The sequence below is a fragment of the Lampetra fluviatilis genome, chromosome 7 (genome assembly GCF_964198595.1).
Source record: "Lampetra fluviatilis chromosome 7, kcLamFluv1.1, whole genome shotgun sequence".
In the NCBI taxonomy this organism is placed as follows: Eukaryota; Metazoa; Chordata; class Hyperoartia; order Petromyzontiformes; family Petromyzontidae; genus Lampetra; species Lampetra fluviatilis.
In genome coordinates, this window is record NC_136281.1 from 2,886,943 (window position 1) to 2,958,697 (window position 71,755).

The 71,755-nt window shown below is 45.5% G+C and overlaps 5 protein-coding genes across 5 annotated transcripts in view; 1 reads left to right on the forward strand and 4 right to left on the reverse strand.

Annotated features, from left to right (window-relative positions):
* Positions 1–2,647, reverse strand: part of LOC144933426 (HHIP-like protein 2) — a 10,245-nt gene extending 7,598 nt beyond the window's left edge. Inside the window, exon 1 of the mRNA XM_078858154.1 lies at positions 2,036–2,647. Within this exon, the coding sequence (XP_078714280.1) occupies positions 2,036–2,326 (291 nt within the window). The 5' untranslated portion in view covers positions 2,327–2,647. The remainder of the gene's footprint in view (positions 1–2,035) is intronic.
* Positions 2,648–4,046: 1,399 nt separating this feature from the next.
* TAF1A (TATA-box binding protein associated factor, RNA polymerase I subunit A) lies at positions 4,047–12,451 on the reverse strand. Its single transcript, XM_078858160.1, has 11 exons — positions 12,247–12,451; positions 11,641–11,775; positions 10,604–10,761; positions 10,139–10,252; positions 8,570–8,771; positions 8,181–8,314; positions 7,907–8,065; positions 6,931–6,997; positions 6,703–6,823; positions 5,732–5,886; positions 4,047–4,895 (listed from the first exon to the last, which is right to left on the reverse strand). Exons 2-11 carry the CDS (start codon positions 11,765–11,767, stop codon positions 4,825–4,827), a joined length of 1,308 nt encoding a protein of 435 aa, XP_078714286.1. The 5' UTR covers positions 11,768–11,775; positions 12,247–12,451; the 3' UTR covers positions 4,047–4,824.
* A 6,447-nt stretch (positions 12,452–18,898) lies between these two features.
* LOC144933330 (phospholipase B1, membrane-associated-like) lies at positions 18,899–45,607 on the forward strand. The gene is given in 45 exon segments (XM_078858013.1): positions 18,899–18,971; positions 19,070–19,113; positions 21,737–21,797; positions 23,208–23,266; positions 24,625–24,698; positions 24,810–24,853; positions 25,005–25,104; positions 25,625–25,676; positions 25,798–25,878; positions 26,277–26,342; positions 26,460–26,557; positions 27,249–27,327; positions 27,932–28,036; positions 28,555–28,650; positions 28,811–28,882; positions 29,085–29,153; positions 29,155–29,184; positions 29,294–29,357; positions 29,547–29,605; positions 30,109–30,176; positions 30,355–30,398; positions 30,570–30,678; positions 32,075–32,126; positions 32,314–32,394; positions 32,506–32,571; positions 33,251–33,351; positions 33,637–33,718; positions 35,104–35,208; positions 36,035–36,130; positions 36,611–36,682; positions 36,800–36,853; positions 37,071–37,131; positions 37,260–37,318; positions 37,929–37,996; positions 38,115–38,158; positions 39,158–39,266; positions 40,210–40,261; positions 40,676–40,756; positions 41,423–41,488; positions 42,941–43,035; positions 43,540–43,621; positions 43,874–43,978; positions 44,110–44,205; positions 44,415–44,489; positions 45,421–45,607. Coding segments are annotated over 45 exon segments (3,369 nt in total). The 3' UTR covers positions 45,541–45,607.
* An 873-nt stretch (positions 45,608–46,480) lies between these two features.
* LOC144933429 (peroxisomal coenzyme A diphosphatase NUDT7-like) lies at positions 46,481–49,946 on the reverse strand. The gene is made up of 4 exons (XM_078858161.1): positions 49,893–49,946; positions 48,691–48,849; positions 48,390–48,548; positions 46,481–47,912 (listed from the first exon to the last, which is right to left on the reverse strand). The coding sequence occupies exons 2-4, from the start codon at positions 48,847–48,849 to the stop codon at positions 47,535–47,537; spliced, it is 696 nt and encodes a 231-aa protein (XP_078714287.1). The 5' UTR covers positions 49,893–49,946; the 3' UTR covers positions 46,481–47,534.
* Positions 49,947–58,261: 8,315 nt separating this feature from the next.
* On the reverse strand, positions 58,262–64,461 carry LOC144933430 (proton-coupled zinc antiporter SLC30A1-like). The gene is made up of 2 exons (XM_078858162.1): positions 63,071–64,461; positions 58,262–61,486 (listed from the first exon to the last, which is right to left on the reverse strand). Exons 1-2 carry the CDS (start codon positions 63,648–63,650, stop codon positions 60,627–60,629), a joined length of 1,440 nt encoding a protein of 479 aa, XP_078714288.1. The 5' UTR covers positions 63,651–64,461; the 3' UTR covers positions 58,262–60,626.
* Positions 64,462–71,755: the final 7,294 nt, after the last annotated feature.

Here is a 71,755-nt window from a genome sequence, read left to right on the forward strand (position 1 = left end):
GCCATCCACGATTGCATTGGACTCGAATGGCCAGCAGGTGTCGTATTCAGTTCAACGCGTCGGCTTTCGCGACCAATATCGTACATATTCTTTGGGTCTTTCGGTAAAGAGCACGTAGAGTACGTATTAATAAAAAAAATGAATATAAAATCAACACAAAAACTACGACGTTTCGATCAAGTGCGATGACGTCATCGCTTGTGATCGAAATGTGAACCTATCTACGTGACTTTACCGAAAGACCCAAAGAATATGAATTCCTGCTGTCACGAAAGCTTTAAGTCAAAATCATCCATAAAATACAGGTTTTTATTTGGGGAGGTGGGGGGGGGTTCAGATCGCGAAATACGTAAATACGCGCTATAACATCACAAAAAACCTGTATTATTGAGGTCGCATATTACTCACGACAGACCTTGCCGGCTTATTTTCATTCCTTGTTTGTAAACTGTACTCGGCATCTGATGTTCGCACGGAGAAGTCACACAGCACCCACTGCTCCAGTGTAAACACTTTGCTCACGTCCGCTACCTAAAGGGGGTTTGCCCTGAACTACGCTTTTGGCACACCATGCACTGGTTGTAGGCGAAGTCACTTTCGCTTTAAACATGTTCTGCACATGTTCATATCGAGGAGGGTTTCGCACACGCCAGACCTCGCGAGTCACCCGCCACGCTACGTCTTATTCCGCGTTTACTCCCCCACTCAAATACGAGTCCGTTCACGCTGCACGCCCCTGATGATTGTTAAACACGTCTCGCGCGAAGCAAATAACGCTGTCTGCGTTCATTGTGTCTATTCAAATAAAAATTGAGATATTTGTGTGCGTGCGTACCCGTTCCACGTGTCTGTGCGCCATAATTGCTTGTAGCGTCACGTGTTTAACAATCATCGGGCGCGTGAAGCGTGGACCGACTTGTACTTGAATGGGGAGTAAACGCGGAACAAGACGTAGCGTGGCGAGTCGCGAGAACTGGCGTTTGGGGAAACGCCCCTGCTCGAAAGTCTGGACATCTGATGAACGAGAAGATCCAAGGAGTGGTCTCCCATGCACTTTGACAAGTTGTCAGCACATCTTATTAATGCAAAGTGCCCCTTGTCTCTCCGAATGTGGAGACGAAACCCGATGCTCAATGAATGGGCAGTCACGACCTCAAGTCGCTGGTATTGCCCACACACCCTTGAGACCAGGGGGTGGGGAACCTTTTTTCTGCCAATGGCCATTTGGATATGTATAACATCATTCGCGGGCCATACAAAATCATCAACTTAAAAATTAGCCCGTTATCTTTGGTCTAGTTAAGACGAAGACATTAAGCACGGCTGAGCCAGGTTCGTACTTGCGTCAAGAAGATTTGTATGTGCGGGAGGTTCACATCCCTCCTTACGAGGACCGAGCCACCAAATCGTCATCGTCCCAGGCACGCGCCCCGACTTTTGGCCCTCGCTCCCCCTTTGATCATCTCGCTCTCCTCGCCCTCAATTAGACAATGCTCTCCACCCCGGATGTCTAAAGCTATCCATCCACCTGCTCTTAATTATTAGCCACCTGTTCTATTTATCATCCAGCCACCTGTGTTCTTAATTATTACAACACGTTGTATGTTAACGTTTCTCTATTCAGTCCCCATACACGCGGATGGTTTGTAATTACTGCCTGTGAACGATTACTGTACCAGCTGTTGTAGACTTTGGCTGCGGGGTGGCCAGGAGATGACGGTGACAGCAACGGAGACTTAAATCCATCCGTGAGGAACTTTTGAGTGTGCTTATCCCTCGTGTGCATGGTGGATTATTCCTCTGTCTCTCCCAAAAGCAGCTGCCAAACTCATGAATGAACGTGGCCAAACATCTCAATGCACCAAGACCCGAAAGGCGAATCTTGGGACGTAATTGTTATCATCACTACTCCTGTACCACCAATGCATCCAATCCCATTTGTAATGAGCTCAGCTTGTGGTCCCTCCTCCACGTGGCCCACGCACAAAGAACAACACAAACACACGGAGGAGCCAGAGGCATCACCTCGTCTCACCTGGCAGAGGAGGTTCTTGATGAAGGAGGCGCACAGGCGGTATCCGCCTCCATCCATGTGCCCCATGACCTCCCAGAATCTGCGGTAGATCTGCAAATCCCTCTCCGCATCGCAGCAGCCGAAGCTGCTGTACTCTGTGCACAGATGCAGCGGGGATGACGGCTGGAAGGGCGGGCGGTAGTCGAGACACTGAGGGTGTCCGGTGACCCCCGGGCCGAGGCGAACCAGGGCGACGGCAACGAGGAGGAGAGGCCAACGGAGCAGACGACGAGAATTCGGAGCAAGGCTCATGATAATTGTCTACTCGGAGCTAACACCACCACCACCGCCGCAGCCTTACCTAGCGAGGTCCTTACACTCCCCACGCAGATGTCTGCTCGTGCAGGATGGAGCTGGCAGGCAAGGCGGCGTGGTGTGAGAGAGAGAGAGAAAGGAGAGATGTGTGGTGTGGTGTGTGTGAGAAAGAGAGACGTGGATTTGAGGAGGTTGCGTGAGTCTCCGTGGATAGCGGCTGGGCGGGCTACCGCCTCCCACGTCACGTCCCCGGGGAAACACGGCTCCTCCACCACCTCCTCCACCAACACCACCACCACCACCACCACAGCGCGCTCCTCCTGCCCGTGTGAAATTCCACCCTCCACCCTCCTCCACCACCACCACCGCGACACACTCGTCTGCTATTGGACCATCACTGTCATCGATACAATTATCCCCAATTATCACCACCGTCATCCTCATCATCGTCACCGCAATCATAACAGCAATAAATAAAAATGCCTTCGCCATCATTGTCACGAATTGTTATCATCATGATTCGCAGCGGCTCGGTGCGTGGCCGCATTCCTGCGTCGTCTCGTGGCAGCCGGGTGAACGGATCCGACCGGACGTCCCCTCCCAGCACCCACACAGCGTTGCCAGCCGTCTGTGCCCGATTACACGCGAACAGCACGGACCTTCTGGATAACCACGGAGCGAGGAGGCATTCAGGCTCGAGTGGTCTTCAACACATGCCACAGCAATCGTGTTCTTTGCGTACGGCACAGCAATAACTGTATGGTCAGGAGCTCAATGACAATGTCGGCAACTGCTAGCCACGACGAGAGGGCTTCACGAGTGAGTGCTTATTCCTCCTCCATTGCAGGGGTTTACTCAATGGCCCATCGTTTGGGTTGTATGGCCACAGTCGCACTGTGGCCGGTCTTTAATTTCAGACTCATTAAGGAAATGTGCGCGTCGGCCTCTTGATGCCCTGATGCGGTTGATGATGAACCCTTTGTGAAATGTCCAAGCCAGAAAGTGCGTTGTTTAAATCTCGAATGAGGCGTTTATCCAAGGCAATCACGTCATTTCAGTCCATTTGCCAGCGTTCGTCTGGATCTGGGCGAGATTTCAAGATGGTGATAGCATAAACCCAGAAGGGGGATCAGGACTTGAGTCGGCAGCGAGGTACATGGATGAGGCTTTGTAAAAATATCCCAGTAGATATTTCTACCTACGTGACTTTACCGAAATAACCAGAGTATAGATATTTTTGTTAATCCAATGTTGGATTAACGCCTTTCTACGCTTTGTACAGGGATGGGTGTTTTTGTCCAAGAAAGCATTACCAAGTCTAGATACTGTTTCAGTAAAGGTCCTTCATAGGGATTTTTTGAAAAGTCCATCAAATGAAGAAGTGTTTGGCACGTGGGAGTAACCGGAGTCCCCGGAGAAACCCCACCACACACACGAAACTCCTTCAAAGGTCTGCACAGATATGTTCACAAACCCACTGTCTGTACTGCCATCTCCTAGCTACCTCTCAGCGCAGCTTGTCTGGAAGTTTAACAAATGTGTGTGATCCACCAACCATTGCATCCCCTCCAAAGCACTGAATCATAGGTGACACCACGCCGGTTAGAGGACATTCAAGGTACCTGGAGAAATGCAGTATGACCTAAACTCCAGAACTTAGGCAAGATCCTATTATCAACATTCATGCGGCACACTACAATTGTACACGAACACGTGGTAGCGAGGCAAAGATTTATTGTACTTTGCCTTGATGTACATAAATTACTCATTTGAACAAAATGCTTGCAAATCTATTGAAAAGTATTCAGCGCCTAAAATGGGAATTACTGGGGGAACTCAAATGATTCCCACCACCCCCACTAGATCTGAGGTGGAGCTTCACACCCCGCGTGGGTCTCTATGCATGTCTGTGGGTGTTTGTGGATCTCCCTGTTAGTCTAGGAGTCTATATGCGAGTCAAATTATTTTTAAAAAATATGAATCCTTAATTCCTTCCAGAACAGTCGTGGTAAAACTTAACTCCCACCATGGCGTTCCGGAGCATTCTGGCACATTTCCACGGCTGACAATATTACAAATTAAGTTGAAGGTACAATTAATCGCAAACCACTAACGACAACTTAACATTGATCTTTTTTTACATTTTATATTTACACAACACTAAAAACTGGCGACAATGAAATGTGAGATGTACTTGTCAATAGATGTCAAACAAAACTTGGAAATTACATATCCCATAAAGGGTTCTACAATGCTACTCATGAACACCAAGGTCTGTTTATTCTCAAATTCTGTTAAAAGTTACTTGTACGGAAATAACAGATAACCCAGATACTGGGATATTGAGATGTCCATAGAAATCTCTGTATAAACATGAGTTCTTAGAATACTGTGTCATCACCATTCACTTGGCAAATATTGATTTACAACAGTGGAAATGTCGAACAAGCTACATTGGCAAATGGTATACTTGTAAACGAACACAAAAACACACATTAGGTTTTATGCTTCTTGCGGGGTGGAATTTTCTTCTCTAGAGCCCGCACACGGACGCCGTATTTATTTTCTGTAGATGGAGAGAAAGGAATGGATAAATAGTTTGCAAATTCTCAATTTCATTTTCCATGCATTTTTTTTCTTTCCCCAAAGCACGCACACAGGTAATGAGTCACACAACGTGGACTTCCCACTTGTTCCCGCAAACGCATTCACCACATGTGTACCCCAGCAACAAACCACACATGTCTAGCCAGTGAGTCAAATTAAAAGACCACAGAAAAAAAAACCACTAAAGAGACACGGGCAATGAAGGTCATACATGTATCAATTCAGCATCATACAAAAGTGTGGAGGATGTCTTACTGTATTTTATAAAATAATTGAACGTGCAGATGCAAAAAACTTTCCCATTTTAGCACGCTCGTGTACTCGTAAATCTAACAGAGTTGGAATGTCCACATCAGAGTCCGTGTGCAATGCTTGGCACAGGTACAAACACCGCGACTATATAAACAGAGACAATTTGTTTTTTTATCTTAGAAGCAAAAAATGACGGCCTCCGTGTATGTATGCATACACTGCTGTATTATGCTATGTATGCAAGTGTAGCACGCAGTCATATATCATGTACAGTATCGATATCCATATGCATGACACGTGTATATATGTTGAACTAAACTTGTGCATTCATGTATACATTCAAAACTAAGCTAATACGTTTTACAATAAACGACACTAGATTCCGTGATAAAAATGTGTTTTCTTAATTTCACGTTGAAAGAAATGGCGATTGATTAAATGTAGTAAAATTACACTTACAACACCGATGTAAAAATGTTGCTCACACAAGTGACTAATTGCATGACACACACCATGTGTGTTCATGTGTCTGTGTGTACTTACTCTTCCCCATCAGCCCATTGGCTATAGTGGCCTTGTTGGATGCAAGGAGAGGATTGTAGTGGAAGTCATCCTTGGCCTGGTCCTCACAGAAGCAGAACCCTGGCCACCAGTCCATCCGGTCTTCCCAGGACTCGAAAAAGCAGACCTCATTCCCACTGTGCAGTAGTCAGACAAGAGACTATGCGCATTACACAATGGTAGCATGGACCTACTGCATCCCTCACACTTTACATGTAGCAGTCTGTTCATATGTATTGATGTGTTTTTATTGATCACCCCAAGATATAAACATGCCACAGAAATGCAGTTTGTTAAGTTTTTGGATGACCGAAAAAACATTAGCCAAGTGGCAATTAATACAAATAAGTCTGAAAGTAAGCGAGCGTATTTTGGGAGTGAAGCGGCGTCATTTAGTTTTACGCATTGCACTACGAACCCGGCAACCTGAGTTTGATTCCAAGCTATGGATAACATCAGTGGGAATTTATAGTTTTGTATGTAGCCAACTTCACCCAGCCGCACTGATCCACGTGAAGTTTCTTCAAACTCCCATGGCCAAATGATATGGGGACGCCTTGATCCAGCAGTGGATTTACAACCGCTGTGATGATTAAGTGTATTTCCCTTTCTTTTATTAAAAAAAAAAGGTCCTACCAAATGTTTCGCAATTGGGGGGGGGGGGTGATGGTTGCTATGTAGATTCGAATTGTAATTTTTTCTTCAAATTTAGCAAAAGGTGTACAATGATGCCAGCAAACAACGTCCTAACCCTTGCTAATGACATCCACCATAAATCAGACGGGTGAATATTTTTTTTACGGTTAATACAGTCGCAACATTCGTAAGGGCGGTCACTATTCGAATTGCGAGCCCCCCTGCAAACGTGCAACTGCAAGAAATGTTGTACCGTGGCATGCACGTGCAAAGGATTTACGGAACGTACTGCGTCTACATGTGACGGCATACTGTACTTTTTAATGCAAGCGCTGATGAGCTCTGCAAGACTCTGCCAAGGTCGCACATCCCTCTGCCAGGGAGAGTAATCCAGGAGGCTCATCAGCACAGAAATGCTCTCCCGCATCGTGTCCGTCCCTAAAGTAAAACATAAAATGTGCGTTACGAACAAGCACGCCCCCCACGTAGTATGTAACGCGCGATGCATTGTGCTCGCTGCAGCTCAGCGGGCTACAGAAACTCACCACTTTCGTGCAACAATCGGCTGTATTCCAGCATCAGCTCATGAGATGGCACCAATTTATGCAGGACCTGTTGAAATTACACATGCAACAAACGGACAATAAACGACATTTATGATGTCATGCGTTTCCCCTGAACACTTTTTTTTATCAAGTATAACCAGTGATAGTGAACACCGATTTAACGACTCCATTGTTAGGCATGTAACTGTGCATCGATTTGAGATATAATCCTCCGTTCATGGTACTACATTATGATTGAATCGCGTGATAATTTACTATTTATGTAGATGACACGAAAATGATTTGCTTTGCGAGAGCAACACATAAAACTGATGCTTGCATTAAACTGTGGAACGTCATCAAATCCCTTGTGAGGGAGGGCCAGCAGTGGCAAATTTTTACCTGGCCTATGAGTGCGTCTAGAAAGAGGGATGCATAACCCACATTCACCTTAGCGTTACAGTAAATAGAAAATGACACAACATACTACACGGCAAATAAACTCTTAGGTTTTTCGGTAAAGTCACGTAGGTAAAAAATAAATAATATAATTGAAAACATTATAGAAATAAAATAACAAATCACGACGTTTCGGAGGCAAGACAAGTCTCCGTCATCAGGTGGGACCGTCACAGCCAGATTTACTGTCTCAAGTGAGGCAAAATTCCAAGAGTCAAGCTCTTAAATACAAGTCAAGGGGGGGAGGGGCTTATCTGAATGTGGTAGCCAGGGAATGGAACGTGGGGGGGGGGGCTACAAGCGAACATTCGGTGATTGTCGACCTGTGCAAGAGTACAATCGGTGTACCTCGACCTAAACAGGTGTTGGCTGAAAATACAAATACAAAAAAGCAGTACACGGCAAAAAAATACTAAAAAGAAGTACACGGCAAATGTTCACAGTCATTTAAAAAGAAAACATTTAAAATGTCGGGTTTTCCATTCGGTTTGCAAATAACCGCGGCTTAAGGCAGCACCCTGAGCACGCCGAGCAGCTTCTGTTGAGGAGCGTCGTGTTTCTTGAGGAAGTTGTAGAGCTGGACGTGAGCATTGGGGTTGGGTGGGTACTTGTTGTCATACGCAATGTTCTCCAGAAGTTCGTGGGCTTCGTCCACGTTTCCGTAAAACTCCAACAGCTGTGGAAAGGGTGGTAAGCAAAAAGGAAGACGTGACGGAGGCCGTTGAATACAATAACGAAGTATATTGTGGATACATTGCTTATTTATGTCACGTAGAACTGTTAATACGTGCCTCCACATATTTCGGGGTGAATATGTCCCACACCCCGGGTTTCTGCAGGATACTGATGAAGTTTAAGGAGGATTTCCGGAAGCTATGGTGCATCTCCTTCACGGCAGCCGAGTTGGTCTGCGTATCACCCACGTCTGAATCACGACATGACCGTAATCAAAACAAATAGACATGTTTCCTTTGTGCAAAAAAAAACTGTAACACGGCAAAACAAACCTTTAGCAGCGAGAGCAATAGCTCGACTAATGCAAAGAAATTAAGAACTCCAAAACCTAATAAAATGAAGCATGAAAATATACACGCCAAAACAAAGACAAAGATCCACCCGTACAGCCTTAACAGACTACTGGGGCAAGTGCTATTAGCGTGCACACCAAATGACACAGTACCATTTCCACTGGAAAGATGGTCCTTTTGCTGCTGCCAGTCATAGTAGTGAAGTAGACCGCAATAGCCTTGGATGAGGTCTACGAGCAGGACGCGGCTGGGCGAGGCAAGGTCCCTGTGCTTCGCAGTGAAGGCAATAAGCTCACGGTGACCCTCCTGCTCCCGCCCCTCGCACAGCAGGTTCCAGGTATGCTCTAGACACACCTGGTGGTAAAGGGACCAAACAGCAGATCAGCTGAATTCAGACACACACAGGATGGCACGTCCCACTGTGCATAGCATTTTTAAATCCTTTATATTAAGTTCACTTGCTTGCTTGCTTGCGCGCTTACGACCGTACAAATCTTTCGGTCGTTTTTATACCCACTTCCCGTGATCCAATCGAGCTGACATTTTGCACACAGACTCGTTGTGCGTGACAATGTATTTTCGTGAAATGTTTTTCCTAAATGTTACACTTTTTAGGAAAAAAAAATTATATTTAATTACCAATTGCTTAATGGTGGCAGGCAATCATCTGACCCATAGGTGGCAGCCATCTCAAGCCAGAGGACGAGAGGACTCTAGCCGCCACGCATATAAAGGATTTATAGTGAAAAACTTTGTTTTTACGGGTTAATTTTTTAGTAAAATCCACATGCGTTGATGTATGGACTTCTTTCGGAGGTGATGAGAATAATGATCACTAAAGTCCCAGGCCGATCACTATGGCAAGCCGAACTTGTTTCAATATGAAGAAAACGTTGACGCACACTGCCAAGACACCATGCAGATATTTATTTTTGCCGTGTATACATGCATTTAGATTATTATTTTGCTGCTAGAATTTCCACATGATAAGCCGCTTTGTTGAGATATCATTTGGGGGCAGGTTGCATCTGAAAAATAAGCTAATTGCTCAATGGGCATTACCTGGTAAGATAAAAAGTATAGTTTGGTTTAATTGTTTTTACGTGATTTGTTTACCTTTTCTATACTGTGCCCTCCTATCGTGTATCGTTTGTCGTTGTAAGGTTCTGACCCGCCGCTACTGGACGTCTGTGAAAAAGAGCTTCACAGCTCATCAGATTCCTCCAGTTGAAATATTCCGATTCCGTTTTAGTTCGTCGAGAGCGACGTGCGCTGATCGCACCAAAATGCAAAGCGATGCGTGAGAGACTTGATGTACAGCCACAGGCGGGCTTGATGTCTCCACATAACACAGCTGTGCTGCTGGCACAAGAACCTTTCTCACACAACCTCGCTCCGTGGGCAAACTCGCACTCGCCTGGGCACCAAAGTGATACTTTTTTTTTCAAGCTTACTTGCATCCTGCATGTCCTTCGGACGTGACCGTCCTGCCAGCCAGCCATCCAGCAAGCCAGCCTGACAGCCAGCTAGCCAGCCAGACTGTTTTCTAATACAGAATTTTAAGTGTTCATTGTAAACACATGATTCATACTGGCATCTATCTATTCTGCTTTCCGTTGAACTTCGGTAAAGGGCCTATTGCATGTAAATAGTGTTTGCGTCGAGTGTCACGTTTCTTTTAAATTAGAATTCATCAATATTGCGAGGTTCTGTTAAACTACCTTCAATTTTAGGTCTCTCGAAAATGACTTCATCCTGTTTGCAAAGAGACTGAACTGCTCCATACTTCTCTGTGGATGGTTCATCATCACTTCAGCTCCAGCCTTCCAATAAATCTAAAAGAAAACATAACATTTACGGACTTAAAGAGGTCATACAGCCAACATTTTATTTTCTGCTTAATGAAATAATTACGGTGTTTAAAATGGTAATGTTAAAGTGTAATATCACATGAACATCAGATGTCCTAAAACTCCACATGGACAAATACAAATATTACAGCATTATGTCCAAATGCGCAAGATGACAAGCAGATATGTACAGTGCTAAAAAAAGGCTGAAAATCGGAATCTGGACCCTCCTGAAAATGTTTAAGGCTCAGCGAGGCCTGGCTGTGTATGGTGGCACTTCCTTTAACAACAGACTCACAAGTCCCGCTGGACATCAGCTTTTCACACGTCCCTCACCTCGGGTAGAACATTATTCCCCAACCACTCGAGGCTTCCAAGCGCAGGCAGCAGGAGATGAGCAGCGCGGACCCAGTGGTGGCGCAGCAAGGCCTCGTGCAATTCAATCAGCCATGTGCTCCTCCCAAAAATCCCCGCTGGCTTTGTTAACGTGTGCCCTGTAACGAATGAACACACCCCATCGTCTGCCAAGTGCTCACCAGATCCCCTTATTAGTCTGGAGAAACGTGCAACCATGAAAGATGGTGCCCGTCCTGGGGAGGCTTTCATCCAGCCGTGGATATATCTTGACCGATGGGATGTGTTTGCTGTTGGAGAGCACAGGTAAGGTGATGTGTAGTGATAGCACTAAATGGCATACTTTGCAAATCAGCTGCTGCATCTCATAACAATGGTGCCCTCTAACTAGGAAAACCTCACCAAGTCCAAGATAACCACATTGAGTACGTGGAAGAATTATGAACGCCCCTCCCATACTCAATGGGTGAATTCATTCGGCCCAATCTCAGCACTGGGGGATCTGAGCGACGAAGAATACACACGAACATGGGGTCCATTCCTCAATCTTATGGTTAGGCCTCCAGCAGCGTTTGTCATTTTGCAGGCCTGGTGCTAATAATGCGATACGGTGGCAAGATGTTTACTACCTCGCCTGGTGTACAGGAGGTCGTGGGTTCAATCCCAAACCTGACGCCTGTATATTTGGAGTTTCCATGTTATCCCCGTGGTCGCGTAGATTTTTCTCCAGGTCCTCCAGTTTTTTCCCAAATTTAGAAACATGCGTTTAAAGTACAGTACATATTTGGCTGCTATAAATGTCCACGTGCTAAGCCACTTCGTTGAGCTATATCATTTGTGGCCAGGTCGCTTCTGAAAAAAATAGCTATTGTGGCCCTCACCTGATGAAATAAAACGAAATAGTTGAGTGGTTTATTTTAGTACAAATCCACGCCATCCCTCCCATCCCTCCCCAACGAAATGTGGCTGGAGGTGACCCGAGGCTACGCTCGTGTTGTAAGCCCGGTCTGGCAACGTACAGAAGTGATTGCAGGCGATAACCTCCTGGCGAGGCCTCAAGCCAGACGAGCCTAAGAGGGGCTCCTCAGTCTCCTCCTCATCCTCTTCCTCCTCGCTTGTCGTCTTCACCTGTCGCTGATCCTTCATGGCCGAAACTGCAGTGCCACGCACGAGTCAACAGGGAGAGAGAGAGAGGAGGCAGCGAATTCGGGGTTGAAAAAGACAAAGCGTTTGCCCAAGATGGTGATCCAAGCCCGCGCTGTGGTGCTCCTATTCTGGTCTGGACCAGGACACAGGTCCACAATCCACACCGAGAGCCATAGCGCGCACATGTTCAGACTAGCCTCGCCGAGTGGCTTTGTGAGCGAGGTCGTTAAGCGACTCTGTAGAGCGGTGTGGCGTCGCGGTGTGTGCTATGTTGAACTTCTTTCGCGCCGTGCGTAGCATATCCTGCTAATCGGAGGTGCGGGCGGGGCTAAGGCCAACAAACTAAACACAAAAAGCAGTTTCAGAAAAAATGTTGCTTTCAATCAACATTTGAAAGTACATAGCTCCGGAACATCCGAATGGAAAAACGTTCCAGACGGCCGCCGAAGCGCATCCGAAAGCGCGCGACGCAGTCGCACCGTAGCGGCTGTCGAGGAGGCGGCTTGCGGGGCTGTTAAGGCTGCCGACGAGCCGGACCTCAGAGGAGTTCGCCTGCAGTAGACTGGGGAAGCTAATCGGGCACGAGCCTGGCAGACTCTGGGGTTAGCGGAGCGCGAGTGGGAGCAGCTTTTGTTGCTCCGCACGCAAAGCCAGGAGCCACTTCCGCATGCGCAGGCTGCCACGTGTTGGATCGATTCCGAGAATATTTCGGTGGAGCGCTGTGAAATCGATTCCCCATGGATGTTGCGGAGAGAAATGAATGGGCAGTGGTTGTGGCCAGAGATCGGTTAAACCAGTGCCGAATTGTTATTTGAGTAGCAAAAGTAGCTACAAATGCTACGGGCCCCGGACTTTCAAGGGCCCCCGCGCTAAATGGGTTCAAGCTATTAATTCCCGTTCAGTGATGCTGCACTTGCTCTATTGTTATAGTACAATATTTTTGGTTCTTTCTGTAAAGTCGCGTAGATAGAAAATAAAATAAAAAATACTAAAATTAAATTAAATGTTAAATAAAAATAATAAAATGAAAACAATTAAAGCTTAGAGTACTATACCGCCTTCAACTTTTATCAACGACTGTGTGTTTAAAGTTAGAGATTTGTCGTATAATTTTGGTAGTAACGCAAATGAAAAAATACAATTACTTTACTATGCAAGTAAAAAAAATTGCTTTTTTATATTGATGTTTTTTTTATTTAGGGCCCCTTTATAACATATGCGACAGGCCCCGCACTTAGCTTCATCCGGCACTGGTTAATCATGAGCGCATTAATAAACTGAGCAGAATGAACGACTTAGTCGACTCGTGAACTTATCAATGCGCGAATGGATGAGTGAATTGGTGAGTGAAATAGTAAGGAAATTAGTTAATTGAATGGTGACTGAGGACATGAAGAGCGAGTTTGCAAATTAATTCGTAAATGGGTGAATTAGTAAACAATTTAAATTGTGAATCAATTGGTGCTGCTGTCCGTCGATTACCGGTCTGCAGTTTGCCCCGACGAAACCCAGTTCTGCCGAACAATATCTCCCAGAAGAAGGCCAGGCGTGGCTGATGAGATGTGTAAAATAATACATGTACATGTGGATGGACAGACATGTGAAGGAGGCGTATTGTTCCTTATATTTATTCTGTTGCTTATATTCGCCAAAACGATGCATTGCTCATTCCCTTCCTAATCCCTCCCCTCGCACCTCTGTAGCCCTAACGTAACCCCCGCGTGACCTGTGTTATGGTGACTAATTCCTCGACCCTTTCACGCCCTACCATCTAAATTGCTCCATTTTGTGTTACCACTTTTAAAACTATGTAAAGCGGCTTGAGTAAAGGTGCTAAACAAATATTTATTAAGATAATGCTCACTTGGTAGAAAGTAATGGTTGTCAGAATCTTTATTTAGACTGGAGGAATCCGATGAGCTATGAAGCTCTTTCACAGATCCCCAGTGTTATGGGCTTTGCGTAATCATCAGGAACCCCAATTTATTTGGTGATGCTGCTGGTGCATTGGCAGTGGTGCACAAGCAAAACTAAACAAAACGCATTCTACACACTCGTCAACAACACTGCCTTAAAAGATATACAATCGGCAACGTTTCAGGCAATGGCCCTTTTTCAAAGCGTGTGAACTCCAGTACTCAATTTCAGCCGGAACAGTCCAGAACCCTATTCCGGAAATTATTTAGGCACCCGACACATCCATCTCGCCTTAATTTGTTTACATGATATCTTCATGGATATTTTTACAAACCTGTTAATATGATTCATGGCAATATAGGGCACAGTAATATATAATGATGATTATTATCATCAGTCGTGCCTTACGGCATCAATGCCTACTCCTAATCCTGATTACCCCCATTGCACATACGATGTCCACTCGCATTGCGTGCGAGTGTCCAGGCACACATCGCAAGTTGCACATTCAGCACTACCAGGATTGACCACGCTCAGGAGCCGGATCGGCCTGGCTGCGTCCATCGTGCAGTCTTTACCCTACATCTGGCCTCAACGCCGTCTCAGCACATCTACCAAAATCTGAATATACGAGACTCGCGCGATGCCAGCTCTGCTGTAATGTGCTGAGAAGTGGGCCCTCCTGCAATCAGACTCAAACAGTCTGCACGCCTTCCTTCCGTATGTGGTGTAAGCATCAGCTCCTTCACATTGAATGGTTCGACTTTGTTCCCACTGCCATCGTCCACTTGAGATGTGTCTCATCTGTTTGGCCACATTGCAAGAATGGAGGACGACTCATCCCGCACGACATGCCTTGCTTCTATCCATCCAGGCGATGAGTGGATCTCAACCGTCTCCGGCATGTTAGTTGGCCATGCCAAGGTCTATCATGACACCGGCCTAACAATGCAGGTGGTCTTCTACAACACGGTAAGACATAGACACTCTGATTTAAAGCTTTCCTGACTGCAGGGATTCATCTTCTTGGTTCTTTCGGTAAAGTCACGTAGAAGGGAAGTAATAAAATAATAAAAATTAAACATAATAAAATAATTCTCACAGTATGTGAGAATTATTAAAAATAACATCTTAACACCTTAATAGAGGTTTTTTTTGGGGTTAGATCACATAAATATATAAATGTGTCATTTAAACCCGCCACCACCCGACACAGCCAACTAGTAAGGGTTGTCACGTAAACTGAACGTGCCAATTCGTCACTAGTACAGCACACCGGTGTGTTGGAGAGCCAAGCCACAACATTTACAATCTGTGTACGACGTTTTGCCAGTAATTACAACTAACTCATCAGGCGACAGCCAGATTTGTGGAGAAGTCTAACTGTTTCGTTCCTTATATAGAGGCGTAGATGTGTTGACCACCCTTTTGCGCACTTGCACAATGTGGGGGGGGGGGGGATTAATGAGGCAACGTACATTATGCATGTGCATTATGTGAGCCCTTTGAACTTGTCCTTCTTGTCTATTGTGTTTATTAAAATAGCCCTACCAACGGTAATCCCTAATGAAGTATGCTGCCTTTTGTAGGCATGCATTTATATAATATATTATTTGATGATTCACTTCAGGCCACGCCTCTCCTGCGCCACGCATAATGGTGGCCTCCGGCCGCGTGTTCTTCGTGCCACGTGTAATGGCGGCCGTCGCGCTTGCGGACGTTCCCACCAGAAAGACTCCAAATGTAATGAGCGACTTCCGAGACACGTCGTGTAGAGGGCTTCTTCTTATTCATTCTCACACTGGGCACAACTCAGGCCGATACATATATATGTACGTCTCCTCTCACTGGTCACAACACTGGGTAATATATATATAGGTTTCTACTTTAGCTACGCACAGCCGGCCTTTCTACATAGTCCCATCGCCTACATCCAACCACACCGCTGACTGACTAGTGTGACGATGATGGCGATGGGAGCCGTGCAGAGGATCTTCCATGCGGCCGGACGACAGAGAGAGCAGCGACGCAGCCAGGACCTGGGACCCCGCAACAATCCTGAACCCTCGGTTCCATCCCCCTTATATACCTTTCGGCGTGGCCAGGCCCCGCCTCTGGCCACGTCCCCTTCCAGAACCTTCGAGCAGATTCCCGGAGCTTCCCGACTAACCCCACCTTTTACCTTTAATCCAGATACGCCCCCCTTCTGATTAGTTGTTATATAACCTTGTCCATACCCGTGATTATCCTTCCAGGCCAACTGTTATTACACATGTCTAGTGGGTTCTACGGAGGCACACACTTGAACTTGGAGGCAAAACGTTTATTACACGACCCCAATAGAGAAACTACATAAACCACAATGGGTTAACTAGACCACAATGGGTAACTAGACCACAACAGGGTAACTACATAACCGGGTCAGTCAATAACATACTGCCTGACCCATGATGCCTAGCATAAGGACCGAAGACCAAAGACCGAGGACTGAGGATCGAAGAGACGTAACACCGACGGGTTCCATTCCAACAGACAGCCTCGATCAGTTCTCGTGACCTCCCTTTTATGCCCCTGAGCGTGGCCCAGCTCCGCCCTCGGCCACGCCCCCTTCTAGATCCTACTAGAAGGTTCTGGGCTATACATCACATGTCCCTCTCGCCACCTTTTGGCCCCCCTCATTATCCTGTCCTGGTCACGTGCCCTCTCAGGTTCATCCACAATGTCACGTCCTCAACTGCCCCCTCTCTGACAGTCACCAGAACCATGCCCCCTAGGGCCCCCTTCCATGCCATACATACTCTGGTGTCAGAGATAGGCTCTAACACGCACAGTTGCACTCTTGTCTCACTATCTGGCCCTAAACACCGTAGTGACCCAATATACGTCACTAAACATGTGTAGAGGAGTGAAATACGCGGTGCGCATAGTTAACCGAGGGCAACTGAGGGCAAACAGGTGCACGTGTGCAACATGAGGGTTTCACGAACAAACCTCCAGTTGTTAAGGGGCGAAGCAGGTGCAAATGGGGTCGACCGGTTGTGCCTGTTGAGACCGGAGGTGTTGCCAGGGAGACGGGAGATGAGGGTTGATTGATGGGCCAAGAGGCGCCGGCCTGGCGAGAGCTTAAAGAGATGCACGAGAGGTCTCAGATAATTAGCAGAGGGAAGTAAGGGCGTGTGCGTGAGCGGAGAGGGAGTTGTTGCCGGGGACAAGAGTGAAGACATCTCGCCGCTGCCGCTCGAGCCGTCAACGGGACCTCAACCCTCACGCCGTCGCCGGGCGGGTGTTGGCTGATCCCCCCCGCCCGGGACAGACGGGTGAGCGGGTCTGGGGGAGCGTAGGTGAGGGCAGCGGTGGAGATGTAGAGTTGCTGATTGCCAAGACGCTGCGTGCGGAGACGCTGCGTGCGGAGACGCTGCGTGCAGAGTCGCTGAGAGCAGAGCTGTTGAGTGCAAGATAAGCGAGGTGAAAGGTAGATAAGAGTGGGGAGAAGTTAAACACAAGTGACCGTGTCGATAGTTATAGGAACGCCTACAACTGGTGCAACAATATGTGAATAAAGTGTAAGCAGGTGACTTGTTACAACATGTTGGTCTGAGTAATTTTTGAATACACTCCACATGTACAAATTCGCTATCACAGGAGACTAGAAGTAGGTGTTCTTTAGACAGTGTTCAGCTTGTCTTGGGATATATTTGGCTAAACCTTTGTTTGTTACCAGAGTGTCGAGTAATTTAATTGACTCGTTGACCGGAACCTCCGTGAACAGAGAAGTCACATCAAAACTTACGAGAATATAATTAGGGTTAATCTCTAATTATGTTTACGAGATATTCAGAGTTTTTGATGAACGAAGAGGTCCTACCGATGTAGGGCTGTATTTGTTTCATTATGTATTGCATAATGCACATGCATAATGTACGTTGACTCATTAATCCCCCCCCCCCCCCCCACTTTGCACAAGAGCGCAGAAGTGTGGTCACCACATCTACGCCTCTTTATAAGGAACGAAACAGTTAGACTTCTCCACAAATCTGGCTGTCGCCTAATGAAGTTAATTGTAATTACTGGCGAAACGTCGTACTCAGATTGTTAATGTTGTGGCTTGGCTCTCCAACACACCGACGTGCTGTGATAGTGACGAATTGGCACGTTCTGTTTACGTGATAACCCTTACTAGTTGGCTGTGTCGGGTGGTGGCGGGTTTTAACAACACATTTATATAGTTACGCGATATAGCCCAAAAAAACCTCTATTATAGATGTTTAACACCTATTTTATTGCCAGAAAGGGTCAAACTTATTCTTATATTTTGATACTGGCAAGGGAGGTCCCGTGATATAGGTTAAGTGATTGTGCAGGGATGTGATTTCTGATGGTGGCTCATTTTCTGTAGTTTCCCACGTGTGACTATACTTCCAGCACGTGGTCTCTTCAACACCTCAAGCTGCTCCTGCCAACTGCTGCTGCTTTGCTGGCGGTTTATACTTCGTGTGACGGTAGTGAAGTTCACAGTGCCACAGCAGTTATGTGGACTTGTAATATTTCCAAACATGATGGGCATTCATAGAGCTGCATTCCGTATGTGGTGTGACAAGCCGTGACGATATTTGTTCTAAAAAATAAAAAAACGTAGACAAAGACCAACGGAAATATCCTATTCAGCTCATTTGCGCTTTACCAGAAGGTCATGTTCAAAGATAAACCAGTAACTTTGGACTTGCAAGCAAACAAGTCAAATCTCTTGACCACCATTCTGCCACACCTGCACAGGCAATCATTTTGCCTCTCTTTAATTCCTAAATAATCCAGAGTAGCAATTATTCCAACACCTTTGTTGTTCTAATATCATATCTTTTACACACATACGAATAACAGAATGCCTTTAAAATTAAAATGGCAGTTCAAACCTATAAGAATATTGCACACTCAGGATTTTTACTAGTTCATGACCTGACAATTCAGACAATAAAGGTGTTGATGGACACGGCTTATCTTCAGCTCTTTTACACTTGCACTATATAGATTAGGACCGTGGATAGCTTTATGGATCAATTTAGATAGTAAAAGCAGGTGTGGTGGGGAGGCTGTTAAATCTACCTGCGATATGTCAGCCTATGGCTTGCGCACCACTCTACATGCCATGAATAAACTCTGTCTGTGAGATGCTTTAAAAGGCGACGACCGAGTGGATTAATCACTGCGGACCCAACCATGCATCTCGTCCCACAGCGCGGCGTTGTCGCCCTCATAGTTATCGTTTTGGGGCAGGCATTGCTTTCAGCAGGTACAAATATATAAAGTGACATTTTTTTCACCGTAAGATTATTTTTCTGTGTTTTATTGATACAACGACTGAACTGGAGTTGTTTGTTTTGTTCACAGGAAAATGGTACGATCTCAACAACAAACCCACCAAGAACCCACGGGTAAGTCGAGAGCACGAACTTTCATATTCAACTCATGATAGTGCTGTTTCCTGTGCACCTAAGCATCATGACGAGCTTGTTCGTGACCAGTGTTTGTTTCACTTCAGTAGAAGACTTGGGCAATTAATCTTCTATTCCTAAGTTCATAGATGAATTCCATGTCGAAGTCATCTACGTGGTAAATGACCTGTCTTCAGACCATGCATCACTTTCCTAGATATTACTGCTGCTTTGGACACCACAGACCATTCCATCCTCCTGAATATCACCTCCATAACAATGTAGAGATTTACAGCACACTTCCCTCCTCGTTCCGCACTTACCCCTCAAGGGCTGTCCTACCATCAGAAGCCCCTGTTGTACATCACCTCATCATCAGCTTCATACTCTCAACCTCCTTCATCTGGGTAAAATCATCTCCGGTTTTTAATATTGATCACCATTCATATACTGATGACACCCAGCTCTATGTTGTCATTAACTCCACGATTTCAATTCCCTGTCCAATCACACATCTTGCCTTGATGTGATCTCATCTGGGATCAATCCTAAATTCCTCTAGCTAAATATTGCCACTCTCGATCTCTGCGTTATTCCAAAATCCTCCATCTGCAACTCCAGGTGATCCAAAACGCCACTGCCCGGCTTTCCACCTGCATTTGTAAGCGAGAATACATCACCCCATCCACAATAATCATGATAACGTTTATTGGCTTAGGTCGCGTAAGTATAAATGTGTCGTGAACACACCACCACCCCGACAAGGTCAATTAGTAAGATTGCGCTCACAGTCTTCAACATCTTCCGTGGACTTTACCCTCCCTGCCCATCTCTCCCCTCCCGGAGTACTTCACCTACCGTGTTTCTCTCTCCTCTCATCTCACTTTTACTCCCCTCGACACAACTCTCGACTTTAGCAAACGAGACTTTCTCCACGCTGTTGGCACCCTGCCCCCTGTTCAACTCCAGGCTCAAGACCTTTACAATGTATTTTTTTTCCTCTGCCTCTTTCTCCGTGAAATAAAATGTTGCAGCATCTTGAGATGTGGTTTCATTCGAACGCAATAGGGACAAATAAAAACGTGTGTTGTAAAGGCCTTTATGTGCGAGGTTGCTGCTATTGCTTTTTCACTGCAACATTTTGAATGAACGCTGACTTACACAATCAGGTGACTAGTTTATTATCATTGTTGACATATACAGTGTTGTATTGAAATACTTTTTTTTGTTTCACATAATGCAGTTTAATAACGACATTTTTACGGCTTTATTCTGCTTAAACATGTTACCGAAACATCGCATTTTTAAAGACGCAATTGAAACCACCTGAGCAGATTACTGAGAAAACTATAATTGTCGCGTACGACGTAGAAACAAACAGTACTTTGTCATTGTGATCATGTTGATGTTTGGGGTATTGTTACCTCACTTGAAATGGTTTATCAGCTTGGGCTCCCGGCGTGGATATTCCCCCAACCCACACCCCAAACCCTCGGTCACACGCACGTACAGAACCTTTATTTTATTTTATTTGAGAATCTTTCTTTGTTGTCCTGGAGAAATCCGATGAGCTATAAAGCTCTTTTCACATATGTCCAGTAGGGGCGTGTCAGAAAGTTACAACAACAAACAGTGAAAAACGATAGAAGTTCAAAGTATAGGGAAGGTAAACAAGTCACACAAACACGTATATAAGTTCAAATTGAATAAGTACATCATTAACGCGATCTAACCCAAAAAAAAACCTACGTGTTAAACTACATCAATCGGGTGGGTGGGAGGGGGGTTGGGGAGTGGCATGAGGAGGTCTCCCCTAGGTAGACTCAGCCTCAAATGAGTGCAGTACCTGGTGCTGTGTAAACTTCGCCACTAGGGAAAACAAAGGCGGTCGGGCGGGGTGCTGGCCACCCACCGCCTCGATGTGCCGTGCCGGCCTTAGTCGGTGCTAATCGCTAGCAGCACTTGCCCCAACAGTCTGTTTGTGGATTTTCGGGTGAATGTGTGTCTTTGTTTGTACACACACCTGGCCGTGAGAGGCGATAAGAGACGCTTCAAATGCAAGGTCCGTCCACCCCGCTTATCAGTTACGTGCGGTTCTCAAAGGACGGCCGAACTTGGCACACACAGAGTCGCAGGGGTGGGGGGGGGGCACTCAAGTTGACTCTCAAGGGACAATACGGCGCACAGCTAGCAAAGAATTACACGATTTTATTTAACTCACTCTGTTGTTGTTGTATTCTCAAATCTTGTAACTCAATTTTAACCCACTTCCCAGTGTGGTATCGACTGCAAACTTGGTATACTTATGTCATACTGGTGACAATACTATATTCTATCATTAAAAATAAATAAATAAAATTGTAACAATCTTCTTTATATGTTAAGTTTCGGCTTGGGTCTAATTGTCCACGGTCAACTGACGTTGGCTGTAATTGGCCACGGTCCGTTACGTTATGGCAAGCTTCGGGGGCCACTTCCTGGAGTCGTGGAGTTCTTCCATTACTAGTACATTTCATTAAAGCGTGTTTCAAAAAAGAGTTTAGAAAAATAATTCTTATTTTTATCACGATTGCGCTTCTCTGTGGGTTGCTTGAAACTGATGCCACGATTGTCAAATTCGCAGGTGTGGGGGAGTGTCGTCCCATGCACGGATATCGCCCCCTCGAACACCGTTCCCACATCAGGTATGTGATTTGACGACACACCACGAGTTCACCATCAATATGCAGACACGCCGTGTATCCCGTTATGACGCGCCCCCGATAAGAACGGTTGGCTACGTACGGTGCGAAAGAACGTCAACACACATACACACACATGACCGTCTGCCGCAGGGATGACCAAACTCTTTGCACTAACACGAGAGCCACGAAACCACAGATACTACATAATAAACAATTACATTGTACAACTTTCGTTGTATAATGTGCAGCAATTTGCCAATCCTCTGCCGGATGAGAGCCTCTTCACTCCGTGTAGGTTGTGGGGGGTACTTGACCATACTTCACCACGATGGTCAGGACAGGTTGGTGAAGGCGGGGAGCATAGACGCTAGAGCATAGAAGTACAGTACAACGATTCGTTTTGCTACACTACTGTCGGCTGCCCACCACCACAACTGATGGATTTGTATGGAGCGGCGGCGCAGTGGTTCGCCAATTGCATTATGAACAAGACCAATTGAATTGAATTCCCAGCTATTTGCCACATCAGTGGAAAGCAATATCTGAAGCAGGCCTGGGCAGCTGGGCGGCCCCCTTTACGAGCCCAAACTCACCAACTTGGTGAAGTATGATCAAAACAATCCCCATGATTTACACTTCACGGCAATACATAAACTGTATAACCTGCATACTTGCCAATATTATTCACGTTATTATTGCACACATTCGTTGTAACATAAGTCATCATCATCAACTATAATCTATCCACTGCTGGATGAAGGCCTCCCCTTGCCGTTCCCATTCCTCGTGGTCTTGTGATGTGACCCTCTTCCATCAAGCTCCTGCGCAAGAGCCTGTCCACGGTAGATATCCTCTGGAGCCTGTTCCCAACTTTTCTGGGGTACCACACTATTAGCCATCGTACAATAAAAACAACACATGGTGGGCATTTTAGTTTGTATCGATCAGAGTGAACACGTGGGTTGGATTCAATGAGTTGGTGGGCTGCATTTGGCCTGCGGGCTTAGGTTGTGGGCAGCCCTGGTCTTACGTAACAATAATTAGGTTTTCTGTTAACAATTATTCGTAATTATTCCTGAGAGTTCTGTTTATTTATAAAAGTGAAGAAACGTTAAATATTGCCATAGCTGGTCAGGTGCATGTTTCAAATGGAATTGAACTACACGTTATTAAGCGTTGACATCTGTGACGGGAATAATATATAATATTAAATTATGGTCTGATCAGGGGAACCACAAACAGTTTACGACTCCGATTCCTTGGAGTTCAGCCTCTAGCCAAGGTGACAAAGATAAGATTTGAACCGGGCGGGGCATGGTTTTTGAGAAAAACAGCAATATTGCCCATTAGATTAGATTAAGCGTCAATGCAGCTGTTGAACAATAACTGTCGGTCACCTCCCTTCCGCAGTGCACAGCCTGCGCCCAGGCGACATTAAAGTGGTGGCGGCTCTTGGCGACTCACTCACGGTATGGGACGAGCTGCGAGTGATGGCGACACTTCTCCTGGAACACGCCTCTGAACCACCTTTATTTTTAAATCCTTTATATTAAGTTCACTTGCTTGCTTGCTTGCGCGCTTACGACCGTGCAAATCTTTCGGTCGTTTTTTAACCCACTTCCCGTGATCCAATCGAGTTGATATTTTGCACACAGACTCGTTGTGCGTGACAATTTAATTTCGTGAAAATTTTTTTCAAAATTTTACACTTTTTAGAAAAAAAATAATTATATTTAATTACCAATTGTTTAATGGTGGCAGGCAATCATCTGACTCATAGGTGGCAGCCATCTCAAGCCAGAGGACGAGAGGACTCTAGCCGCCACGCATATAAAGGATTTATAGTGAAAAACTTTGTTTTTACGGGTTAATTTTTTATCACACCTGAAAGCATTTGCACCTTGCAGATGAACCCCTAACGTATTGCGCTATTACATTTTTTTGAGAGGCAGCAATCTCCTCCGCTCAAAATGAGCTTGGCATGGCGTTCATCTTCCATTGGTGTCCTTGGGCCCAGTTGTGGAAATTCCACAAGACTATGGTGGGACCTGGTCTCCCAATAAAACAACCACTGGTGCTGTATAATGCAATTATCTCAGCATTCATAAATTATGCTATATGAAATAAAACAACATTTTATTATGATAATATATAATTATCATTGATATGTATCACATATGAATCTGCTGACAAGGCTAATTTAGCATGCTGCACACTTAGTTTATAATACAAATACTATTAGGAAATTTAACAAAGCGTAAAAACGGTTATACAGCAATAATTCACATTTACTTGTCAGCAGTCACTATGAATCAACCTCTAAAAACAGTGGTATCTGTGCTTTCAAACTGGTTAATCAATTTGTGCTTCTCATACCAAACCTACAAAGGTTTTTGCTCCACGTTTTGTGTGTCCAAGACAGTAGCATGCGGCACGTGTGGCGCACCTATCGGTGGCTAATACTATCGGGACCTAAACCGTGCCTCCCACAGCTCAACTCGCCATTAAATGATTACTGACACAATGTGTAAACACCAGCACACTGGGGAGGCCAGGTGTGGTGCTGTCATTGTTGCTCGAGTTAATATGTCAAGAAATGCCTCTATTGTCTGTGCTCCCCGGTTGCCTGGGTGACAAGTGGGCTATGTCCTTGCGGAATCCTGGCCGTCCTGACCGGGCCGGGCCATCGTAGGTGCTCGCAACGGCACTTGTCCCTGCAAAATATAAAATAAAAAGCCAGGCAGGGACTGGAGGGGTGAGCTGTGGGTCATGTGACTCACATATCGTTGTGATGCGTGTGATGTGCACGTAATGCGGTGTCTGCCAGGCTGCAAACGGCGCAGGTTCGGTGCCCGGAGACGTGCTCGACGTGCTACAGACATACAGAGGCCTGGCGTGGAGGTCTCTGCATATCGCCACCGCAAATCATTAACCCTGGCTTCCGTTCAATTTCAATAAAGCCACGCTGTGCACCTTCGCTGAATGTGTGTTTTTGTTCTGTCCTCCCTGTAGTATCGGAGGTGATGAAGACATCAACAATGTCACTACGCTCCCAAGTAAGGGCAGATTTCACTCCTCCGCAATGCAAACGTGACCAATTGTGCGGTCATTATATGAAGAAGAAAAAACGTTAAGCACCCCAATGAAATCCCAGCGCCGTAAATCGAGTGAATGAACGGCGATGAACAACTGTGTGTCCATCCTCAGATATCCTGCGCGTCTTCAACCCCAACCTGAAGGGGTTCTCCAGTGGCGTCGGGAATGATCAGAGGTTCCTCAACCAGGCGGTGCCGGGCGCCATCGCCGCGTAAGAGAAACCCCTCATGCATTCATTCCCTCTCCACTCAGCTCACTCACCGTGCCCAGCGCTCTCTTACCAAGCACCGTCATCCGCCATCATCGATACACTGCTGGATAAAAGCCTCACCCCAAAGCCGTCGCCATCGCTCACGATCATGCGATGGAATTCGCGTGATGTGAAGTAATTTGCTCCACCTTGTCGGAAGGCGCCTCGCTTCCTTTGCCTGCCACTCCGTTGTGAAAACGATACGTTCTGCCCAAGTCCACTTATTTTTCGCAAAAGTCAGTTTAATGTCTCTAACTTGTACTCTTAACCATGTGTTTCCCTTCCTATCTCGCGATGTAATTCCAAGCATACGTCTCCACGATTATGTCCACAATTTTCAGCCATTGTTCCATTTACTTAATTGATATCCCTGTTGTTGATCCCTGTCATAACAGGTAGTACGCACCAATGCTCTCACATCATGATGACTGTGGTGATTGATGTAAAGTGAGTGGTGCTTGTTTCCAATGCCCACCCACAGGGATATCCCATCTCAAGTCGAGAAACTTATCGAATTATTGAAAAATACCTCGGTAAGATCATAAAAAATATCCTTACAAGCAATTCTTTAAATGTGTTTTTCACACTAATGTATTTCCTATTTTGTTCTGCAAAATACATTTAATGTATACATGCATTTTTAAACACTTTCAGGGGATAAATTTTCAAGATGATTGGAAGCTCATCACTCTCTTCATCGGAGCAAATGATGTGTGCAGCTACTGTGAAGATCAGGTGCGAACAATTCTGTACACACATTACTCTACACACCCCATGACCCTGAACACACCATTATCCATTCACCATGACCCTGCACAAAGATGACCCTGCACACACCATGGCCCTACATACACCATGACCTTGCAGACACATGGCCCTGCACACACCATTACCCTGCACAAAGATGACCCTACATACACCATGACCCTGCACACACCACGACACTCCTCCATACACCATGGCCCTGAAAACACCACACTGCATCTCCCATTTTTAAAAGATGTTCAAAATTGGGAGTATGGGACATGGCAACAAAGAGGCCGTTAAACTCAAGTTCAAGGTACTATTTACATGCTTACTTGCAAACCATATTAATTCCCTCCACTGTGATCTCTACGTTATTCACCCTCCAGATAAAGCACTCGCCCGAACGCTACATTAACTACATACAGACTGCGTTGGATATGCTCCACAAAGAGGTATCGATGCACTTTACCTGGACTCATCATTACAGTTTAAATTGACATCAGTGTTTTTCATCCACACTCCGTAAAAAAGAGACATCCCCTTTGAGTGCACTTTCCCTGGTCGTTCAGGTACCCAGGGCCTTTGTGAACTTGGTGGAGATTCTGTACATCGAGCCGCTTCGGAAACTCCACGAGGACGAAAACAAGTGCCCCAAACAGCTCATGAGGTTCCCCCCCCCCCCCTCCTCTTACCTCTATAGCCTCTTGTTACAGCAGCCATTTAGCCCACGTCAGCAGTTGTTTCTTGCTGTGGTTGTCCCACCTGATGACGGACGCTTGTGTTGCGCCCGAAACGTCGTGATTTAATTTATTTTATTTTATACCTACGTGACATTGCCGAAAGAACCAAAGAGTATGTATGATGATTACTTCTAATATTCTATAGTTCTTTCGGTAAAGTCACATAGATAGAAAAAGTAATAACAATAAAATAATAAAGTGAATAAAAAATATCACAACACAAGCGACCCTCATCAGTAGGAAAGATGGGGACCGCTTGTGTTGTGATTGAAACGTCGTGATATTTGTATTCACTTTACTTTTATTGTTTTATTGTTATTATTTTTTCTATCTATGTTACTTTACCGAAAGAACCATAGAATATGAATTCCTGCAGTCACGAAAGTTTTAAGTCAAGATTACTTCTAATCTTAAAGTGGTCACTCGTCGAATATAGGATGTAACACAACATGCTTCATGTTAATGAAAAAAGCGCTTTGTAACGATTTAATTGAAATGTATTTATATTCAGAGTTGTTGACGAGTGATAAGTAATCATTGCATCAGTTGCCACTGATTAACAGAGAGCATCTTCATTTTTTTCATAATTTTTTTTTCATTTCATTCTTAATTCCCCAGCATTCTGTGTGGATGCATCGTGGACCCCACAAACCCAGATGACTTGGCAGTGGTGACCAAAGCAAACAGGGCTTACCAGGTATGCATATTTCTCCTAGAGGGCCTCAGAGACTCCCAGCTAAGAACATGATGAACTAGGCATTGCTTTTTGTTGTTCAAAGGATTTTAAAAACTCAACGAAAACTAAATCTCCATGGCCTTAATTGCTAAAGATAACGAATGAATCGAGATGTATGTACAATAAAATCGAAATTTCACCCAGTGCCGTGGCATTGTCGTTTGTTATATATTGTTTAACTTTCAAGAAATATTTTCCCCAGTTGTGCTCTCCCCAGTAACAACCTTTCGTCAAATAACTACATCTGAGATCCATTTAACGAAGTAGGAGTAATCTTCATCACATGAGGGTCAAAGAAATATATTCTGGATTTTAACCAAATTAAGTGCAGGACCAAATGTCCATTCATTGAGTTCTTTTGCACAGTCATCGGTGACTAAGCTGAGACCATCAACTACGTACACATTGAGAGTTCACTTTAATCACAAGCTCCTGTCTGGATTCGAACCCAGGAATTTAGCGGTACCAGCTCAGTGCTCTGACCTCTGAGCCACCCGGTCACCTCGACCACTGTGTTGCCAAGTGCCCCACATGACCTCGTGTGTGCCATCTCTTCCGTGAACAGGATTACAACAAGCAGCTGGTGGCTACACAGCGCTACGACACAACGGAGGACTTCACAGTCGTGCTGCAGCCTTTCTTTCATGACGTCACCATGCCAGTCACAGAGGTAGGCCTTTCAGCAAGCAGAGGCACTTTAAAATGGTGCCACTTTAAACACTGCAAGACGGTTGGAAAGGAATCACGCTTCAATGACACGTAGCCCAAACGATGTGGCTCACTTTTCTTTACGGAAACGTATAAATCCCTAACATTGTGAGAAATCGTCTTGGTTCTTTCGGTAAAGTCACGTAGAAGGGAAATAATAAAATAATAAAACATAATAAAATTAAATTCTCACAACAGAGGACGGCTGCTTGTGTTGTGGCCGAAACGTCGTGAGCATTTTATTTTATTATTTTATTTTTATTATTTTATTATTTCCCTTCTACGTGACTTTACCGAAAGAACCAAGAAGATGAATCCCTGCAGTCACGAAAGCTTTAAATCGAAATTGTGAGAAATGTTAACTGTTTACATTGTAAGTTTACCGAAGCAGCAACTTGATTGCATAGTTCAGTGATTAGAAAACGTAATTCAGCCACACGACACAGTGATCACCTTGGACCTCCCTTGCTTGTTGTTCAGGGAGGACTTGCGGACGAAACCTACTTTGCACCGGACTGCTTTCACTTTTCAGAGAAGGCGCACGCCATGTCTGCCAAGGCACTGTGGAACGGCATGGTGAGTTTTTTCTTAAGTGTGAGAAATGCACAAACAACATTGCTGACAGCAGTCTTGTGGCTGTGTCACGGGTTGCCCTGGTCATCGCCGGGAAACTCTGATTCTGATGTATTGGTCTGTATCCTATGTGAAAGCGGTGTGTGCATATTCTCTCTTCCAGCTCGAACCAGTTGGAAGCAAAAGCACTTTTCAAGACTTCGCGGCCAACATCACGATCAATTGCCCCAGCGTGGTACGATGCGACTACAAAACACAATTCCACATAAAAAAAAGCTGTATTTTTGTAACGCGCACATTGAGCTAAATGAAATTAGATGATTTTAAAACCCTAAACTTGTTTTTTGCCTACGTATATTTGCTTTGCACCCAGATGTCGTGCCATAATACGTTACACTCTCCTATTTCGACCCAAACCTGTCCCCCCTACCCTGTAGGCACAACCATATCTGCGAACGTACAAGAACAGCAACTACAGTTACCCCGCAGTGCCTTCCATCCCCCCGCCCCCCCCCTGAGCCCACCTCACCCCCCAAGGTGCCCCCCCCCACACCCCGCATACCCCCACAAACCATCGCTTACACACACGTGCGTTGCAGTAACGCATACATGTTAAATGTACTCTTGTTTCAATTCTTACTTTCAGCCAAACTATGGAAGTGAAATCACTTGCAAGGATACATCTCCTTCCACAAGCGTTCCGAAATCAGGTACTAAGAGCACTTACTAAATGCCACCTAAATTCCACACACGAGGAACGTTTCCAATGCCACGTGCGGGTATCCAATGATTTCCGATTTGAATATACAATCAAGCAGCTGGCAAAGGGAGCGAGCGAGATGTGCTCCATTTGAAGCTATTTGCATTTAATAATTCACAAAACTTTCCTCGCCACACAGTTCACGCACTCAGACCGGCTGACATCAAGGTCATCGGCGCTGTTGGAGACTCTCTGACGGTGAGTTCAAAGCTGAACCCTTTAAACGAAAGCTTCATGTCCACCCCTTGTACGACTGCCGTAGGCTGAAGCTGATGGGCGAACAGTTGTTTTTTTATCGTGAATAACAAGCCACTTTGCTGAGCTATCATTTGTGGTCAGGTCGCTTCTAAAAAAAAACAAGTTAACACCTCAGTGGGTTCTACCTGGTAAGATGAAAACGAGTTTAGTTTTATTTGTATATATTTTTATTCAGTGATTTGTTTACCTTTCCTATACTTTGCATTCCCTATAGTATTTTCGTATGTTTCGTTGTTGTAACGTTTTGACCCGCCCCAACTGAACATCTGTGAAAAAAAGCTTTACAGCTCATCGGATTCCTCCAGCATAAATATTCTGATTCTGAAGCGTGATGACGTCATCCGATCACTCAGTCCCATAGGTGCACCGTTAAAACACGACATGCGTTTTTACGGAGGCATGTAAAATGCTCTTGCGCCGCTAACCGAGGGTGCGTTTTCCAGGCTGGCAATGGGGCAGGGGCTGACAACCTGCTGGAGGTGATCATTCAGTACCGGGGGCTCACCTGGAGGTAGGGCAGGGTCATCTCCAAAACCAAGGATGCACACCCACGACGCACCACCACGTGACGACCACGAGCAATGAGCAGCACCGCACACCCGCGCAGATCATCGACACGCGGCGCGATTTGTCGTTGAAGCACACATGTTTGCGCGCAACAATGTCGGTGATTGTAATTTTGTTCGCAGCGTTGGTGGAAAAGATGACATTTCCAAAGTGACAACCCTTCCGAGTACGTAAGCACGATGGCTCAGTTTTGACATTATTTTTTTTACGATACACTTTTCATGGTATTCGTTTATGCGTTGAAAATTAATGCTTCCAGTATACCTTTCTGAGAAGAAAAATACTGCTACTGTTTTATCCCTGTAATCGATGTCGTTTTATTTGCTCTCTTCCCAAGACATCCTGCGTCACTTTAACACGAACCTGACGGGTTTCTCCACGGGCATCGGCGATGAGAATCACCCGCAATCCTTCCTCAACCAGGGTGTCCCGGGCGCAAAAGCAGAGTAGGCAGCTCCTTACCATGGCCTCTCCTTGACGAGATCTCACTGTGACGTAATTAACCCTCTCGTGAGGGTTCTGTGTGTAGTAGGTTCAACTGAGTCGCAGACGCACTCTTTGGAGGCAACACATTTATTAACACCAACACACGGGTTAACTGTCCCTTAACAGAATAACAACCTATGGTGGTGACCACCAGGCTAACTACACTAATTACACCGTGAATAGCTACAACGGACCGGACCACAGCTTGGGTCCAGGTCCACATGTTGGAGACTCTGTAGGACGTAGAACATAGACGAAGGTTTCTTCAGGATGAACAACAGCGCTGGTCCCTCTGCGGGACCCGGCTTATATCCTCTGCGGCGTGGCCGGCTCCGCCCCTGGCCACGACCACCTTCCAGAACCCTTTAGCAGGATCTCGACCCGGACCACGTGACCACCCCCAGCTCCCACTTCGGGCCCCCTTGTAGACTTAACCGGTCACGTGTCCTCTTGGGTCAACCAGAGTGCACGCCTCCAGTAACCCCTTCCCTATGGCCAGCACTCTCACACCGGATCCTCTAGGGCTGGCATTGCACGCCGAGCGTGATGCCATCCAGCGCTATCACTCAGCGCTCACTGAGCCCCTCTAGGGCCGGTACTGCACCCACATCCAAGTGGTGTCCGCAATGTCGCTACACCGCACGCCGTGCCTCTCTAGGGCCGGCATTACACAGCAGAGGTCGCAAACGAGTCTTGATTCCTTACCTGTACCCGTACCCGGCCGCACCAGGGTCGCAAATGGGTACCCGTACCCGTACCCAGCCGGGTACGGGTAGCCGTTACCTACCCGTATCCGTACCCTACCCGAAATGAGTAACAAACGGCTACTCACCAGTGACTCACGGCCTACCCGTACCCGTACCCGGCCGCACCAGGGTCGCAAACGGCTACTCATACCCGTACCCGGCCGGGTACGGGTAGCCGGGTATCGGGTAGGGTACGGGTATCGGGTACCCGGTTGAGACCTCTGTTACACAGTGACATCCCGCGATGTCACTACATATGTGCTGTATAACCATTTGAGAACAAGAGGCCAGGATAGTTTCATTTGTGAGAGTGACTTGAGTCAACAAAATTATTAAAGCAATCAAATACAACAGAGTACAATAATTTAATCAAAATAAATATTTGCGTGTAATTGAGCAGCACTTAAATGACATCCCAAATCATGGCAAGAGTCTACCACTACTTAAAACATGGTTGGCAGATGAGGCACATGTAAAATAATCTACATTTTCTTAGGTACATGCATTGAAAATTATTTGCTTGTTATACTTTACATATTTCCATACAAATTGGGTATATATAGAGAAAAGTATTAAAACCATTAATTGCTTGTGTTCATTCTTTTTGCAGCGATATGCCAAAGCAGATCCGTAAGCTTGTGGACATCATGAAAAAAGATAAGGTATGAAACGGAGCACACCATGCTGACAGTGACCTTGCCTTTTGCCGAAATGAAACGACTGTATATCCATTACTAATGGCTCCAAATGCAACTACTGTAACATTGAAGTAATTTCAAAAGGCCATAGAACATTACATGCTTAAGTTGGCAGTTTATAATTTTACTATTGTTTTGCTGTTTTCTGCAGAAAATAGATTTCAATAATGACTGGAAGGTCATTACATTGTTCATTGGTGGAAATGACCTCTGCGGATACTGCTCAAACAAGGTTTGCTCCATTTACACGAAAACACGTGAATCAATCTAAACACAAAAATCTAATGTTTACATTTAAAACGTGACACTGATCTGGACACCTACATTGTGTGGATGTCAACAGCCCTACCACTCCGCCGACAACTACATAACGTACATCAGCGAAGCCCTCGACATCCTGCATGCAGAGGTACGGAGCTCACACTGGCACCCCATCGTTAAGATTAAAGTTTATTTTTATTTATCTGGGTGAGAACCAAGAGTCAACGTTAGTCTCAATTGCAAGAGTAACCTGGGGGGTGATTCTGCCAGTAGGGGGCGATGAATGCGATGCATATTCCAAATTGAGTCATTTGCGGGTACATTTTTTACTCTGAAAATTCAGACTGATGCTGGCACACAATGGTCTAGTCTTGCGAATGACGTCGGGAGATCCTCAGCGTCCACTGGGAAGCAGACAGCATGTAGTCTCACCGTGGTCATTACACCCACAGTAAGAATTGTTAGGGCGGGCGACGAACACACGACCACGGTGTTCTTCACTAATTTTCAGAGAGGTGCCACTTCCGCCGGTAAGACATCGGTGTGAGGGCCGCCACACCGCCTACAAGGGGTGGTTTTCACGACTTGTGTATTTTCAGCGGCTGCACGTCCGGGGTCACACTAAAGGCCACAAGGGGCCCACCAGTGCCCTCGCGGGCCTTGCAATGAAGAACACTGCACTACTACTAGGCCACGTCACAATCCATCAGCAACAGCCATGATCAATCCGCTGCTGGATGATGGCCTCTCTAAGCCGTCGCCATGTTACACGTCCAACGTCCAGAAGTGTAGGGCAGCGTGGAAATCTCTCACTGTGTGTGCTGCAGGTGCCCCGGGCATTCGTGAACCTCATGGAGATGCTGTACATCGAGCCCCTGCGAGGGCTGTATAATGACGAGGACAACGATTGCCCCCGAATCATCCTCAGGTGCGTGGGGAGACACCATTGATACATGGCAGACAAGAACCAAACCAAACCCCCAACGCGTTTTATGCCGAAAGAATGTGGAATTTTTCACAACTTGCTCAAGACCGCCAACAGGAACGTGTACTGCTCTGTGACCGTTTGAAACACCCTTGCACGTTTGTTTATGACGACAATTGTAATAAGAGCTTCAAAGTGTCACAAAGAGGGCTTGCGGTTGGAGAATGTGTGCTTGCTGTACGGCGCCGCGACTCCCAAGCGAGGCTCAGGGTGAACGTGCCCCCGCAGGGAGCTGTGTGACTGCGTGGTGGATCTCTCCGACGGCTCCAGCGAGCTCGACTACCTCATCACACTCAACCGGGCATACCAGGTACTGCTGCAGAGTCTCCAAAATCCACGGCAAACACATTCATGAACACACATATGTCAGCGCTCAAGTTGTCGCACAAGTCAAATGATTGTTGACACTCCGACTGATGCTCCTGCTGTTGTGGAGTGACTCATGCAGCCAGCTATGGCTGCAGAGTTTGGTAATACATGTTGTTTTCGTCGTTTATTGTGAAAATTCGGTCACAGTTCCTATGATCACTGTTTCATTGCTTTTATGGCTTTATTTTGGTGATTTTCGAAAAGTTTTTCAGTTTGGCCATGTTTGTTTGTTGTAGTACAGAGTTAGACTGATGGCCTTAATCTAAGTTGTCTTGTGGTTGTTGTTGTTTGACTTGCATCCCACTGGGATTTTTGCACACAGTGTTGGTGTATGGTGCTTTTTCTGCAATTTTTGCTGTCTTTTCTTGGATTTTCTGTTTGCACATAAAAACCAAAAACATGAACAAGAAAACATCTTAAAGTGACTGTTTGTTGCGGTTGCACCCGATTCAAGAGCCAAATGGCTCACAGGGCTATGCCTAATAAATGAACTTGAACTATTAAAAACGCACACGTCCGCAAATCCTCACACAGCTAAAATACTAAGCTGCACACAAAGAAGAATGTACCGCTCAATGCAAATAGAAAATTCTCCCATGTTTTCTTTTTCTCAATGCGAGTATTAAACTAATAGTTTGCTGGACACAACAGTGGCAACAGTTTTACAGCTTACACAATGACATCCTCCCGCTGGTTAAATATTGTGCACACATTACAGCTCTGCAATTCGCTGGGGTTCACGATATACAACTGGCTCGTAAAAGTCACGATCTAACTTTGTTCCAATGCGCAAAGAGATTTAAATACTGGACTGTCACTAGAGATAGTTAAATTCATTCACTAATACATCTATACGAAAACCCAAGTCCCAGTAACTAATTGCATAAACATAAGGTAAATGTTTACCTTAATTTACGATGCTGTATACATGAGTGTAAAGCAGAATTTTCACTTAAGGTATTTTAGGAAACCGGCCAAAAGGGTTACATTGTTGAATTTACACTGATGACATCATTTAAACGCTGGTGAATGAGTTTGGTTGCCATTAGATATATGCTGTAACAGTACTGGTTCATAACATTCAAAATGCAAGCATGTAATTATCGATGTGGTTTTAGACCTGTGTTTAGAATTGTGGCACTCGGTTGTAAGACTTGCGTCGTTTATAGATGTACTTTCTTGCTCATGAAATAAGATGAAGATGATGATGTTGAAGGCATCAACAATGATGATTATGATTAGTAACATCAATGGCGATAATGATGATGATGACACTGACACAGATCATGACAAGCTGCTGGCGTGCGCTCTGTCTTCCTCATGCAGCAACGACAGCAGGAGCTGATCGAGAGCGGGCGCTACGACACGAGGGATGACTTCACGGTGGTGCTGCAGCCCTTCCTGCGCAACCTCACCATGCCCATTAATTCGGTCAGCGCAGTCACCAGCACAGTACAATGACATATATGCTCCTCCCTGTGTAGCCTTCAGCAGCAAGTGCTCCTTGGGAACACCTATTAAGGCTCGAACAGCACACGGGAAGATGGCGTGGCTGCTACCATGCCCATTAGACTTTGTCTCCGCGAGGCTGATGTGTATCACACCACACCGGCTACTCATGTAAGGCAGAATCAACCAAAGGGATACTCAGGACAGTTTGGGAAATGTGATCATTGATGTTAATCGTGGCCGGGAATTGAACTCGGGTATCCGAATTTGTAGCACAGTTTGACAACCATTACGCATCGCCCACCTGCACAGCACACACCTTCCACTGTCAATGTTCTTCGGTCACAGACAAAAAACATACCTCTATGTGTCCATAATCTAAATAAGTTATATTATATCGCAACAGATGTTTTGTCATAGGCATGTATGAAGGCATGTATTCGTCATATTAATATTAAATCTTACACTTACAACACATGCATCGAAACATGAGTGAGATTGACATTTTGTACGATTTATGTAAATAACATGCTAACGTTCCGGTTCGGTGAATTGAGCAAACAAATCTGTACAAATTAAACAAAAGACTGAGAAACAATACAAGTTGGTAAAAACCGATACACAAAACACAATGCATCCTTGAATTGAATCCTTGCCCCCGAATCGCAACAACAACAACAATCGGCAAATCCATGCTGGGGTTGTTTCATCAGACGCCTGCGAAGGTGGTGAACAGCGTGCAGGGACAAGGTGATCAGTTGTGTGCTGTTGACCCTCTTTGTTTGGCACGTGCCTTGCTGGTGTGCAGCAAGGGAAACCAGACTCTTCGTTCTTTTCTCCGGACTGCTTCCACTTTGGTGAGAAGGCCCATGCCCTGTCTGCCAAGGCCCTCTGGAATAACATGGTACGACGGCACTGTGACCTCGAGGCTGGTAATCTACTGCGGCTGTGCGATAGATGAAATGACCTTTCGTGTTTGTGAGACGTGGATGTTTCATGGTTACTAACACATTTTTGTTGTTTATGTCATTTGTTTATGAGACAATAAAGGATTGAAAACCCGTTATCTAATCACTCGCCTCTATTTGAGGCAAAGTAGTACTCAACCTATAGGTGTTGTGCTTATCTTATTTTGTGAAATCATAAACAGAAAGAATCAGATAACACCTGTTTCGGTTGAAAGTCTTCCAAAACAACACCATTTGCAACTTAGTTTGCAACGCCCATGTGCATTGCAAACCTAAAATGCATCTGACCTGTCTCAACCTCAAGTCAACTCTGTTGGAAAAATATAGCACATTGCCTTACCCACAAGAATAGCTGATGTTAAAGAATGGTGAGATGATGATTTAAGGCAAATGTGACCTTACTTGCTGGTTTGCAGCTGGAACCTGTGGGAAAGAAAACCATCGATCAGGACTTTGTGGCTGACCTGCCCATCCGCTGTCCCACAGAGGTACGATAACACCACCACCACCACCACATACATCCACATCTCATGCCACTGTCATTGCCTTTCATTATTGCAACAGTGTGTTGAAAATTAATAGACAGCGAATATTGATTTTTGCAGAAAGAACCATACCTATATACTTACAAGAACAGCGACTACAGTTACAAGAAAAAGGTGAGATATGACATCAAGACTAATCGTTTAACTCCCCATATGTGAAATAAAACTTATATTTTTATAATATTATTTCATCACAATATATTTTCTCAAATAGATAAAGTGCTTTGTGGTTATATCATGCTTACAAAAGTCTGTCTTTGGCTTATTTTGAAACTTAAAAATGCACATGTTAAAGACTCTATCTTCAGGAATGACTCTTCTCTCATTGCAGAACTGGGGAAGTGATTTCTCCTGCACCGATACAACTCCATCAAGCACCGTCCCCACTTCTGGTGAGATGGCAGATCACACGCAACGCCTGTGCTCGCCCTGATGTAAATCAACTTCGATTTTGGTTGGTGACGGAAGAGATTCTTGATTCGAGTGCTGTCTCTGCTTCCAACCCTCAATCCTCATCCAGTGCACACCCTGAGGCCAGCAGACATCAAGGTCATTGCGGCGCTCGGCGACTCACTGACGGTAAGGGGACGACACAATTCCCGACGGCACGGCTTCAAACATATTTGGTCGTGAATCGCTCATGGTGCACATTAAGCTGACAGCGGTACGCCTGCCTTCTGAATTTTAAATGCATCTTTTGAACTAAAAGCCGTGCCCGTGCATCAGTAAATGCTATGCAAGTCAGCAACACTTTTCAGCACTGTACTTTAACACGGTGCCTTCACTTTCTAAGTTGGGCACACACAGCAAGTTGTCGAAGGTTTCCATGCATCTCAGGGCAATTCGGCAAAACCAATGTCTTAAGACTGTTTGCCGAAGTGCTTCCGTATCATTTTTTTATCTCGATGCTAAGGCACAATCACGCATATTGCGTGCCACGAATCACACGCTTAAGATTGCCATTCGACATTCCTCAGTCTGCCACATTTTGGTGATAAGCAACGATCGCTTTGTATATGACACCCAATCTAGTCGGTTGATCAAAGGCTCTGCCGTTTCATTGTTGGCAGAGCTCGTGAGGGAAGGAACATGCAATTGACATGTACTCGACAAGTAACAGTCTGTGTGAGCATTGGGGTTACTCCCTCCCATCCGATTTAACGCAGTTCTCTGTGATAATTGTCCACAGGCTGCCAATGGAGCCAGGGCCGACTATTTTAGCAACGTTACCAGCCAGTGGAGAGGGGTTTCTTGGAGGTGAGTTGGGCCACGAAGGGAATCACTGCGCACCACTGAACATTACCACGATTATGAATTATGCCTGCCGACGAAGGTCGGTCATCTTTCATCATTTTTTTATTTTTCCCTCACACAGTGTTGGAGGAGATGAAACTCTCAACACGGTCACGACTCTTGCAAGTGAGTAACGCCGCGATTCTTCCGCGCAATATAATTTGCACCACATCCGGCCAAGCAGGGATGTTAGCGATGCGTTCCATACACAATGCTGATCGGGTGGGGGGGTTGAATCTGGGTTTGAAAACACATTCCTGCGGAGGGAGCTGGTAGGAACGTTGGGTTGCTCGGTCAATGTCCAGGGTCAACGGCGGCTTGGTGTATTCCGCAAATATGCCCGATTGTGACGGCGGGCACAAGCCAGCGTGAGTAGGTTAAACGTTGAGTTTTATAAGAGCACCACGAGGTGACCAGCCCCTCCCCACCCAGCCCCACCCCTCCCACCCCCCACCCAGCCCCACCCTCCCCACCCAGCCCCTCCCCACTCAGCCCCACCCAGCCCCACCCTCCCCACCCAGCCCCTCTCCACCCTCCCCACCAAGCCCCTTCCCACCCTCCCCACCCAGCCCCTCCCCACCCTCCCCTCTCCACCCAGCCCCACCCCTCCCATTTTCGATGCACGACGGACGGACACAATAATCCCCTGTGGGCTGGTGTAACCAGGAGGTTCCTACCAGTAACATGAGTTTCACTTCATGGGGAATGCAGCTGTGGTTGTCGTACGAACAGACTGGACCCTGCTGTAATCATGATGAGCCGCTGGACGAAAGGTCTCCCCATTATGTCACCATCTCTCACTGTCTCGCAATACTGCAACTCCGTCCATTAAGCTCCTGCACACAAGCCGATTTGAATTATCCATCTCTAAAGTTGTCCCTGCCAAAGTAATATGTAATTTCCACAACTTGCTCACCATTTGAAATGGAGCACTTTGACAGCCAAAGATAAAATTTCAATTATACGTGTGCGTGTATGCTGAACTTCTTTCGCACCGCACATAGTCAACCGTGCTGCACAATCAGAGGTGCGGGTGGAATGAGGGTGCAGACTGTTGCTCGTTCAGAGATCCATCACCTGACGATGCCCTGTCACACTCTTTGCTGTCCTCTCACGCCGACACAGACATCCTGAAGAAGTTCAACCCCAATCTGTACGGCTTCTCGGAGGGCATCGGCAGCAAGGACTCTCCGAACGCGCGGTTTAACGTCGCCGTGCCGGGAGCGCGTGCACGGTGACTCATCCCACACCTCGCGATCGCCACCTCGCGACCCGGGGAATGCGCCTGCAATCATTAGTCAGAGCTTAAACGACATTATCCCGTGGGTTGAGATTCATCAGCCGTACTTGATGTGAAGCTTTCGTGACTGCGGGAATCCATACTCTTTGGTTATTTCGGTAAAGTCACGTAGTTAGAGATAAAATAGAATATTTTATGTGACCTTACCGAAAAAATGTAGTATTTTATTTCTAACTACGTGACTTTACCGAAAGAACCAAAGAGTATTCATCATCCGTAGTTGGAGGTGGGAACAGTGCCGGATTACCCTAGGAGCAAAAGTAGCTACATATGTAGCTACGGGCCCCGCACTTTGAAGGACCCCGCGCTAAATGCTTTCAAGCTATCAATTCCGGTTCAGTGATTCTGCACTTGCTCTGTTACTATAGTACTATACCACCTTCAACTTTTACGAACGACTGGGTGTTTAAGGTTAGCGATTTGTCGTATTATCTGGCTGTATAGCAAATTAAAAAATACAATTACTTTACTGTGCAAGTTAAACATTTGTGTTTTAATATTTATGTTTTTTTTTTATTTAAGGCCCCTTTATAACATATGCCACAGGCCCCGCACTAGCTTAATCCGGCACTGGGTGGGAGCAATTATTCGTAACCATACTTGCCAGCCCTACCGGTGGATGTTTTAATCCTTCCACCAACATTGTGGAAGAAGTGCTAAATACATACATAAGCAGCAGGCTGTCAATTGTTAAACCCCTCTTAATGCATACCGATTTTCAAAGCTATTCACACAAAAAAATGCTTCGCAAAAAATTGCTTTCATTGTGGAGAAAATAACATTTAAAGGCTTATTTAAGATGTGTATGTGTGGAACCGTTGCTGTAGTTTCACCGCCCGTGACATTGTATTGATCCTTGCACGTTCTGCCACGGCAGAAACCTCACTGGGCAAGCACAAGAACTGGTGACTCGCATGAGCAGTGACAACGTGAGTGTGTCTGTGTTTCTGCTGTAGCAGCTGCAAAGCTGCACAGTCCGAGGTCCTTTGTTTTATCGCAAAGAGAACTGGTCAACCAACTTAGCTGAGCCATGCCATCAACCCATACGTACCATCGCGGAATCCACGCTCATCTGCTGTGTAGGAAATGGTCTGGAACAGTCTTCACCACCTGAAGTCAAATCAGCCGTGGCATTCGGTGTTTTTAAGACCAGACTAAAAACATTTCTGTTAAATTTAACTTATTTGAATTTTATCAGTGCCATAATCCCCACTTCCATCTCAACTTTTTGCCGATGATGGCGTGTTATCATACTTGAATTGATGTATTAATTGCTTACGTTCAAAGCAAGTGAAGAGTAATGCTGCCTACTGTTGATGTTTTGTGTGTTCACCGATAATCAGAATATTAACTTCAACAATGACTGGAAGCTGGTGACGATCTTCATCGGTGGGAACGACTTGTGCCAGTACTGCCTCAGCAAGGTAATCATTAATCCTTGCATTTATATTGTGCCCATAATAGAACAAAACATGTCAGAGTGCATATTTTTTTTTTGCCGACAGGATGCCCTGATCGCAGCTGTCCATGTAGCTCAGTACCAGCCTGCACGTGGGCATTAGTCTACCAGCAGGGGGTCGTGACTGCTTTATGCAATCCCAATCGAATTATTTCAATTTCACGCCAGGTTCCGCTGCAGCTCAGCCTCTGCTGCCTGCACCCCTGTCATGAAACCTCTAAACTTTAAAATGTATCTGCCCGCCTGATTGAAAGTGCTCATGTGACACACTCCTACTTAGGTCCGCTTTCTAAAACATTTGGCAAGAGTTATCCACTCCACAGCAATGTGCTTACTACCTTTGCCATTTGACAATTCATTGTGATGTAGTTATATATTTTCACACATTTTTACAATACAACTCCTATTTATATGACATTTATAACTGCTTCTCCAGACACTGTAAATGTAGCTACATTTACAGGCGAATTGATGCAAAGGTAATCCCAATAAACATGTGAAAATGAAAGTTACGTGAATGATTATAGTTGTAATTTTACAATCATGTAATGGGAATATAGTTATTATTTGACAGTGGTGTACATTGAAAATTACTTTTCAGTGACCCTAAATCTAATATTTGTTCCAACAGGGAGAAAGTTCAGCTGACAAGTTTGTAAATCACATCTCTGCAGCCCTGGACATTCTGTATGAAAAGGTATATCACCAAGTTCCTTGGAACGGCAGATTCACATTCCATAATGCAGCCAAAATTACCATGTTTGTATTTTACAGCTGTCTTGCACATGCATATATATACTGTAGTAACAATTGGGAGCAGAATAACGGACAATCTGGATTTTAGGAAAGGTCTGTTAGCATTGATGACATAGTGTCAGGTTATGGAAAATACTAATTAATATCTATTCCATGTCTAGCTTATAAAAAAATCCAAGCTCTCACAAACCGAGACCTACATTTTTAAAATAGAAAGTATCTAAAGCTAGTTACAATAATATAATAGTTATACGAAGACTTCATGAATGAACGAAACATATAACCAGAAGGTGAGTCGGCCGAGGAGATCAGCTCTCACCAAAGTTATTCACGGCGACATTTGAAGTTATATTTTTCGAAAATTTGGATTGAAATATAAAAGCACAGACAAATGGAGAAAGTATTAACTGTCTCAGATTTGACAAATATACAATCATGATAACAACAAATCGTGATTTTAAACCTAAATAAAGAAGGCTGCAAAGTTTGGCTCAAGATACGTATGACAGAAACAAAAGGTAATGTACAAATTCTCTAAGAATACAACTGTAAAACACATCAGAGTAGACATCCTGAGAAATTATTATGAGGGCAGCTGAGAGTGTATTGGAAAACTGAACGTGATCATGAAAAGCAACTAAATTTATATGTAAAGCTTTCGTGACTGCAGGGATTCATCTTCTTGGTTCTTTCGGTAAAGTCACGTAGAAGGAAAATAATAAAAATAAAACATAATAAAATAATTCTCACGACGTTTCGGCCACAACGCAAGCAGCCGTCTTCAGGTGGAGAACAGGTCTGTCGAGAAGGCAGAATCTGAGAACAGAGTCTGAATGCCTTCTCGACAGACCTGTTCTCCACCTGAAGACGGCTGCTTGCGTTGTGGCCGAAACGTCGTGAGAATTATTTTATTATTTTTTATTATTTTATTATTTTCCTTCTACGTGACTTTACCGAAAGAACCAAGAAGATAAAAAGCAACTAATTTGCCGAAAGCAGATGGGTGTGGGCTTGAGGATGCCTTTCTCCAACAGTCGACTGATCATGGCTGAATTTGATTATGGACGTTGCTATTGCAGTATTCGCTACTGTGCACACGTTTTCCGTAACAACGCAAGCACCATTTGGTTCAGGCTCGGGTATCTGCACACACTTACAAGTCGGGATATTAAAGTGAACAAATACAATTCTACGTTACATTTTGTTTGCTTGAGTTTTTACTGAACATTTGTCACCGTAAGATGTGGTCCTCAATGTAACTACAATCCATTTAACGGCATTTAAAAAATGAAAAACCTCTCAGTAGTCCTTCACGGTAAACTACCGTGGCGTGACATTGAGCAACGATGTCACCAGAATCATGGGTCACGAATAAAGCGGCGTGTGTGCACAGGTGCCGAGGGTGTTTGTGAACTTGGTGGAGATGCTGGAGATCAAAGGGCTGCGGAGACTCGTGTCCAGTGCTTACGGCTGCTCCAAGAATCCGAGGTCCACACGACATACATTTGAAACTGAAATAATCAAGTGTTCCTTCTGCATAACACCACTCCAAATGGTCCAATTATTTTGGCGAATTTCCAGTTCGTATAGGGAATTCGAAATGTGCAGTGGACACCCACGGGCTATCTGCACATGGATCTCGATCATGATAGCGAATTCAGTAATTCTGTTCTGTGCCTGTGTTTACTGCCCTCCCCGGAGGTCCAATTTATTTTCCTTTGGAAATATAAATCATCCGATACTGGCTAGTGCCAGTAGTTGATGATTTTAATAATCCTGACATGTATTTTTCTTATTATATCAACCATCGTATTTACAAACAGGAAGAATCATCTTATTTTACCCGATGTCTATCAAAATAAAGAATGGCATACACTGCATTGCACTATTTATTTTAGGGGAAACAAACTTTCGATGTATTCATTTGTATTTTTGTATTGAAGTAAACATTATGAAAACTATTCAACGATATATATTTGTTTTATCACACAGGTTACTTTGCCCATGTTTCATCAATCCCGGAGAATATTCTAAGGAGCTAGAAGAAATGGTCATCGTCAACAGGGAGTACCAGGTACTATATTTATTTTTGATTGTGCTGTTTTTGCTTTTATTATTTTCAATTTATTTTTATTGTGTTTTTTTTTTTGCTTTTATTATTTTCAATTTCTTTTTATTTTTTATTATTTTTTGTTTTCTATCTGCGTGACTTTACCGAAAGAACCAAGAATATGAGTACGGGGCACATTAAGGCCCGGAATCTGTTGGTGCCCTTAAAACACGTAATACGGCATTGGTGAACTGTGATGTCACTGTGCCTTTGCAGACAAAAACCAGCAACCTCATTGCCAGCGGCAAGTACTCCAACCGCGATGACTTCACCGTCGTTCTGCAGCCCTTCTTCCGAAACACCTTCCTTCCACTGGACGAGGTTGGTGCCCAAGGGTCACATTCACTTTCACCAACTCCTTGTGAACATCATGCAATGGGCAAGCACTCGATCTATGCACGGATGTCCTCTTGACAGCACTGCGTAACCCCTGCACTCTCCTCCAATGACAGCTCAATGAACCAGACCTCAGCTACTTCTCCAGGGATTGCTTCCATTTCAGCGAGAAGGGGCAGGCCGAGATGGCCATTGCTGTTTGGAACAACATGGTGAGTTTACTGTAGTTCAAAACTAAACCATCTTACCATGGCAGACACAACACACCACAATACATTTTGCTCATGAAACATACACGTTCTGTGTACATTACATGCTTATATGTACGTGTTCTTATAAGTACTATAACATTACAATACCTGTACTGTTTGGTGTGATGGAACAAACTAAAATATATTGTGATTATCGTCCTGTTATTCAGCTGGAGCCCGTGGGTAAGAAGCAAACGTACAACGACTTTACACCAAGCAGGAAAAAGCTGAAATGCCCTACAAAGGTGATACATTGCACTAAATCAACGGGATTAAGTATACTGCACCTTCAAGTGTGAGCTAAGGCAGTCGTGATTATGAACACATGTGAAGCTACTAAGAACTGTAACTGTTGATCGGTGTTCCGAACTCATAAAAGTGAAAGTGGCAAATCGCAACGATGACTGCCCCCTGGCGGTGACTATGAGCACGTGGGTTCATGGTCTGGTACCCGATTTACACGCTTTTATTATTTTAATAAAAATCTTGTTACTAAATTTTTACCCACTTCCCAATGTGCTATCGACTACAAACTTGGTATACTTATGTCATTCTGATGACGAGACTATATTCTATCATTAAAATGAAAAATATATTTTTAAACAATTTACACGCTTTTATTTAACTCACTGTCTGTTGTCGTATCCTCAAATCTTGTAACTCAATTTCAACCGTCTTCCCAATGTTGTATCGGCTGCAAACTTGGTATAGGTATGTCAAACTGATGACAATACGATATTCTGTCATTAAAAATGAAAAAAGTATATTTTTAAACAATCTTTTTTACTGGTCTAATTGTCCACGCTCAACTCACGTTGGCTGTAAATCACAAGCTGCGGGCCCACTTCCTGAAGTCGTGGAGTTCTGCCATTACTCGTACGGTACATTTCATTAAAGCGTGTTGTTTTAAAAAGCATTTTTAAATACATTTTTGTCTCCAACAAATTATTCTCGATGCCCTTCACAAGGACACAACTACAATGCAACATCACAGACATTGTTCAATAGCCAAGTGAACATGAGGGAGAGCTTGTGTCCGAATCCTAACATGTATAGTTTATATGAGGATTTGTATTTATTTAGTTTAAAATGCAGCTGAATCACTCCAGGATCAATACGTATATATAACACACCAACATTAATGTACTTGCATATGGTTTGTCCTTATGCCTGCAGGACCAGCCGTACTTGTTCACAGAGGGACCATCATCAAAATCAGATGGCATGCAGCTGAGAGCCTTGGGCAGCCTAACACTGGCAAGCTGCCTCATCTGTCTGTTCAAGTCCATGAGTTAAATAAGACAAACTCTGAAGAACAGAAATGCTCCTTTGAGCAGTAGCGTGGCTGTGGATTTTTGATGTTCGATAAATGTCACTAATGCAGCGACCGTTTCATATTGTACTATGTTGGAAATTACAAAATTAAGTTTTCCGAACTGTGTTAACACACGTGTTACATAATGTACTATGTTTGCTAGCGACATTATGTACAGCAGTACTTTGTAATAAAGCTGATGATGTATCACTAAGCACTCTCACCATACCCTCACCAGTCACCTGATACCACCCACCAGAAACTCACATGTATCACTCTCCACTCATTTGATACAGCCCTCATCAGACACTCACCATTCACTGGATACTCACCAAACACACACCTAACACTCACCAGACGCAACTCACACTTTACACACACCTAACAATCAGCGCACTATTCGCCAGTAAGCACTATAGGGCTGATACTGGGGATCATCACATGGGCTATTTTACAATTTTAAAAGCACATGGGCAGCTATCCACTCAAAACATTGTATTTTCCACTTCACACACATAACCCTTCCACCAACCGCCCCACGCGCGCCTGAGCTGAACACGTCGATTGGTCCAGTATTTTTGTCGGGAAATTCGAATCCGGCTAATCGAGGATTATACGGTGTTGGCCACGTGACCTTCGGTAATGACGGATCGACACTGGGGAAAATTAAGCATCACAGATGATCGCTTGACACTGGAGAGCATGCAGATTGGTCAGTGATGAAGGGCAGACGCCAGATGGCCTGTCGTGGGGAAATTATGTATCATAGATGATCGCTTGACGCTGGGAAGCATTCTGATTGGTCCGTGATGGGGGGAAGACGCCAGATGGCGGGTAGTATTTGAATGTAAAGATTTTGAATGTCATTTGATTGTTTGCTTTTACTATTAAAATAAATCAAAAACGACTGAAGTAAAATGATTCAATATTTTAATAAAGTATTTCAACAGTTATCCAAGTCACTGTTCACACAATGTTCAATGCACAATGCTCATTTAACAATTAGAAGTATTATCACATGTTTCTTTATTGTTCCGTTTACATTTTGGGTATACATGTTTTACATAAAAAGTACTGCCACTGGTACATTATTAACTTTGTAATATATACTGTATATTGAGTATACAGTGTATATATACAAAATAATATACGTGGATCAGTTGGATTGTGGTGAGAATGTAAAGAATTGTTTGAAGAGACAATAGTAAACACAAGGGGAAGTGTTCCTAAATTCTTCAGAAGGGGTGGGTGTCTTCATGGGTAAAAAGGCGGTCTTATAACAAAGGGCCTGTAAAATCCAGAGTTGGTCTGCTTAGATTTTAAGAGCTTGTGTTTTGAGCCAATTAAACCTATTTCAAATAATATATACAGCAACTCCTCGCGAACCACGGTGGTTAGGTTCCTGAAACCCCCCCTGGTTGACAAAAACCGTGGTTGGCAAGACTAAGAACTCTTTTTGTCTGAAGACAAACCACTTCCCTTGCCCTCTTCACATTACGCTCACCTTCACCACCAGCTCGACGCTTCGGTGCCATGCTTAAGGGCAAAAATTGCTGGTACACTTTCATGAGGTATAAATTACAGTGCTCCTACGCTTTGTCGACTGCTGCACAACACTGAACGACGCGGACAAGTGCTGTAAGTGGACAAGCATGGGTACACCACGTGCTTGATGGAGCCGTGGTACAATAAAAGCGGACTGCGATGGGATCATCGATCTTAAGCTTGATTCGCCAGGTGTACGATTTTTAGAGTATTACAGCGCCCTCGTTGGCAGATGCTTGAACACGGCCGAAGATTTCAAGTCACGGGAAACGAAAAACCAAACCGTGGTTGGCAGAAAAACGGTAAAAATAATATTATGCGTGGATACTCGAAACCATGGTTGGCAAAAGCGTGGTTGTAAAACACCGTTTTACAAATGATAAGTTTCATGTTTTCAGATGATTATGACTTCAATATCAGGCTAATACTCTCAAAGCTTATTGGGGATCCTTCTATCATTCAGATACTGCTCCATAAAACCTTGGGGATTTGAAACGTCGAAATTCACCGGGAATTCAGGCGCTCGGCCAAGGACGATGGTGGCAACCACGATGCAAATGATGGAAGTCAGGCCCCAAATCTGATAAGAAGGACCCTCAGCTTCACCGCTCTTCGCTTCCTGATAGGTGAAGTAGTGGATATTAAATGTGGAGCCTCCTGGCGCGGTGATCTTACGGTCCCTGTGGTTGATGGGGCTCAAAAAGTGAGCCAGCGGCATGTGGAATATGGCACTCACTTCATCCGGGTTGGGCTTCGGTTCAAAGTCCGGTGGCACGAATCCTACCACCGGGGTGACCATTAAACCCCTCTGGAACACAACGTGCACCGGTTCTGTTATGAAAATGTTTTCAGGAGACTTTTTTTTTCAATATTTTAAATGTCTTATTGTGATCAAAACCTGGCGTATGCAAACATTATGTAAATTACAGAATAGTTTAGGCAATGGAGTACATTAAATGCAACTTTAAGCAAAATTAACACCGAGGCTTTCATGAGCAATGATTCATAATAGAATTATGAGTCATTTCCAAAGACTTTTTTTTATTATTTTTACACCATAGCCTGCATTGCGATTGGACAATGAAATGGGCTACATCTTTTAAATTCTAACAAATATTGTAACCATAACTTTTCAAATATAAAGCAATGAATTCAAAATATGAAAATGTAGATAAACTTTAAGTAAGAAACAAGACACTGTTTTGTGATAAAAACAAGCCAGTGAGCATTTTTTTACTACATTTAAAGGACCTTCTGAAAGCATGGCAAGCGGTGAGTGTGGTACCATGTTGATGATGGGCACGAGCTGACACACCACCTCGACCTGATCAGGGGGCAGTCCGATCTCCTCCAGCGCCTCCCGCAAAGCTGTGGCTGTCTCATCCTGGTCCTGCGGGTCTTGCTTCCCTCCCGGGAAACAAACCTCTCCTTTATTTGTTCGCAGCTGAGCAGGGAGAGAAAAGTACAGTCCAGTATAATTGTTGTCAATTCACCAATGGATGACGGCCTGCCCACACCGTGTGACTGATTGATTTTATTTGACCATAATTCACGACGTCAATGAGAAAATCGCTAGTGTGACTCGCCTGCTCGGAGCGCACTGTGAGCAGCACATGGGGCTCTCCGTTCCACAACAACAGCGGCACGAGCACGGACGCCCGAGGAAGCTTGGCCAGCCAGGGCCACAGCCTCCCAGTCATGTCCTGCTGCCTGAGTCGGCTCACCAGCTCCTGCTTCTGAGACATCTCTGGGTGCAGAGAAACGTAAGTAATGACCCGAGCTCTTCCAGAACAACAGGTTTCCTATGACACCATAGACCACTCCCCACATTTCAAGATATGGCTAAATGAGATGCAGCATTTTTTTGACAATATAATATTTTACGATTTCAACGCATGAATGGAATTTGCCGTTCAAATTCAAGAGGCCCTCTTGAAATCAAAATCCTCGAGACTCGCGGTGAGGTTATCCTGGGGAGAAAAAAAAAGTTTTGCAGCATTCACACATTTTGGCCAGCAGAAGGCAGTGTAGCCTAATAAATCGTTGTACTGTATAGTTAAATCTTTGCCCCATCCCATAAGTCATCGCTTTTGTACGTTGCCTATCAGCACACCGCTCTCGCAAGACAATGCACGGCAGTTCTCTCTCTCTCTCTGTAGCTCACGGCACTGATTTACAAATATTCCTTTTGCTACGATATGCGTCAAGTTGTTGTTGTTACCCCCCGTCCCCCCAAAGGTGCCAAATCCGACCTCGAGTTCAAGCGCTCATCCCGTTCAGGGCCACTGATGCCATCGCCTCCTTCCTTATGCCGGAATCTACGTCGGTCATTCAGTGCACATTGTGTGGCCTGTTGCATACCACATCCACCCTTGCAGCTACCTGCTCAGAGTTGGGCCCCACTGATATCCTCCTACCCCCGAACACAAACAAGGTTCTCCTCTGCTCGCCGACGGCCTCGAGAAGTGCGCACAACGCACACGGAAGTTGCCACCAAATCCGCGATCGACGCAAACTTCGATTAAAACGGTGCCAGCAGCGTGAATAAAGTTCAACACGTCGTCACAAGATCTCGGCGGGTGGGTGGTGGGTTTTACATAAAAATGCGATCTAAACAAATCCCTATAAACTCGAACCGATGTCTGGCGGCAACCCGCACGCCCCCGGGGGTCCCGGCGCCTCCTCGCCCGCCGCCTCTCGAGCCGCCGGGGCCGCGGGGCGCAGCCGGCCCCATGGGGGCCTCACCGCGGGGTCCCCGAACGCCGCCGCGGGGTCGGCCCCAACCCACCGGGGATTGTGGAGAAGCGAGGTCGCGGTCGCCGGCGAAGTGCGAGGCAGGCCACGGTCGTGTCACCCACCCACCACCCCCTTCCCCCAGGAGCGGGCTCCTGACAGGGGTCGCCTCAGGGTCGCGTTGGGGGTCCCGGGACTCTGCACCCTCGGGGGCCCCGCACAGCTGTAGAGGGCTCGGGCCTGCACGGTGTTGGTGATGACAATGATGACGATGATGATGTGTCGTGCGTGCGGTGTGTTGCGCTGCGTAATGGATGTGCGCACGGGATGTGCGCTACACTGTAGTTGCGCTAGTGGGTGCAGGACTCCAACGTAGTATCTATTGTGTGTGCGGAGGGTGGGGGGGGGTCCAACATGTTCCCGAGGGTCATCATCATCGTCCACTACGCCAGCGCTCAGGGATTTGAGTCTTTGAACCTAGTTCGTGACCCTCGTCTCGGCGTGACCGCGTCCACGCCAACTCTCGCGTTAATGCGTCTTCCTTCAAAATGTGCTCGCAAAACAGCCACTTGTCCACGCGCCTCTACCCCGTCGTACACTAAAATGTGTGCGGTGCTAATACTGGAAACGAATACCGTGTAGAGTGCAAATTCACGAGGTGTGCAGCAGAGGGCGGTGCAGCAAAGTTGTGCGCATGAACCGCCGCTGACCAGGGTGGTGAAGTTTGGTTTGGTCTGGTCCTCAATTACCCTCTAGAGGTCTTCTTCATCCAGCAGTGGATTGACCAGTGGATGTAAAGTCTAATTAAGCCCACTGCATTGTCTCTGGTCCCGCATAACAATAGTCTCGTTCTCCAAGAGCCGAGCCGAGCCTACACGTGTCAATGTATCATCCTCAAACACGAATGTTTAGGGCATATGAACTACCCCCACGGGGCATGTCCAATACATTCTCGATACGTAACACAGTAGGAACTCATACTTCACTGTTTTATCTGTAGACTGTGCACATAAGCTGTGTAACTACCAGTACAGTACTTTATAGGGCGTATTGTTTTGTTAACGAAATTTAGCAACCATCCCAATGAGAATCGGTCATTCTTGGATAATATTGGCATTAATATCGCTCAAGTTTTGTTTCGTTATTTGCAGCTGCATTACGCTACTTGTGGGTGGTTGCAATAAACCTCTTTCGTGGAATGTTCTCTCGAAGTGTCATTTCAGCAGTGTGGCTCACAGTCCCATCACGGCCCTGAGATTACACTTTAAAAGCTGTAAAATATCAACGTAGTGCCACTTCGTGCGTGCTGAAGTTATAAACGCGATACAGCTTTAAAAAAAAACACACTTTAGGTTGCATCACTACCTTCACAGTGCGATTTGACTCTTGTTAAAATATAACTACAGGTATCGGCAGAATGCTTTACTCCTGAAAATAAGGCGATTAACGTCCTTGGCTGGTGTTTGGCTCAAGACTTCACCAACAATTTTGATCAATAAAGTAATTGGGCTTGGGCAGGACACGTCAATGGAATATAATCAACAGATGATGATGGCACGTCGTCGAGACTCAATCACGCAGTTCAGTTACAGCCACAAGAGGGAACGTGCCGAGAGTACACCCACCACGGAGAAGGAGCGATCAAAACAATGTGTGTGGATTGTGTACTTTTCGGGACCGTGATGGATCTATCCAGCAATGTATAGACAATGGCTGATGTTAAAATGGAAAATTGCTGAAAACGGAAGCTAATCACCCCGATTTCACAAACCACAATGAGTATACACCCACGCACGGCACAGTGTACGGTTCAGTACATCATGTAAAGCTTTTTAAGTAGAGTATATTTATACGTTTTTACCACTCTGTATCAAGCTGTATTTAAATCTTGACTTAAAGCTTTCGTGACTGCAGGGATTCATATTCTTTGGGTCTTTCGGTAAAGTCACGTAGATAGGTTCAAAGAAAATAAAGTGACTTTACCGAAAGACCTAAAGAATAAGCTGTATTGAACAGAGCTTTAAGTATCGCTAAAGTGTATGTTTCTCAATACAACTAAGGCGCTCTGATGTAATGCATGGGTCATTTTATTTTTTACTCACGTGTTATTCACAGGCAATCTGGAGGTCAAGTGTGGTGGGGTAAAGTGTGGGTACTCCAACCTCCAAGACACGTGGCCAGCGAAGTCGGCCAAATACTCTATAAGGGCTCACTTGGAGCTCCTCCCCGAGCAGAAAAAGCCCCTTTTACCTCTGCTCGGGGAGGTATGAGAAAACAAATTCAGGGCTGAACCTTTATCTGTGTTGTTGGGTGCGTGTCTTGTTGGGTGCAACACATTTAACATTTTAAATAACCCAAAGTCACAATATATCCGCCAAAACAATAGTGCAGTCTTTTTATTTTGTTTACGGTTTCAATTTATGGAAAATGTGTGACTAACCACATGCTCGAACGTGTGGTAATAGGAGACGCAGCTGTACAGCCCATGATGACAACACTGGGGTGTAATGCAATGCAACACAGAGAGTCGGTCAGCACACAGTTAACGCGTAGCCTGGTTGATTACGTTCTTCCAAAGATTGCTAAATTAGAAGTTAAGTGTGAAACAAACAAGCACGGCAAACCCTCCCCGTAGAGGTGGTTCAAACTAGATTCAAAGCTTTCGTGACTGCAGGAATTACTCCTCCTAATTTTACTAAATTTGCTTTCTACCGTGCTTGTTCCTAGCTTGTTTATAAGTCCATTCTCTCCTCCGGCCGCTATGGGCAGGAATTCCACACAACTCTCCCTCTGCCCCCCCCTCACTCTCTCTATTTAAGGCCTCGACACAGAGACGTTGTCTTTCTGTGTGCCTACGTGGATGTCTCTCTCTGTTTGTCTCTGTGTGAGTCTATCTCTACTTGTGTGTCTCTCTGTGTGTCTCCGTGTCTATGTTTTGTCTCTCAAATTTAGCAATCTTTGGAAGAACGTAATCAACCAGGTGGGGTGTTGACTGTTTGTGTTGGCCGACTCTCTGTGTTGTATTGCATTATATTTCCAAGTTTACTATGTTTCTTTTCTTATTCATTTGTACCTGATGATGGTTGCTTGTGTTGCAATCGAAACGTCGTATTCTATTATTATTTAATTTATTTCTATGTGATTTTACCGAAATAACCAGAGAGTATAGCCAGCAGTTCACACAGTAGCGCTGCTCCACCGGGGACAATACTCTACTCCCGTACGCAACCACACGCTCCACCGACTTGGGGGTTGGCCATGTGCGTACGCACGCAGTTTTATCAGGGTCCGTCGATATCCCGGATACGCTGACAATGTGCCCCAGGTACCGGACCGACCTTAGCAGCAAATGGCATTTCTGCAGTTCAAATTTTAGCTTTGCAGCCCGCATTTTGAGAAAAACTGCCTGCAACCTCCGCAGGTGTTCCTCGGACGTACGCCCGAAAACAATGACGTCGTCGAGGTAAATTAGACAAGCGTCCCATTGAAGTCCCGCCAACACCAACTCCATTAACCTCTAGAACGTGGCAGGGGCCGAGTGAAGTCCCATCGGGAGCCGGTTAAACTCGAACAACCCTTGGGGTATATGGAACGCGGTCTTAGGTCTAGAGCTGTCGTCCAAAGGCAACTGCCAGAATCCAGACAATAAATCAAGGGTGGAGAAGAAACGCGCCCCCGACAAAACGTCTAACGAGTCATCCATCTGTGGGAGCGGATACGCATCGGCCACGGACCCTTTGTTGAGATTGCCGAAGTCGACGCAAAACCTCAGACTCCCGTCCTACTTTATAACAAGCACAATGGGTGCCCCCCCCATGGACTGTTTGATGGGGAAATGATGTCAGCGGCCAACATCTCGTCGACCACATGACGCACGTGGTCTTTCTCCTTGGGACTCAATCTGTATGGGTTTAGGCGAATGGGAGCAGCGTTCCCCATATCGATGTGGTAATGTAACAGCGGCGTGCAATCAATATCATATTTAGAGTTACTAAACACGTCAGAAAATGCATTCAAAAGCGCACACAACTCGTGCCTCTGTGCCGCGGATAAATCCGGACTTTCGGAGCAGAGTGTGTCAATCCTTGACTCGTCACATTCCTCACCCTGCTCCGCAACCGCTGCAACTCCAACAGTCCCACCGTTTTTCCCCTCGCTACACGCGGTTGACGCATAAGCCAAAACAGTACCCTCTTGTATGACAGACTTGACCGAGCCGACGTTCAAAACCTGGATAAATGGCTCATGATCGTTTGCCACCAAAGTCCGCGCATACAATAAAGTACTACCACGAGCAACCAACAACATCCCTTCAGTGGTCGTTTCCCGGTCGAGTTGTTTTTTCAGGCGCAAGGGAACGACCATCTGTGCACCGGGGGGAATTTTCAGTTTGTTTGGCCAGCGCTAGGACCGATGCATTAGCCGTGCGGAATTGAGAAACGCCATTCGGCGGCCATACGGCAAGTCAATGAAGCCTTGATCCACAAGGATCTTCAGTGGCATTTTCCCTAGAAAATCGGTCCCTAACAGGTAGGATATGGCTAGGGAAGTTGAAACAAGTGAAGACAGGAGGTCTTGAGTGAGTCTCTCCCCACTTGGTCCATCCCGGGGTATGCTGATTTTGGCAGCGCCAGAAGCGTGCTATGGAAGGCAAGGGGCATCTCGGCCTCCCCCCGCCTTCGCGTGGCGAACTTCTAGCGCTTGTTCGATGGAGGAGCAAAATCGCCCCCAAATGAGCAAGGGCTTGGGACAGCATGGACTTGTCCTCGTCTGGGATGGCGTCGAAAGCTGCCAAGGCGTCGTCAGTCAGTGCTGTGGGAAGCGCTCGCAGCGCCTCTTTCTCCGTCCACCCCGAGAGATCGCAGGCAGCGGCGAAACGGCGTCGGAAGGCTTCCCAGTCGCCACCCGCAGCCGCAAACTCCCGGATGAATGGAAGCCTCTTCTTGAGAGCGCGGTCTTGAGATGGCACTTTTGGCGGGAGGTCCAATTTGGCGGGAACTTTGTCCCGCCTGCTCATCAAAATGGCGGCCGCTTGCGCGGGCCGCATTTCTTCGGTTTCCCGCGCCCAGGAAGCAGCAATGGTGGAGAGTTTTCGGCATGACTCCGGCGTGTCGTTGTCGTCCTCCTTCAAGACGGCGGCCAAAGCCGCCACAGCGGTCAGAAGGTCGCCGAGGCAGCCGTTCTTTGATCGGCACACCCTCCCTGGCGGCGGCAAAGCGGCGAGGTCTGGGTCGGCCCACTGCATCGGCGGCAGGTCCTCCTCGTGCCCGATCTCCGGGGCTTGAGCACCCGGAGCCGACTGGGGAATCACCCCGTCGTCGTCTTCCTCATCCGAAGACGACTTGGTGAGTAGTTTCCTCCTAGTTAACATCTCTACACTAGGCTATCACCTAACAATATTTCTTAACACTTCTGACTCCAGTTGTAGTGTGTTGTACGGAGGCACACACTGGAGTTGGAAGCAACATGTTTATGACAACACCTCAACAGGGCTAACTACATAAACGTACACTGGTTCAACACCTAAGTGATAACTATACGGTTAACTATGTGAGTAGCGGATTAACTACACGAACGGGTCGGTCAGCGTACATGCTGCCTGACCCACGATGCCGAGCGAAGCCCGAAGACCCAGAGACGATGAGACGCAGGACCCCAGGATGATTCCACAGACGAGCCCAGAACGCTCTCGGGACTGCATCTTTATGCTCCTGAGCGTGGCCTCGCTCCTCTTTCGGCCACGCCCCCTTCGAGACCTTTCCCGAAGGATCTCGACGGAACGTCACGTGTCCCTCAAGCCCCCCTCGGGCCCCCCTCACTACCCTGTCACGGTCACGTGCCCTCTCGGGTTCACCCAGACGACCATGTCCTGACTTGCCCTCTCTCAGGCCACCACCAGGACTATGCCCCCTAAGGCCCGTTCGCATACCATACTCACTCTGGCCCCAGAGAAAGGTTCCGGACGCACAGTAGCACTGTATGACAGTGCTTGGCGCTACCACCATAGTGACACCCTTAACGTCACTACACATGTATACATTATTTCAGATTCAACCCTTCGGGCTCGTCACTCATATATTTAATATTAAATTGTATGTATGAGAGCACTGTATACATTTTTAATTAGCGTTATGGTTAATATTCCTTATACAACGTTTAGTGATACTGCAATTACGGTGCTGCTTAAATAAGAAACTCAACACATTATTCGATGACACTGCCTTAAATTTAAATATATAATAGGCGGTGCTTCGGGCTCTGACCCTTCTTCGAGATAGTGGATTAGTTGGAAACTGCACTTTACATGGTGGGATCTGTTTGTGCAATGTAAAAGGGCCATTGCTCAAAACGTCACCTTTTATATATTTTTCCTTCTAAAGCAATTATTGACGAATGCGTTGCGTTTTTGTTTTGTTCCTCATGATTTAAGTTGCAAAAAATTAGTTGTTGGGAAACAATGGCTTGTGTGACTACTTTTTAACCATTACTTTATCACATGTCTAACAACCTATCAACCGAGCATCTCCATTCATCTTTGCAAAATATAAGATGTAAAAAAAAACACGTTTTTTAAAGCATCATTATCAGCCATGATCAGCCCACAGCTGTACAAGTCTCTTCTAAATCATCACTGCAACCATCCTCACTGTCTTGCGATGCCACAAATCATATAGCGCCTGCACGTAAGATTATCCCATCGTACCACCTCTAAGGTGGTCATTCTCTCTTGCGTGTTCTTAGCTTTGGCTGATATTCCCTCAACTCGTCCATCATCCCTTCCAGCAAATGTTTTGCCCAAGCCGACGTTTCTTAAAGTATTGTCACGAAAAAGCATGTTCTCTCGTCCACGTGTCCCCAGTTTTGTCTCTAATTCCTAGAATACATCCTGCCATGCTTCCACCTTTGTCCCAATTTCTTCGTCTATGTTTCTACCTATGTCATAGCAGATAATATGCAAGAATCGAAAACTATCTTTTATTTTAACTGCAGTTTGTTCGAAGCACTCCATCTTTTTGTTTGTTTAGCAATCATGTTATGTATGACTTGTTTTGCTGAAACTGTATTTATCTTCATCCCAACTGTGTAAGTTCTACAATAATTTCTGTATTGTATATCCATTCACTGTAAAAATGACAATTCGGATTATTAATACGTTCTCCATTTGTGCTTAAGTTTATTTTTCCAAAACAATTTTTTAAAAACGTTCACTGTGAATGTGAACATTATTAATAAGAGTGCATCTCATTGTTTCTTCTGGTTTTTTATTCTAGGCGTTAAATTAATGGAAATAAAACACACAAGCACTCTATTCAAGTGAAACAAGCACATACGGTGCTAGAGATGTCAATGTGAAGGCATTGGTTCTCCCACAATGGCAAGTGTGTGAAAGAAAAAAGGACGATTGTTGGCCAGGCAACGCACGCGGTCATAAGCTCGAAGATGCGCAATAATGACCCTTGACATACGACACTATCACATGCTTCAGCAGATAACACATTTGAGAACTGTCCCAGAACAATAACGAAGAACATGATGCTCTCACGGAATAGGGGGTTACTTGGTGTCAAACATTTCTCAAAAGTGTCAATATGGTTTTCTAGTTAAAAGTTGGGATGACAAAACCACATCCAGTCATTGTAAACTATTTAATGATTGCATTGCTGTGCCGCATCTAAATCATACCAAGAAAAAGTAATTGCCAAATTACAGGGAATTTAAATTGATAGTTATGCTACAGCTCCGTCAACGTTGTACATGGGAATCACTTTATTCACGCGATCTATGTGCACGACTTAACTTTTTTCCCCAAGATAGATGTTTCAAAATCCGTTTGCCCCTTATTTCCCAGATCAATAAGTTAATATACAGTATGTGTATAGAGTTTTCGTGTAAGGTGCTCAATTATAAACTGGATGTTTCCACAGGAAAAGTAGCCTTTTAAGATGCTGATTTTAAAGTAAACTTCAGCCAATACATTGGCCTACCTAACAGGCTAAAAGCATAAATCTGGTCAATTATGCAGGAAAATGTATAATTACTGTACATTAAATAAAGGATGCACAATGCATTGGGAAATCCAGCCCTGGCATGCTGTAAAATTGCCAGTTTTTGATTGTCACCAGTTCACGTAATCAGCAAATATACCTGTTAATGGTTAATTTCATGAGAGCACATACTGTTGGGTAATTAAACTTTAACAAATGGAAGCATGATCAAATATGGAGTAGAGAATTGGCAGTTTTTTTTTAAATAGCTACACTTGTGCTGATTTGAAAATACACTGCTGCCTGCTTTTGTTGTAGTGCGGTATTCGGTCTAATCTGGACCTTGTAAGATCGAATAATGCATGTACAGCGAAAGGTTTGCTAGTCACTTTTGAGAATACAAAAACGCAATTATTTTAGGGTGGAGTCTAGTTGCACATTGTACAGTATTTACAGGCTTTTTATTTTTCAAATACCTCAATACATGTCTATAATTTTTATTTTGGATTAGCCACCATAGTATTAGGTAACGATACAAACCATGCATCTTCTAAATCAGCCTTAGCTGTTGCAGATGGTGTGCTGAATGTCACGAAATGATATAACAGCATGAAATTACAAGTGGTAATTTTAAAGCGCACTTTAATGAGGTATGAATCTAAAAAGACAAGGTTATAGCGATTGTTTTTAGAAATGGAAAAAGAGCTATACACAAAAATATTATTCAAGAACCAGCTACAAACAGCTAAAGTAGTGTAGACAAATAAAACAATGCCGTTTAAAAAAATTGCATAACATACACAACAATCAGAACACTGAATAGTAAATTTTCACCCAACCACGCAAAATACTAAGAAATAAAAATTATTCAAATACACAATATAGCTGCCACTCGTAAATGAGGGCAAATGTGATTTTTTTTTAATAGTAAAACCGAAGTCCAGCTTTTATGACTATTCACTCAGATGTGTTTGCAGTGAAATCCACAGGAAATCTCCCCTTTTTTTTGTAAAACTTTGCTTTTGCATATTTAGACATATTTATTTCACCACTCACAAAATATACATTTTGATGTGAACGAGGCAAATAAGGCCTCCTCTGTAATCACATTCAAATGTTGACATCAGTGGACCTGGGCCGTTGTACTGATTAGTCCATTACTTGAGATGTTATGCAATGTGCTATATAAGCTGTAATTATTATTACTTTAAAGGGTAGATGTTTTTTTATTCTCTACCTCGCAATTAGCATGCATTCATAAGTGGAAATGTGGCAAGTGCCATTCGTCCAGTTTCAATGGGAGAAAAAGGCAAACGAGCTCAAATAATGCTTTAATTTCTTTAAACGTCATTTAATGGGTAACCGAGTAACACAAACCAATCACGGAATAGGAGGCCAAATAAATAGCGTTATGGAAATATAATCACTGTAAGCAAAAAAAAACATTGTTTGGCCTATATTTAAGTCAACATTAAGTAAACTCCTTTAAAATCCGATTAGCTGAACAATGTAATCGGTACAAATATCAAAGTTAAATGTTTAATGAATAAGAATCCAAACACAAATTTCTTAAGTGAAAATTCAAGTAAAAGAGCAAGTACACAACAATGGTATGTTTTTAATACTATCTTGAAGTTTACAATTGTTGGGTAGACTGAGGGAAACAAAATTCTCTCAAAATGGTGGTTCCCCCACTTTAGTCAATAAAAAAAAAGAATGACCGACACATGGCATAATCACCATTTATCAGAAACACGTCTACTTTTGCTTATGCAAAATTAACTCTTTTTTGGGCAAAAGGTAATGTCATTAACTATTTTTTTTAACGTATAAAAATCGGAGGCAAATATCCAGTTTCCATTGCTATAATTGACTTAATGTTATTTTCAAAATCTAATTTTTGCTCAGGAGAGTACCTGGTTCATAGTCCTAAAAGCTGCATGCACGGTAAAGCTTGCAAAAGCACCAATAGTGCAAGAAGCCTCTAAAGCAATATTAATCACTACTGGCAAGAGGCCTCTGCCACACCACTGCAAGCATAAGCTAAACTTGGTAGAAAACGGATTGTACTTTATGCTACTACTGTTCAAAGACAAACAGCATGGCACAATGTAAGTTTCTGTTCTTAAAAATGAATCAACCGTCACAGCGCGTAATACTGTGACCATTTGCCGTGGTGTTATGCAACTGATGATCCACACTAAAAAGCCAATGTGAACAGAAACATTCTTGAAATGTTACTGTGCACTGCTGGTAATAAAGCGAGCAATAACCCAAACGATGGCATTCAAATGTTATTAGTCAAGTATTCACAAAACTAGTGAAACTGTAACAATGAAACAAAAAAAATCTAAATACAAAGGCAATATATACTTAAATTACAAGTACTCTAATTGCATTGAGTGATGTTTGGAGATCCACAAATGGATACAAGTTGAAGTATGACAAAACACATCACAATTCCTTTGTGCACAGTAGTGACCATTCAGTCACAGTGGAGCTGCGTCTCCCATTTCTGATGAAGTGCCACCCACTTTACCACTCAACTCCCGCAGCGTTCACAACGGCATGAAAAAAACCTTGAAATAGGCTAAACTTGGCATCGTCGAATGAGTTCTGCATTCATACAAATTATCCAAAGGAAAACTTTATAAATATGTGCTCTGCTGATCCTTACCAATATCCTTACCAAATGTATTGTTAATGAATTGGTACAATGCAAAGTTAAGCCTACTCTTCATCATGAACCTGTACATACGTTCACACATAACCAATGGATAAAAGTGACTTTACAAATATACACGTTACATCTGGCTTTCGCTCTCTGTTCCCACTTTATCCTCCACAGAGGCAGGTTTGATGTCAATGCTGATTTCGTCTCCCTCCTTCAGTTCACAGTGCGCAGGTGAATCCCGGTTGGGCTCTGGTGTCTCTCGGATAGTCTCGAGGTTGTTGCCGTTTCCAGGTCCAGACTGCTGCTGTCCGTTCCAGTCACCAGCCATCACTTTACCGGTAGAACAGCAAAGCTTAGGCGCGCACTGCGTTTGGCAGGATAGGTCGCAGAGAGCCATACGCGAACCTGAGAGGCCATCATCTGCAAACTCGGGCTGCACAGTGGTGGCATGAATGCCTTCATTGTGAAAGAAAGCTTTAATAAGCTTTGCAGTCTCCATGTAGGAGGCCGGGCCCTGGCACTTAATGTGCGCCGTCGCGATGATGCGGCTTCCCGCAAGCTGCCACACATGCAGTTCGTGCACCGCTAGCACGCCTTCGATCTTGCGCAGTCGCTCCGTCAACACCCGCACATCGATGTGCTTGGGCACCGTCTGCAAAAGGATCAGTGCCGACTCGCGCAGCAGGGGGAATGTGGTGCCCAAAAGAATGAAAACGATCACCAAACATAAGCTGGGGTCTAAGTAATAGACCCAACAGGATCTTTCTTCGCCAGAAGTGCAGGTATCCTGGAAAAAGTGATACAAAATTGCATTGACCACGACCACCACAGAGCCGAGGGCATCACCCAGCACGTGCAGGAACACACCACGCATATTCATCTGGGAAGCAGACTCCTCTGCCATCTCCAGATCCAGAACGGTCGCCATATCGCCATTCTGCAGGTTGCCGTTGACATGTGGCAAAGGTTCCGAGCACGCCAACTTGACATCTGAACAAGAAAATTAGAGAAATGTTAACACCGGCATTCATCATACCTCACTCTGTAGTCACTAAATAGGTCACCACACTCGATGTGGCATTATATGCGACATACAATATCACTCTTAGAAATGTGTTCTATTTTTGGAAAAAGCTGTGATTGTGAGGACAAACATTTTATATTAAATTTGCTGTACATAAAGTATTTGTTTAAAATGAAATCCAAACTTAGCATATATTAGAAATGCGGTGTAAACATTATGAAAATTAATAATTCTTTATAATTCAAAGACTAGCAGCTTACTTTTAACTCAATTATTCATTCTAAAATATTATTAAATGAAATAGAATATTTAAATTACTTTCATAAATGTTTGTATGAGCCGTGGCAATTGACACCCCGCAATACCTTGCAAATGGATGTTCCATCTGAATGTATTATCCTAAAATATTTTAATGGGAAAAAACCGGGACCACGGCACAGCTTGTTTGCCAAGACCACAAGACATGTGGAACAATGATCAGAAACTGTCACTTAATAATGGCCAACAACAAGCGACATTCTCTCATGAAATGTTTGGAACAACCTCAAAGCAATGGAGCATTTAGAGCATACAGTACTCGACAGGAAGTCGCCACACATCCGGGTGTCAAAGCGACACAGGGATGTTGAGCTCACTTCTCAAAAGCACCACAGCTCAACCGTAACACATTAAAAATCAGAAGATGCAAGGAGACTGTACGCCACGCTGTCAATAAAGCCCAATCACTTTCTGGGTCATGGCCGGCCACCTCATGGATCTCACACACCACCACCATCTAGACGCTCGAACCAATCCTCACCTCGTCTTTATTTTTTCAAATCGTAAATGTGTGTGGGGGCGGGATTCGGCACAAGAGAGGCCTCCTGTTTCCTGCTGCTGTGTGAATATTTAACAGCCTAACGGTTACAGCGAGGGCATTGACGTGAAAGCACGCACTGCTTGGAGCCCCATTCAACTTTCATCGGTGCCACTTTTTGTAACCTGGGCATCGATTCATAATCATAAATAGGCGCTAGGGTAAGGTTGCAATTTGGATTGCTCCTAGTTTGAGCTAGGGTGAGAGGATGAGACTGGTTAAAGCTGAATATGCAGTCGATGTTACGGATATGGCTTAGATAAAGTCTAATACGAGCATGGCCGTTTGTCGTTAATGGTTTTGAACGGTCACTAGGCCACGACACGAACGGCATGCGGGTAAACACCACGAGATGAAGCAGCGTGACATGATAACTGGGTAACGACAAGGTTAACAGGGTGGCAAGATGATTGGCTAAATGGCTGAAAGCGGTGGCGTGGTAACAACGTGACGGGGTTGAGGGGTACCCCGTCATAGGGAACAGGCTGACAAGATGAATTGACAACAGCGTGGCCAGGGGTAACATGGTGACGTGTAACATGGTGACACGGCACATACCATGGTAACAGTACGGTATCGTCACGACGCGACACGGTGACAGGCTGGCATGGTAAACACGACAACAATGCGACAAGGCATGAATGAATGCGTGGTGTGAAAGTGTAACGGTGGGTGCTGGTGGTGGGCTCCGTACCCCCCATGGCGTCTTTGTCGGGGACGATGCGCGTCGCCTGCTCGGCGGCACCCACGGACTGGATGAACTGCGACGTCTCCCCGGGGTTGGCACGCTCCTCGCTCGAGTTCTTCTTCCAGCCATTGCTCTTGCCGTGCCCGTGCCCGTGGCCACCGTGGCTGTGACCGTGTCCGTGACTGTGGCCACGAAAGATGCACAACCCGATGAGGTTGATGAGGAGGCCACCGAGACCCACGCCCAGAACGAGCAGGGGCTGATCGACGCGGCGTGGCTCGGTGAAGCGTTCGATGGCCTCCAGCACGATGGTAAAGCAAAGCGCCGTGAGGAAGACCGCATTTACCAGGGCGCCCATCACCTCGGCGCGGATCCATCCGAACGTGTTCTTGCTCGTGGACTCGGTTCGCTCGGCGAACTTGACGGCCACCAGGGCCACGCAGAGTGCGATCACGTCCGACAGCATGTGGAACGAGTCGGACAGCATGGCGAGCGACTCGGTGATGCGGCTCACCACCAGCTCCACGAAGAAGAAGGCGATGGTGAGCGCCAGCATGCACATCAGGCGAGCTCGGTTCGGATTCATGGTTGCCCCCTCCTTGGTCTTCGTGCTTCACCGATGGAACGGACGACGATCGGATCGGTTGGAGGAGCACACGAGAGACGATGGAGACGATGGAGAGGAATGAAGGCGGTGGAGGAAGAGGACGAAGGTTGCGTTCGTTGTTGCCGCCGCCGCCGCCGCTTCCTGTTCTTCGCTAATCGAGCGGTTCGTGCCGACGGACAACTCCGCCGTGCTGAGCCAAGTCACCCAGATGAAGAGGGACGGACGGACGACGATGAATAACGATCGAGGAAACTTGCTCCAGGCGTTCCTTTGTTGCCGACCTCGCCGGGGCTCGACCGAAACGACGGGCGGGTGACGCCGCCGCCTCCAAAACGAGGCTCAAGCAAGACACAAACAAAGATGACGACGAACACGTAACCGGGTCACGGCGTCCTTTGTTTGCTTTAATTCTTCTTCTTATGCTTCTTGTGTCGCTGCTGCTGCTGCTGCTGTTGTTGCCGCTGCCGCCGCTGCTACTGCCAATGAGGTTCCGGGCGGGGCGGCGATCGCGTTGGGGCCGTGCGCACCGATTTTGCACTCAGCCCGGCCCCGGTGCGCACGGTCCCACGCCGCCGCCGCTGGCTCCTCCTCCTCCTACTCCCTCCTCCTCCTCGACGCCGGCCTCGAGGGCTCTCCTCCTCCTCCTCCGCGTGATCCTTCAGTCACCTCGTTGTTGTTGTTCTTCTTCTTCTCTCACTCTGGTCGTGGTCGTGGTGGTGGTCGCGTCTTCTTGGAACGGTTATCGCCGGTCGAGCGGTCGCCCGTCCGCGCGTGACCCGCACACCCCCGGAAGTCCATATAAGGGCGTGGTGCGTCACGTCCGCCGCACACGTGGTAGACCGTGCCCGGTTAATGTTTTGTGTGTGTGTGTTGGGTCAGGCGGCATTGGCACGAGGTCACTCCGGTGGGGGGGGGGGTCAAATCCAGTCTACCACGCGGTATCAGCACGGTGAAGCGATTTAGGATCACGCCATGGGGTCTGTCACCACAGTCCGCCACGGGTCACACCGTGGGGTCACCACCGTGAACCCCAGTCTATTGCTCACGCCATGGGGTCACCACCGTGAACCTACTGTATTGGTCACGCCATGGGGTCACCACCGTGAACCCACTCAATTCATCATGCCATGGGGTCACCACCGTAAACCTACTGTATTGGTCACGCCATGGGGTCACCACCGTGAACCTACTAAATTGCTCACGCCATGGGGTCACAGCACAGTGAACCCACTCAATTCATCATGCCATGGGGTCACCACCGTGAACCCACTGTATTGCTCACGCCATGATGTCACCACCGTGAACCCCAGTCTATTGCTCACGCCATGGGGTCAGCACAGTGAACCCACTCAATTCATCACGCCATGGGGTCAGCACAGTAAACCCACTCTATTCGTCACGCCATGGGGTCACCACCGTGAACCCACTCTACCCCCTACCTCGTGTTTAACCACGCGCCGCGCCCTGCAAGTGCAGAGTTTCCCTGAGTGAATGACCACGTCAGCATTCACTCCCGAGACCCCTAAAAGCCACAACGTCTCCTTATTGCTTGTTGCGAGGTGACGCAGTTGTCTTAACACTGTTTAATACAGCATGGGGGGGGGGGGGTATTTCCTTCTGCTACTATAATATCGACTGCATGTTGAGATTCGATTCAAGGTCATATTATTTGTCCGATGTATAATGTATTGGAGTTATATTATCTTCATGTAAGTTTTTATTAAACATAACATTGGCATATAGTTGGCTTAAATCGTAAATAGTACCTTCCAGAGTTATTTTCAGCTGTGTTGTGTAAGTGCAACAATAAACAACCTCAGGTGTTTCTCTTTTAGCACCAATTACGACATTCTGAGCTATTCAACTTCTACCTGGAAACCCAGAATATGGTTTTGTCCCGAGGCAAGGAAAGGTGCGTGCTTTGCTTAAAAATAAATGTAATAAATAACCAAGCACCGAGGGACAGAAAGAGAAGCCCATGCTAATCATTGATTTCCAATTTCAAACTACTGAACTGTGTTAAAAAAAACTAAGTGGGTAGGACGCGTCATGGTTAGAAGGGATGATGGCAAATGGTCAGGAATAATGACATCTCGTGGCAGCCAAGGTATGGAATGCGTCGAAGTGGACGTCCATCGGGGAAATGGAGTGATCAAATTAGTTTGTATGCAGGTGGGAGGAGAATTATCACAGAGGATGATCGTCAGAGGACGAGACGACTTGGAGATGCCTTCATCCAGCAGTGGATTAACGAAGTCTGATAATTAAATAATTGCAGTTTACGTGGATTTAAACTATCATGATTGAGCAGTAATGTACATCAGGCAGCAACGTAATCCATATTGCTAGCTTCCAGAACTTTAAATTGCAATCTGTAGAAGAACATCTAGTAAATTGCGTAACCGCTCCTTTCAGGAGTAGCAATTCGAATAGTATTGTATTACAATTATAATCAGTAGTAGGTCATATATACGATGTGGTGCTGTGTTGTGATAATTATTTCAATCGTTACCACGAGTAAACTGCAATTGGGGGCCTATTGCATAGTCATTGTGCGTTCTCAACCCGCAATGACCAGCGTGATTTTAGTCGAAATTCCTCGTGATTGCGGTACATAAACCACAGTTCCCTTGGCCCCGAGTAGCTTCTGATTCTACTTGCCTCCGCGTCAGCTGGATAAGTGTAAGGGCATGCCATGCGAAAAATAACTGATACACGAAGAATCGTGAAGAGATGAATGCCGGGAATTACAATGAAAGACAGAAAGATAAATGTTGATCAAATAACTTACGCTAATCGGATACCTCATATTGACTGTTAAGAAAATTAAGTGGGCTTGGGCAGGATATAGAAAGAAAGATGGCTGATAGAGGATGTGACAGAATGGCAATCAAAAGAGAGAACTTGCCCGAGAATGCGACCACAATCGAGATGGAGGGATCAGATTAGCTCATGTGCAGTAGCGAGATGGATTACGGTGCCCCAAGACCGTGAAGGATGGCGATTATGTGGGAAGACCATCTCTTCATCGCCGTTATCCTAGCTGATTATAATTGTACTACAGTTCATATTACAGCGTGTTTAAAATGTTTTATTATATACATGTACTTTAGCACAGCTTCCAGAACTGTGGTTGAACTTGACTGTTGATGATAATGATCTCCATGGCACTCCCTCTCTTTCAACATCATAATACATATATGGCATACCTCCGTGCTATTACGCCCTTTGTCCGTTTTCACACTAAACGTTATGGAGAGTATTAATTCACTTGTGCCTTCACCTACACAGCACTATAAAATGCAAAGAGATCGCCAGTCATTTACATTTCTTCTTTTGCACTCTTTTCCGGGTTAGATCTGTGTGTGTCCTTCTGGCATCTATAAAATGACTTAATGTGGCAGTATATCTTGCTATGCTCGTGGTGACGTGGCTGAGCAGTAGCGCGTCCTTCCGCTTGTTGCAGACGTTCACAGTTCCAATCCAGCAGCCTCCCTGGTTAATACTGTGGTGTGTATTAACCATTATGATACTACTCGCCATCTGCTTCACTCACAGTGGACGCTAAAGATCCCCAAACGTAATTCGCAAAAGTTGGCCATTGTGTGCTGGCATCAGGGTTTAAATATTTGGAATTAAACACAATAATCATCGCCCCCTACTGGTCACTTGCAAATTTTACTATCCTGGTCTCTTTATTTCTCACCTGGTTAAAGAAAATAAACTTGACTTAAACTTGATGCTTAGGAACCATTTTCATGTCTCCTAAATAAACTCTTTGAGTATCTTACCACTCTGCTGTTTATCTACAACACTGCGCAATTGAATGATTGGTTACTCAAATGAGCATTGCGACCTTCCTCGTTTCCTGTTTACAGCCCTGAGCCAGTGGTGAGAATTCTACATTCCCATCAACCGGGGTGGGTCTTTACAAATGTAATGACAGGGTGCCATCTGTTGACCAGGTGGGGCGTAACTGGGTTAAAGGTAAGAGGCGGGGTCGGTCGGGAAGCTCCGGGAACCTGCTCGAAGGTTCTAGAAGTGGGCGTGGCCAGAGGCGGGGCCGGAGGCGGGGCCATGTCACGCCGGGAAGTATATAAGAGGGACGTGACCGAGGGTTTGGGGGTGTCGTGGGGTTCCGGGTCTTGGCTGCCGTCGCTGTCTCGCCATCATCTCTCTTCATCGTCCAGCCTCGTGGCCGATCTTCTGCACGGCTCCCATCGTCGTCGCTGTATTAGTCAGCCAGCTATATAGTTAGACGCCGACGATGGGGCTGTGTAGATGGATCAGCTATGCGTAGCCGTGTATGTACATTGTCGCCCAGTGATTGTGCCTGTAGAGTGAGAAGTCGCTCACTACACAAAGGACGTCCCCCTCACAGAGTGCTGCTCATTTCATCACACCTGGAGAGATTATGGGCTGCCAACCTTACTCTTGCAAAACGCTCACTCTGAAGCTGTGCCACTGCTCAATTAATCTGCAACATCTACAAGTGACGATTACAGTTTCGATTTCGAGAGCTCCGTACCCCCCTAAGTCATCGTGGTACGCGACGTTGATGGCATCGTCAAACCTTTCCATGAACTTCATTTACTATGGCAGATACCACAGCTGTTGTCACGGTTGCTCTTGAGGGTGCTTATATGTGTGCCCCCCATCCCACCAATCGTATAGCGGGGCCCCCTCTTATTGTGCCAGAATCGTTACTTGTTGGTCGGAAATATTTTTTTTTACGAAAAGATGCACTCCCAAAATAAAGTCGAACACATTTTCACCACTGCAAGTCATCTTTAAGTACTCAACGTGCAAGCGTTGTTTGATGCACTGAAGTGGACTGAATTCAGAGCGCTGCGTAATGTCGGCAGCCTGTAGTCGTGTGGGGCTGTGGGAGCACTTGACGGTTGCTTAGAGGGCTTAGAGAGCTCATATCCTACTCTGCTGCTAATAACCTCTGGGGCCACCCCCTGCGGTCCCTTGCCACACTGAGAGATTTCCTTTTGGGTGCATGGCAGTTAGTGTGTTAAAGTGTACGCCCTTGATGCAATCACCATTACCCCTACACATTCCCACTGGCTATGTTTGAGAGTGTGTGTGTGTACGGAACGGTAGTGTAGTGGTTAGCGCGCTGTTACGAACCTTGGAAGCTGAGTTCGATTCCCGCTCACGGACACCAGTGACGATTATCTGAACCGGTCCTGGGCCTACCCTAGGTCGACTCAACCTCAAATAAGTGCCCGATGTGTAAACATCGCCATTGGGGAGACAAAGACGGTCGGGCGTGGTGCTGGCCACCCACTCCTCTCGTGTGCCGTGCCAGCCTTCAAAGGTGCTCGCTAACAGGGCATTCTGTTAAGACTATATGTGGGATCTTTGTGTGAGACTGTGTATGCATGTGAGGGAAAAAGGGTGATCTGATCTCCAACCCCCACGAACAGGTTTGCTGAGCATTACTTTGAGGTCTTGGGGTAGTGAAAAACCCCCTCAGCTTAAACAATATCACGGGACAAGGTGGGGATGACCCTGCTGAGGCTGCATTGCCTCAAATATTCGACTAAGACTGAAGTAGCCACTCCCTGTGAGTGGTTGGCTGATGTGCCATCTGTTTAAGAAGTGCAAAGAGTGATCGATCCATAAACCTCAGACCAGGTAAAGCGTCGGGCAGAGATTACCTTTTCAACGAACTGCTAAGTAGCGTTTGGATGGATTCCAAAGGCTTGGAAGGATGCCCTGGTGGTCTCCATTTTTGTTTTTAAGTGGGACCTTAATAGAAGTGTAATGCCACTTGTTTGACCTGGTAAGAACCCAAGAGACCAGAATCGTCTCATTTGCAAGAGTGAGCTGATCCCGCCACCCCATCGTGCACCGTGCTTGGCATTTCGAGGTGCTCGCTGACAGCACTGACCCCAACATGTCCATACGTCTATAGGGAGATCACACGAGTACGTGTGAATGTGACAGTGCGTGAGTGAGAGTATGGCGTGATCACGTGCCGACGTGTGGGCACGAGCGAGTCTGTTTACATTGCACGGCGAATGAGGGTGTATGTGCACTCTATGTAATATTTTAAAAAAAACTTTTTTTTAAACACGCTTTAATGAAATGTACCGTACTCGTAATGGCAAAACTCCACGACTCCAAGAAGTGGCCCCGAAGCTTGCCATAACGTAAGGGACCATGGCCAATTACAGCCAACGACAGCTGAGCGTGGACAATTAGACCCAAGCCGAAACATAACATATAAAAAAGATGGTTTAAAAATAGTTTATTTTATTTGTTATGATAGCATATAGTATTGTCATCAGTATGACATAAGTATACCACGTTTGCAGTCCATAGCACATTTGGAAGTGGGTTAAAATTGAGTTACAAGATATGAGGATACGACAACAGACAGAGAGTGAGTTAAATAAAAGCGTGTAAAAATACGCGTTCGTTTTTGTGTGTGTACACGAGACGGTGAATATGTGAGCAGGACAAAGTCCTCTCAGTCAGACCAGGTAAAGTGAGTCAACCCATGGCACCAGCCGGGTCTGTCCCGTGACCTCCTGGCAGCGAGCCTTCGACACTTCACGTGGCTCCCTCAAAGTGCACCTGGCCTGGCACAGACGCCGTGGTGACATCACCGTCACTTAGTGGCGAGTGGTGGGTATTGATTGGTATGTGAGAAAGTGTGAGAATCAGCCTTCTCATCGCACCCCATCCCTCTCTTGCTTATCATTAAACAACATCTCCTGAATTTTTTTATTTTATTATGTTTTATTATTTTATTATTTCCCTTCTACGTGACTTTACCGAAAGAACCAAGAATACAACATCTCCTGACTGGACATTGTACGCCAATGCTTTGTAAAGAGCAATGACCAATACACTGCTGGATGAAGGCCTCGCACAGCTGTTGACATTTCTCACGATGCTACGATGTTAGCATTCCACCTAGGACCTGCACACAAGCTTATTTCATCTACTCCGTTATTATTCTTGACCAATGGCCATAATAGCCCTGCAAAGCGGCGTGCCTAGCCTAACTCCATCTAGTGTCGAATCTAATCGCCCGCCACCAACCAACAATACCAATCCCACGCTGTTTGCTTCGGAGTTAAGATATCTGCGAAGGTAATGATTACTGAAGTTACATCAGACGTTCGTGTGAGCAAATCCGATGCAATCCATCAATCGAGAGAGATTGATTCTTCGTTGTGTAAGGCGTTCCCTGGTGAATAATTACACAGCCCTCACAGAAACACAACACCGCATTCCCGACACTGCCATCCCTCAGTACTGCTCTTTGCAGACAGATAAGCGACTTTATCCATGTCAGGTCCAGCTTAACTGCGCGCGGTTAGCATTTCGGGTATGATATGACGTGATTCAGAGTGTGGGGTAGAGGCGTTTAAAACGATTTCACCTATACCCTCGCATGCTTTGTATTCCTCTAGTTGGAGGTGTCAGGACTGTGGTTGAGGGCTTACCAGTTGAGTAATGAAGATACCGGTTTGACACTGACCCTGTTACTTTCTTCCTTGAGCAGTGGGTAGAGTGGGTTGAAACTGCCAATGCTAACAAACCAGGGACATACAGCACAATGTAAACGCATCAATTGTCTCACACGTCACATGATGCATGCGTTGCAAGCTGAATGGTTTTTATATCAACAGCAACAGCAGTGTGGTCCACATGCATGGCTATGAACCCTAGCTGTAACCCCAATTATATTCCTGACCAACCTGAGTTAGGTCCCTGGCCACGGCTAACACCAGTGGCAAGTAAAATATTAATTGAATAAGCACCCACCAACCACAATTCACTGACCAGTATGAAGTACAGTACGGTCAAATAACCCCATGGCCAAGACGAATTGGAGAGGCTTTCATCCAGTAACGTAGAGAATGCTATCTGTGTCCAATCTAAATTAAATGGAAAAAAGTTGTGTTGCTATGAGGAAATTGCCCAATGTAAAACTGACCCTTGATTAAATAATTGCCAAAAATTAGCCAATACAAAACTAGTGCTAAACGAACAAGTCTTTGTCGGCCAAGGCGATGATGATGTTGCACCATGCGTGCGCCTTGCCTCCCCAAGACATC

Excerpts from the sequence above, each read along its gene's own strand:
- TAF1A (XM_078858160.1), bottom strand. The coding sequence starts at position 11,767 with ATGAAGGATCAGCGACAGGTGAAGACGACAAGCGAGGAGGAAGAGGAT. Across the intron at positions 10,253-10,603 it reads GGAATAATGTTCTACCCGAG|ATTTATTGGAAGGCTGGAGC; the intron begins GTGAGGGACGTG and ends GTTTTCTTTTAG. Across the intron at positions 8,772-10,138 it reads CGAGAGACCTAAAATTGAAG|GTGTGTCTAGAGCATACCTG; the intron begins GTAGTTTAACAG and ends CTTTACCACCAG.
- LOC144933430 (XM_078858162.1), bottom strand. The coding sequence starts at position 63,650 with ATGAATCCGAACCGAGCTCGCCTGATGTGCATGCTGGCGCTCACCATC. Across the intron at positions 61,487-63,070 it reads CGACAAAGACGCCATGGGGG|ATGTCAAGTTGGCGTGCTCG; the intron begins GTACGGAGCCCA and ends TTTCTTGTTCAG.
- LOC144933429 (XM_078858161.1), bottom strand. The coding sequence starts at position 48,849 with ATGTCTCAGAAGCAGGAGCTGGTGAGCCGACTCAGGCAGCAGGACATG. Across the intron at positions 48,549-48,690 it reads TCACAGTGCGCTCCGAGCAG|CTGCGAACAAATAAAGGAGA; the intron begins GCGAGTCACACT and ends CTCCCTGCTCAG. Across the intron at positions 47,913-48,389 it reads TCGTGCCCATCATCAACATG|AGGGGTTTAATGGTCACCCC; the intron begins GTACCACACTCA and ends GTTGTGTTCCAG.